At 42.5% G+C, this 72,089-nt stretch overlaps 1 protein-coding gene and 1 long non-coding RNA gene across 6 annotated transcripts; both read right to left on the bottom strand.

Moving 5' to 3' along the window:
- Positions 1–26,959: 26,959 nt before the first annotated feature.
- On the bottom strand, positions 26,960–31,895 carry LOC129326950 (uncharacterized). The gene is made up of 4 exons (XR_008596768.1): positions 31,776–31,895; positions 28,110–29,085; positions 27,523–27,631; positions 26,960–27,061 (listed from the first exon to the last, which is right to left on the bottom strand). It is a non-coding gene; the product is annotated as an uncharacterized LOC129326950 (long non-coding RNA).
- A 1,817-nt stretch (positions 31,896–33,712) lies between these two features.
- Positions 33,713–71,883, bottom strand: LOC129328399 (F-box/LRR-repeat protein 21-like). 5 transcript variants are annotated; one of them, XM_054977442.1, is made up of 7 exons: positions 71,789–71,883; positions 63,570–63,798; positions 61,889–61,983; positions 40,228–40,686; positions 38,882–39,004; positions 35,659–35,830; positions 33,713–34,770 (listed from the first exon to the last, which is right to left on the bottom strand). In XM_054977442.1, exons 4-7 carry the CDS (start codon positions 40,597–40,599, stop codon positions 34,127–34,129), a joined length of 1,311 nt encoding a protein of 436 aa, XP_054833417.1. In that variant the 5' UTR covers positions 40,600–40,686; positions 61,889–61,983; positions 63,570–63,798; positions 71,789–71,883; the 3' UTR covers positions 33,713–34,126. The 5 variants fall into 5 exon arrangements, with proteins under 5 accessions (XP_054833417.1, XP_054833416.1, XP_054833419.1 ...); XM_054977441.1 differs by lacking the exon at positions 71,789–71,883 and adding an exon at positions 66,424–66,476; XM_054977444.1 differs by lacking the exon at positions 63,570–63,798.
- Between the last annotated feature and the right edge of the window lie 206 nt (positions 71,884–72,089).

The raw sequence follows: 72,089 nt of genomic DNA, 5'->3' as shown, positions 1-72,089 counted from the left end.
AACTTAGCATGAGAATAGCATGCCCGAACAGTTTGGGTAACCCAACAAGAAATTGATTGAGCTGTAGCAGCCCTTCCCTTTCTGGGTCCATAGTAGCACACAAACAGTTGTTTGGCACACCTAAACTGTGATGTACGATGTAAGTAAAACAAAATAGCCCTCCTGACATCTAAGGAATGTAGGGTCTTTTCAGGAGCACCAGAAGGGCCAGGAAAGAAGACAGGCAATACAATGTCCTGTGATGTATGGAACTGAGTGGAAACTTTAGGCCTAAAACGAAGGTCAGGTCTCAAGACCACTTTATTTTGATGGACCTTCAAGAAGGGCGGGTCACATCTCAGGGCCGCTAGTTCGCTCACCCTACGAGCAGAAGTAATGGCTACTAAAAAGGCCACCTTCCAACATAACCATTTCAAGTCACAAGTAGCGAGTGGCTCGAAGGGCGATTTCATAAGCCCAGTCAGCACCACCTGTAGAGACCACTGGGGAACAATATCCTTCACCTGTGGGTACATGTTATACAACCCCTTTAAAAAAGACTTTGACAAACTATGGGAGAACGCCGTCTTCTCATCTATCTTAGGGTGGAATGCTGAAATTGCAGCCAAATAAACTTTAATAGAGGAATTAGAGAGTCCCCCGTCCTTTAGAGACAGGAGGAACTCAAAAACAGAAAACAACTGGCAATTCCAAGCATTCAGGCCAGCGTCAGTAGCCCAGGTCTCAAAACGTTTCCATTTAGCTGAATACGACCTTCGAGTGGTGTCTCTACGTGCATTGAGCAAGATTTCAGCTACCCTGTCAGACATCCCCCCTGCCCCTGAATGTGCCAAGCAGTGAGGCTGAGTTTGGGTAGGTCATGATACCACACTCCTTTGTCGGACAGAAGGTCCGGGTTCAGAGGGAACCGACGGTATGACCCGTGGGACAGCTGCATGACATGCTGGAACCAAGCCTGTCTGGGCCAAAAAGGAGCTATTAAAATCATGTGAGACCCATCCCTTTGAACCTTGCTGACCACTCGAGCTAACAGGGGGAAGGGGGGAAAGGCATAAAACAGGTGCCCTGTCCAGCGTATCTGGAATGCGTCCCCTAGGGAAAGATGACCGAGACCTCCCCTGGAACAAAACTGCAGAGCCTTTTTGTTGGCCCCTGAGGCAAACAGGTCTACATCCGGAAACCCCCAGTCCAAAAAGATGGTATTCAGGTAGGAGTCTGCTATAGTCCACTCGTGATTTTCGGATCGCATTCGACTCAGTTTGTCCGCGATCACATTCGTGGTGCCTGGAATATGGACTGCATGCAGGAATATGTCCCTCTCCACGGCCCAGGTCCAAATTCGACTGGCCTCGTCGCAGAGTACCCTGGAAGTAGTGCCCCCTTGCTTGTTCAGGTAGAACATCATGGTGCAATTGTCCGTGAGTACCTGAACTGACTTCCGGTGTAGCGTGTCTGCGAAAGCAATAAGGGCATAACGTACCGCTTTCAGTTCTAGCAGGTTAATATGATCACTCTTATCCTGCTCTGACCAAATCCCATGTGCCCTAAGGGACCCACACTGGGCCCCCCAACCTATTGTGGAGGCGTCGGTCGAAATAGTAATATCAGTTTGAACCGAACCAAAACCCACTCCACGTAAAAGATTAGGTTCATTCAGCCACCACTGCAAGGAGCGAAGGACCCCCCTGGGTATAGAGTACCGTTTGTCCTGGGACCCATGTTCAAAATCGTGAACAGAAAGGAACCACAACTGAAGAGGTCGCATGTGCAACCGGGCCATAGGGGTAACAGCCGTGGAAGAAGCCATAAGGCCGAGCAGTTTCTGTATAGTTGTGACTGACTGAAACCTACATCTCAAGAAGAGGGTCACCAGTCTCCCAATTTTTAATGCACGGTCCCTGGGCAGAAAGCCCCTATTTACCACACCACCCAGTTCCATACAAATAAACAGTATCCTCCTGGATGGGGTAAGGTTAGACTTTTTTAGGTTGACCAGCAGCCCCAACCGGCAACAGGTAGTGAGGGTAATTTCAATTTGAGCCCATAGTTCATCGGCAGAGGGAGCCGCTAACAACCAATCATCAAGGTAGGGATAGATGGTACACCCTTGTTCCCTCAAATACGCCACCACCACGGCCATACATTTTGTAAAGACCCGGGGGGCCGATGAGAGGCCGAACGGGAGCACCTGGTAGTGGTAGATCTTATCATTACACAGGAACCTAAGGAACTTTCTATGGTCAGGATGGATGGCGATGTGAAAGTACGCGTCCCTGAGGTCCAGAACAGCGAACCACATGCCCTCCGGCATTAATTGGAGGACTGTATTTAAGTAAGCATTCTGAACCGCTTAACGAGAACGAATTTATTCAATTCTCTCAAATCTAAGATGGGCCGGACACCACCATCCTTCTTGTCAACCAGGAACATCCTAGAATAGAACCCCCAGGAGGAGTCCTGTGAAAACACCTCCTGTACCGGTCCCTTATGCAGAAGCTCCACAACCTCCGTCTGTAATTTATCAGAAAAGGAGTGCACTGCATAATCAGGAAGAGACAACACGGGGTAAACATCAAATTGAATTTTATATCCAACAGATATAATGTTGAGAACCCAACTATCCCGGGTAATTTCCGCCCAAGCAGAGGCAAAACGAGCCAATCTGCTGCCAAAAACAATGGACTGTTCCAGTCCTAGTCAGAACTGCTTGGGCTGAGTTGCTGACTCCTTGGCATCAGCGCCCTGGTGCGTGCGCCTCGGGCGGTAAGTAGGCCTTCTGCGCTGAAAGGCATTCGCAGGTGGTTGGTGAGGTCTGTAGGACCCATAACGCGGATACGGTTGGTATCTGTGTTGCCGACCACGGTAGCCTTGGAACGGGCGGTACTGGTAACGGTTATCAGAGAACTGCCTGGGGGGAAGGATCCCATAGGAACGGGCTGTCAGTCGGTCTTTATGCTTCTGCGAAAGATACTCATCCGTTCTGGCAGAAAAAAGGGATTGGCCCTCAAAAGGCAGGTTCTCCACTTTGTTACGCGTCTCCACCGGGAGTGCCGTAGTGTGGAGCCAGGAGTGCCTTCTTAGCACAACGGAGGATGCCAACGCTCTTGCGGAAGTGTCCACCGTGTCACGTCCCGCATTGATTTGTTGCCGGGACAATTGAAGTGCTTCATCAAGCACAACCTTGGCCAAGACCTTCTGATCAGCAGGGAGCTTTTCCATGAAGACTGCCATACGGTTCCATAAGAAGATTTGATAAGCCCCCATAATAGCTGAATAATTGGAAATTTTCAGTGTGAGGGCCGCAGACGAGTACAACTTCTTGCCCAGCGAGTCTAGCTTCCTGCTTTCTTTGTCAGTGGGCACAACGTGGGAACCCTGGCGAGGACGGAGCTGCATTTCTTCCGTAACGAGGGAAGAGGGAGGTGGATGAGCAAACAGATATGTACAGACATCGTCCCTGGTTTTATATAACGCTTCCAGCTTCCGAGACGTGGGGTAAACCGTCGCAGGCTTCTCACATATGGTGTTAATGATGTCCACCAAACCCTCAGTAAACGGGAACGAGATGGTCTGCGGATTCCCAGATTGGACGTATTGAAGGATCTTATCCTTCGGTTTTGGATCCACTGCTGAGATGTCGATGTCCAGGGAGCGGGCCATACGGACCATTTGTTCCGTGTAGAGCCAATAATCATCCGTCGGCGAAACACGACCAGTCCCGATAACAATGTCCTCTGGTAAAGGGTCAGATGGAGGACTAGGACTCGGCTCTTGGTAAGGATCGCCATGTTGATAAGGTGACCCCCGGCCGGGGGACCCATAACGAGAGGCATCACTCCTTACATCACCCCAATAATCTCTGTTGAAGGATGGGGAATACGAGCGGTGTGATCTCTCATAGAGGGAGCCGTCCCCTTCGAAACCTCTCCAAGGCGAACGATAAGGTGGCTCTTCCCCACTGGTGGGTTCACGGTGCACCCAGGAACGGGAAGGGAGAAGCGGGGCATCAGGCAGATTACCATCTCCACCGGCTTCCGAATGGGGAGAGGGAGGAGACAGGTGCGGAGATGGAGTCGCAGGCCTCTCCCACAACACCTCTTCAGTTTGGGCCGAAGCCGATTGCATATGTCTCGACTTTTTCTTAGCCTTTTTACTCGATGGAGCCGGCAGGGCACGGCTACCATCACGACTCGGAGGCCTCGGATCCGAAGACGCTAGTTGGTCTGAAGGCTTCGGAACCGGCATAGTCGAAGGAACCGACAACGGTTGGGGCGTCGGATCCGATGACTCCGGAACCGACCCAGCCAGGATCTTCGGAACCGAAGACGTCCTCTTCTTCGGTCTCGGAGTCGAAGAAGACGGTTCCGACCTGGAGGGCGACCTGGATCGATGTCGACGCTTCCGAGCGGGATCCGGCTCCGATAGCCTCCCGCAATCCGAGGCGGATCCGAGTTTGGTTTTGTTATTCGGATCCGAAGCCGGAAACGGTGCTTGATGGGGCCGGCCCGGAGAGCGGCGTGGAGTGGAGACGGAGCTGCGAGCGGATTTTTCGGGCACCGATGTGTCACCCGTCCTGCTAACCGACGATGGCCCTTTTTGAGGGGTACCCGGGGCCCCGGAAGCCTTCATAGCCTGTCTCCAAAGTAGGGCGTTCAATCTATTAGCCCTCTCAGCCCTGGCCTTAGGTGTAAAACGCCGGCAATGCTCACATTTCTCCACAATATGACCTTCTCCTAAACACTCCAAACAAACGGAGTGTCCATCCGTCTTTGTCATCTTTGTGGAACACGTCGAACAGTGTTTAAACAAGGCTTTGTCAGCCATCTCCTCAGAACAACGATTCTCCTCACAGAAAGTAACTTCTTCACAGCGGACAGCTAGCTGCTAACCGTTCGGTGGCAAAGAAGAAACTGAGGGGAAAGGGGGCGACGTCGCCCAATGTCGCTCGGGCGGGAAACTGCCGCGCATGCGCATTGGATCGGACGTGCGCCCCCTAGTGGACGTTGACTAGTAAAGAAAAATCCGGTCGGCAGGCCTGCGCAGGCGCAGTCCCCATGTGGGGCTGCACAGAAGACGGACAGTGAATCTGAAATCTAAACAATAAATACATTTGGGAGTTGAAAAAACCCCAAATGATGAGTGCCTGTAAGTTTAACAAGGCCCTCAACGGCTGCTAGGCAATCATAACAATGTAGTCAGTGTTCCAGACTTAGCTGCTATCAGTAAAAGGCAGGGGGAGTGTCAGAGCCCTTTCCAGGATTTACTGGGGACAGATTGAGAAGCAACCACCAGGTAGCTTGTTACCACATGACTTGGATGACTCACCCAGGTCCAAGACCTGACTACTGACCAAACAGCAGCCCCCCCCTTCAAAAGCCAGCATAGTGTAGTACTTCATAGTAGGATGAGGGAGACCCAGGTTTGAATCACCACTCTGCTGTGGAAGCTCAGTGGGTGGCTTTCATCCAGTCATAAACAGACACACTCAGCCTTACCTATAACTCAAAGTTGTTGTGAGGGTTGTTGTAATATAGAGGCAAGGAGAACTATCTAAGCTGCTTGGGTCCCCACTGCGGAGAAAGGCAGTATATAAATGAAGTAAATTAAAAAAATATAGGTGATGGGGGCCAGATAAAAAGTTAGTTATTTAGTTTCTTTGAAGGAGAGAGAAAGACATAGGGAAAGGTGAGCATATGGAGGCTGCCATGAGGAGGGAAAGAGGAAATATATTGGAGTCCCCAGTATATATTGGGGTCCCCAGGTTTGCAGAAAAAATTGAAAATATTTTTAAACACGCAACACAGTGTGAGTTCAACTCCCTCCAGAAATATCCCCAGAGGCCAGGAGTCATCTGGTATCAGCTGAACTGGGCCTGGAGGCAGTGCTGGGGTGTGTGTGTGTGCAGGAAGCAGTGGTGGGCCTCAAAAACTGGAAGAGGACCTAATCTTTGCCTGAGTTACAGGAAAAACAGCACTGGGAAGAAAGCTGGGATTAAGCCAGTATGTCCATGTTTGTTACATCATGCAAAGCCACAATTAAGACTTACTGTGGTTAATAAACCAGTGTCTTGGTTTGATGTATCCGAACTCTAGCTGGTGGTTTGCTCACGATAGCCCTAACTATAGTTTAATTAAACCATGCTTTCATGTTTATGTCTGAACCAAACCATAGATAAAAAAAGACTCCCCCCACCCCCTGGCTCAGTTCAGTATATGCTGATAGGAGTGACATATTCTGTAGTGGGACAGAAAGTGGTGACTAAGAAAAACCACAGCCACCAAAGACTCATATACTTATGTCTATAAATCTTGAGTTTTAAGTCTTTCAGCCAGTCTTCACGTGACTTTAGTTGGCAATTGCTGCCTACCTAATGGCAGTACATTGTTTGGGTTCCTTGTAGCAGAAGCCATAAGAAATGGAATCCTAGTTCTGCTCAGAACATATTTTAAATCAGGAGGGGAAGCAAGAAGTCGGAGATGTTCCCTGCTTTTGATGTCTAATGAGTCAACTGCATGGAAACCTCCAAAAAGAGCATAACCGAGGTATAAATATGTAGTCCCCTTGGTCCAAGGCTTCCAAGTTTAAATCAAATGCAAGCATACGTCAGCCAGATGTTTTTCACATTACTGTATTTCAAGAGTTTACTGGAAATGATCTCATCATACATGGTTAATGTAGGTGACCAACTGTGTATGTTATTCATATCATGATTTAGCTTTCAAATCCTGGCAATACAAACTATTGTTTAAAAGGATACCATTTTCACTTAGCCTGCCACAGGGATATGAGGCAGACTAACTTGGAACTGACACACTGACTCTTTAATTCATGTTGAAAGCGAGGAAATGAAATCATATATTACAAGGGAATACTGAGATACTTTCTGGGAAAGCAATTGAGTTATCTAGTAAATCCACAGCACCGCTGTCCTTCTGCAGGATGGGAAATTAATTAATTGCAGTCAGTCTTGTAGGCTTAGATGATGATAAAAGAAAAGAAATATGAAGTCCAGTCTTATACATGTTTATATTGAAGAAAGGCCCCCTGAGTTCACTTGGGCTTACTTTCCATAAATGTGGATAGTGTTGCAGCCCACAGTGGTGGTGTTTTTTTTTTTTAAGGGAGTCAAAATTAGTAAACTTTTAAAAATATGAACTTCTGGATTAAGGAACCTTGCTATTTATTGTTTTATTATATCAGAGATAGACAAAAATGAACAAGAACAGGAAATACTATGATTTGGACCCACTGAAAATTTCCACTGACAAAAGGAGTTTCCATCTTCCTCACCTTTTCTTCCCACTGGAGGAACTGCGTAAGAGAGGAGTTGGAGGCCTGCCACACAAGGGAGCAATCAGCAAAAAACATCCCCCCTATCCATGGAAATCTCCCACTGGATCCAACCCTTGTCTATTAAGTTAAGGAAAAGCATCGCATGGAGTATGAAAATCAATTTGTGTCAATGTTTTAGAAATATTTTATCTAGCAATGGCATATTGTAGTATATGCCTTATTCATGGGGTTGCCAGGTTCCTTTAACCTTCCCAGCAGGGAGTGGGAGACCTGGTACTAGGGTTGCCTGACCCCCTCGATCTCCCAGCGGGAGATTGGGGCCTGGCTCTTACCTGGAGGGGTGTGTGTGTGCGTGTGGAGCGCGCATGCGCGCTCCAGCAAGGGTGATAACATCAGTAACGTCATCACACAGCCTGTTTGGGCATAGATCAGGCCCGTTGTGGGCCCCTGTGGAGCACAGGAGCGTTCCTGTGCTCCGCAGGGGCCCACAATGGGCCCGATTCATGCCCAAATGGGCCCAATCCGCACCCATTTTGGCGTGGATTGGGTCCGTTTCGGTGCGGATCGGGCACGTTTTAGGCCCCTGTGGAGCGCAGGAGCGTTCCTGCACTCCACAGGGGCCCACAACGGGCCCAATCCATGTCCAAATGGGCCCGATCCGCACCGAAACGGACCCTATCCGCACCAAAATGGGAGCGGATTGGGCCCATTTGGGCGTGGATCGGGCCTGTTGTGGGCCCCTGCGGAATGCAGGAATGCTTCCGCGCTCTACAGGGGCCCCGATCCAGGCCAAAACAGGCCTGATCCTGGCGGTTGCTGTGCGTGGGGGCATGCAGCACTGTGGGGGCCAGGTAGGGGTGGCAGGGGTGGCAGGGTGGGGGCGAGGGATCTCCCGCCCCCACCGGGGGTCTGGCAGCCCTACCTGGTACTCACCTTTCCGGTAAGGCTCGCAAGCGCTACCAGGCTGTGCAATGATGTCACTCCCAGGAAGTGACATCAACACGCAGGACATTGTGTCGCCCCTGTGAGCGTTTCTGCATTCCGCAGAAGAATGATTTTGGCTTGTTTGGGTCTGAATCTGGTACATTTAGAGCCAAAATTGGCCCGCTGTGAAGTGCAGGAGCTTTCCAGGGCCCTCCCAGCAGCACTCCTGTGCTTTGTAGTCGACAGAATCAGGCCCATTTGGGGCTAAAATTAGCCTATGGCTGCACACACTGTGCCACTTGGGAGCACTACTAGGGCGGTGCAACATTGTTGTACAGGGCCCTGTAGGGCTCCTGCACTTTGCAGCAGGCCAATTTTGGCACCTAATGGGTCTGATTTGGTCCACTGCAGAGTGCAGGAGCACTGCTAGAAGGGCCCTGGAGAACCCCCGTGCTTCACAGCGGATCAATATAGGCCCCCAAAAGGCCTGCTTCTTGCTTGTTTGGGGCCCAAATCGGCCCACCAAGGAGCACGTTGCGCCACCTAGAAGCATGCCCCAGGAGGCACATTCCTCTGCCTTTCCCCTCCACCAGCCAGGAAAGCAATGGTGGCAGTGGAGGGTGGGAGTGAGGGATCCCCTACCCCAGTGAGGGACTGGTAACCCTACTTTTTCATGATGCATGAAGTTATATGAGAAAGCCCTAAACAGACTGAAACCAGGGTACCTCAAATTATGCCTTCTACTGTATGAAACTCTCCATCTAATTAAGATCTGCTGGAGATGCTGTGGTGTCTGGCTTCCATATGATATCAGTGACTACTTAGAATGAGGCCCTGTTAGTAGCAGCACTGCAATTATGCCATTTTTTCTTCAGGAGGCCACCTTTCCGACACGCAATAAAAATGTTTTTTATCTTGCAGAGCCCTTGAATGTTATCACCTACTAATCAACTTACTTAATTGTCATTAACTGGTTTAGAGTTGATTTTTTATAATTTGATTTTTTTTTAATACTCCGTTGTTCTCCTGGTTTTTTGCCACTTTGCATTTACAGAAAAGTATTCTATAAACAACTTAATGGCGTTTCCAGGAAAGCTAGAAGAGAGAATCAGTATAATTCAGCAAGAGTGATCCATGAATGGAAACCAGTTCCTGCATTGGTGGTTGGGAGGTAGCAGGAGTCATGGGGAGAAGCAATCATGAGGTTGCGGCTGAGTGATATGCTGCTCAGAGTGAGCAACGGAGTGTCAAATGGGTTGTGACTGATTAGTAGTCCTGTGTGGCTGCTTTGAAGATTGGGGAAGTGATGCTGGAGAGGAACTGTCTAATTCCATTTTTATAACAGCAGGGTGGGGTGAGGAATCTCATATTCATGTGTATTGGGCTAAAATCATAGGTCTTGCTCAGTAGGCTTCACATAGACTGTCAATGTATTTTCCCCATCCTCCTTTCTGGCTCAGTAGTTGCCCACCAGGCTGATACTACTCACACATCTAGCCAGTTCAAACCAAGCCCAGGTGCTTGATTCCCATCCATCCCCCAAGCCCAATACATAACACCTTCTGTATAGCACTCTTTAATGTATAAGGCGCTGGGCTAGGTGTGTGTGTCTCAAACTAAGGAACCTGATGGCAGGACCAAGCCTCCCACTCGCTGCAGCAGTTTACAGGCAGAAACAATTGCCAGCCTGATCTTGGCTATGCTGTAATCTCACCTCTGCAGATGGCCAGAGGGTGATAGTAAAACTCCAGCCCAGAAGGGGTCAAGTGATTCAAGGAATCAGTAGGATCTTAGTCATCTGATCTGATTTTGAGATGTGTATGGCAACCATCCCCAAAGTCCCACCTGTCCTCCAAGGCTCTGAACCAATCCTTGTGAGCTAGCCCTTATGCACATCCAATTGATTGCCAGCCACACAAAATCCCTGAAACTCCATTGGATGGGAGGTGATGAGCCAGCTTCAGGTTAAGGAGGGAAAAAAGATACTTTTTCCTTTAGACAGGGAAATTGCAGTCCTGTATAAGGGTATCGGCTTAGGCAGACTTTTTATTTTGGCTTTTAGTTAGGATTTGGGATCAGGTTAGGGAAGGAAACTTGTTTTAAGGAAGTAAACAAGCACCCTGTGAAGGACCCATATCTAACTTTCTGTGTACAGGTTCTGTGACCAGGACCTCTGAGAGGTAAAGGAGCAGCCTAGAACCTGAGCAGTAAGCCTGTCAGCTGCAGTAAAAAGATTAGAGTTGAACCTTGAATGCTGAGGAACCCTGTCTGAGGAAAAACAAATCAAACCCCCTCTCATTGTTTGTGTTTGGTTAACTAAGGTTCACAGTTCAATGTGCTAACTCACAGTAGGGAGTTAAAGTGAAATGCGAGTTCATGCTGCATTGTTGGTAAATGCCAGAACTCGGGGGGGGGGGGGAGGATAAAAAAATAATAACCATCCACAGATGACATGTGCTTTGAAATAAATGTGTAGAGGGCAAGTGGGCCTGAGTGCACTGGCTCGGCTCCTGCCTATCCACAATAGCCTGCTCATGAACAGAGTCTACACACATTAAAAGTGTGTGTCCATGGGTTCTGTCTCCATGATTTGGAATGCTGCTTATTTAAAGTGTCCCCAGTCATGGGAAGGGAACCTACATGTGTACTCGGTGCTCATGAGCTGGCAACCACACATGGGAAGTGGGTAGAACCTGAGTGTTCATGCTCTCTTCCCTCTACACACACTGATTGCATCATATGTAGTGTCAGCGGTAGATGGCCACTATAACAGATGTATAACCTATTGAGCAGAACTCACCTAAATTGCCTTGTATTGTGATTTCCTTGTGCTTGAAAACCTCTTCCTCCTTTTGCTATTCCAGGCAGGCAGAAAAAGCAAGAGGTAAGCTTATTAAGTACATGGTGGACAACAGGTTGGTTGAGGGTTGCCAGTTCCCTGTTGGGGGCGGGGGATCCCCTGTTCCCACCCTCTACCCCCACTTACCTGGCCAGCAGGGGAGGCATGGGTCTCACGGGTATGCTCCTGGGCAACACGGTGTGCTCCTGGGCAGCACAACGCATTCCCAGGTGGCATGATGCACTCCCGTGGACCCAAAACAGCCAGGATCAGGCCCGAATGAGCCCGGATTGGGCTGCTGCGGGGTAAGGGAGTGCTCCCCCACATGCAGCAGCCCATTCCATGCCGATTCTGGCTTGATACGGGCTGAATTCAGCCAGTTTCTGGCAGAATCGAGCCTGAATTGGGCCCTCCGTGGAACACAGGAGCACTCCTGGGGCAGCCACGGCCTGTGTGATAATGTCACTTCCCGGAAGTGACATCATTGTGCAGGCCCGGGGGCTGAGCAACTAGAAGGTTGCCCCCACCTCTCACCAGGAGTACAGGGGGATCTGGCAACCCTAGTTTGATTGGATGGCTCGCAAATATAGGCCTTTGCTATAATAAACAATGTATCTAATCAACACCTCGGACAATATCACTTGTTTAACAGAAGTTGTATGTGAAATTTTAATAATAGTAAAATTATTTGTTATTTAGATTATTTCTTAGTTGCCTTTCTAGAAAACAACATAAACAATTAACTGCTTAAAGTAACCAAACAAGAGCATCAAATCACACACCATGAACATGATGATAGAAAAAAAAAAAAGAACAAGGACTACTAAGACAACAAAATCAGCTTAAATATCAGGTCACAGAAACAACAGAAAAGCCTGGGAAAATAAAACGATCTTTATCTGGAATTTAAAACATAAAAGTAGGCAGCAAATGAACTTCCAGGAGAAATGTATCCCAAAATGAGGTGCAACCACCAAAAAAGATGCCAATAACTTCAGTACCTAAGGTGAGGCAGAAAAAACTTGTGATGAAGACCTCTGCTGGCAGGCAGGATGACACAGAAGAAGGTAGTCCATCAGGCATCCTGGTGCTATATTATTTCAGATGTTTTTTAAAAAAGATATCACATAGCTATCTGGGTTGGAATTTTCAAAATAAATTTTGCTTTGTACCAGCACAGTTACCTGCAATGGCTTGGACAAAAGACTTAACAAATAACATAAGTTATTTTTTTATTTTCTTAAAATGAGTATTAGATATAGCATTTCAATTAGATATTGATGTCATACCTTTGTGGTGTAAAAACAGATGGTAGATAATTTTAAGGACTGTAATAGTCTTCACACAGACTAACAAATTTACTATAGCATCAGTTTTCATAAGCCACAGTCCACTTTGTCATTGTTTTTGTACCTATAAAATACATAGGAAAAGCAAAATCTTACGAAGTATTAGAACAATCATTTTACAGCAAAAAAGGTCAAAATTTAGAAGGAAACCTTTAAAAAAGGACCTGTTGCTCCCTCTGCTGACCATGATTGAATATAGCAACAGTTTATTGGATAACAAAATTCAGATTTATAGCAGCAACAGTGAAAGTTCTGGAAGGCCGAAATGTTGGTGTACAAGAAAGTTGCAAGATGTCACTTATGTTTAACAGTGTAGAAATGGTAAGTACTATAACCCTCATTGTTAATATTTACATTTCCTTGTCACTTTTGAATCAGCAGTACAGATGCAAGGCAGGCAGAGATGGAAGAGATCTGCTAAAGGCTTCCCACAGCCAGAAGTTTGAAAAGTAGTTTATTTCCAAGTTCAATTCAAAATGCTCATTATAACCTTTGATCAAGCCTTTAATGGCTTGAGACCCATGAAAGGTTTCCCACAGCCTGGAATCTAGTGTGTCAATTATAAAATCCTTAGGTTGCTGTCACAAACCCACATCAAACTCAGGCTTGGGCTGACCTTCTTCTACCCTGAGGTAAAACTTCACCTCTCTAAGCCTATGAAGCTGAATATTGAGCTGGGAAGCCTTTAATAGCGTGGTTGATGTTAAGCTTCAACTTTTTTTCTTGTCCCACCCTTTAGTAACATATAAATAGTACGGTTACCCAGCAAAGTCCAAGTAGGGGAAAGATCAGGGGTTTGCGCTTCCCTTAAACAGAAACTGGCACACATGGCTTGGGGAGATTCAAAATATAAGGGCCACAGAACATCGCACCAAGCTCCCAGAACAACAGCATCTTCCTGGCATGAGAACTACAGTTCTCGTGCAAAATCGCGCCAGGAAGACACTGTTGTTCCAGGAGCTTGGAGCAATGTTTTTTGGCCGGTAAGCAGTGTGAAAACAGCCAAGGTTTATTTACAAGTTGGTAAAATAAGAAGGCAGGTAGGCAGGTGTTTGAAACTGAAATAATGGAGAGGTTTTTGTACTGAATACTTCACTGGTGTGAGGCACAAAACACTTGATATGATTCTTAAATTGCTGGCTTGTATTAGAGATGTTGGTGTTATCAGACTTAAAGATGTTAAAATGAGTTCTTTCAGAGGTTGGAACTGCTTCACAAATGCTCCACTTTTAACACACAGATACAGCACAACTTCCCCTCCTCTCCAGACCTTAGGGTACTCCACTGAGTCAAACCCTTTCCAGATACTGGGCAGGCGTTATAGTTATGAGCTATAACCCTGTTCCTGGTGCCGAAGGGGATACTCCTTTCTATCCACTTCCATGGCCCACTATAATGCCCTGATCTCTTGAGTCTATGTAGGAGCTAATGCAGTCTTTCCCACTTTAGTTCAAGTACTACAAATGCTTCAGGAACGTACTGATTTCACATTTAAGGGAACACCTTCCCTTCCCTTTCCCACTCAGAGGATTCTTTGATTGACCCTCTCTGGTCAGAAGCCAGACTCCAACTCCCTTCACTCTTCAGCTTACTCCAACTGTCAACCCCTCAACATTCCATCCCCAACTGCCATTTCAGGCTAGCCACAAAGGTGGTGTGTGTGTGTGTGTGTGTGTGTGTGTGTGTGTGTGTGGGCGGGGGGGACTTGTCAATCATCCTCCCTTCTTTACTGCCTGGCAATGCCAGCTTTTGAAGCTGAGTCTGTCACAGTTGCTACCTTCTGTCAAGCTGCCAGTTAAGATTGTCCACTTGACATCTACTAGAGTCTATTCCATACCAGTAATGGCTTTCACTTTATGTAATGGGCTGCTTGAGGAGTGGTCTTTATAGGTTTTAATATTCACTATTGGATCATACTATTTGCTAATGGGGTTTGAACCACAAATGTTTTCTGGGTTTAACTTTATAATAGGAAGGATTTAGATGTTAATCATTAACTGTATTGTGACTAGTCTTCACCGTTTGATGCAATCTATCCAATTTTTTTTTTTAATTTAAACATTTCAATAATAGATTATGGCTTTAGTAGTCTTACAACTTCTTGAGACTAGCATCTTAAAAGGTTTCAAATTGACTGCCCAAAGTTTTGAAATCTTTGAAGCTCAAAATTAGTTCCCTATTCTGCACTTTTAGCTAGTCCTCATATAACTACTGTGGTCTGTATTTTTCTAATGGTTCAAAAGGGCTACCTGTGGGCGCGTGGCTTCAGAACCGGTGGATATGGAAGCCAACTGAACGGGCTCTCCCAACCCTGAACCCTAAAGCCTCATAAACATTGAAGCAGATTAAGTCAATACATTATAAAATGGGAAAATCCAATTCAGAAAAGAGCAAACAATTGGGTAAAGCAGTAAAGAAAACTTACAACTTATTTCAAACACAGGACTTGCCAGAAACAGAGACCAGCTCTAGCTCACCTCAATTTAAAATGGTGACTGCTTCTTTAACTGACGATTTACAACAGACTCTAACCACAGAGTCACTGGACACTAAACTAGCAAGGCTAGAACATAATATTTTAAATCAGATGTCTTTAATAATCAAGCCTCTAGCAGAACAGATCACTGAGCTCTGTCATGACCTGCAGATAGTAAATTCAAAAGCCGACACAGCACTCAAGAAAAGCACTGTGGCAGAAAACAATCTGAAGGAGCAACAAGCATCTATTGACATGCCAAAAGAAAAAAATGTTAAAATTAGACTTACTCTCGCGGCAGAGGAACATCAAGATTAGGGGCTTGGATGAGGAAATTACACATAATGTTGACCTCACAGCCTTTATAGCCACATGGCTCTCTCATCAGCTCCAACTGGAGGTTTCTCTGATAATAACAAAGGCTTACTGTATTGGCTCTTTTAAACAAACAAAAAAGGAAACTCCAAGGGATACGCTAATTGAAATCCCAGATCAGAGAGTAAGAGGAAAAATCCTTAATGAAGCAAGAATGAACGGCTCTATTCCTTATAAAAGTACTCCACTCTACAGTCTTACTGATCTCCTGGCAGAGATTTTAGAAAAAAGAAGAGCTTTGAAATAGATAACCTCATTGCTGAGAGGGGCACATAAAAATTACAAATGTGTGAACTACACAAATCTTCTTGTTCAAGAGCAGGGAAAATGCATCCTAATTGAAGCTGTAATATTGGGACAGCAATTTCTACAAACTCTGAACTTAGTCTCACCTATGGAATATGACAGAGCCTTGCAGAAGCGCAAAAGGCCTCACTCACCATCACCCTAATCTATTAAAGGGAGTAAAATCCCCATTAAGCATAATTAACTTTTGCATAAAGCTGCAGTAATCTTTGTATACTTTATGGATGTTATATGTATTTGTATATTCAACTACTATTCAGATGTTATTAGGATAGGGGTTGGGAAAACTGATTCAAAACAGCTCCAAGTTTCTGGTATTCATTGACAGTTAAAGTAGTTAGCTTTAATAACTGTTGTGCTTATTCTAGGTACAACTGTTACGGTTTGTTACTACTACATTATTTTTCTTTAAAGTTATAAAATAAGATAAAAGGGTTTTATTTTTTATTTTGTTTTGTTTTTTTTGTGGGAGAGGGAGATAATTTGGGGGGTTATTAATTCAAGTTCTTAAATTTATTCCTTCTTTTACTGATAACTAATATGAACAAACAAACAAAAACAAACAGACAAGAATAGAACACTACAGAGGAGAAAATAGGAGAAGGTTTACCTGAGTTGGGGAGGGGACTTGCTATATAACTACCTCTCAACTTAACTAAGACTCAGTTATAATCTTACTCTCTGTTAAGCCTAATATTGCGTACTATTTAGTTCATACTCATATATTACTATTAATAATAAAATATTAATATTTTAGTAGTAGGGAAAGTTCTTGTCAATATTATTATAGATAGGGTTGTCTGTTAATTGTTAAACTTGATTCTTCTTGTTTAAATTTTTTAAGAGGGACTGTACAGAAGGGGAGGGTTGTTGTGCTTAACTAGGGTGGGTTAAGGGATTCATAAGTTACGTGTAAAGCAACAATAAATCAACAATAAACAAGCAACAATAAATCAGATATCATAACTGTAACTCTTAATATGCAATTGAATTGATTATATAATTATATACTCATAAAATTAACTATTAACTGAATATTTTAATTTATCTAGTAGTCATTATAATTACTCTTATATTGTATTAGATATTTATTATTTATATATATATTTATATATTTAATTGACATCTATAAAATCCATTTAATAAATGCAAGTAAATCATATAAATATCAAATTAAAGGGAACTTGCAGTACTTAGAAATAATATATATCTTCTTATATATATATATTTATACAATATGTTTACATATTTATTTATTCAATTTATATACCGCCCATCCCAGGGGTTCTGGGCGGTGAATATATTTATTGTTATATTTATATGTTCTCATATATTGATATTTCCACTATCATTTGTAAATATAAGCTTCATAGGTTACCAATTACATTTGGGTAATATTTAAGTGTTATATCTCCTATTACACTATATTTAATTATTATAACCATTGTGCCGAGATACTCTATAGCCTTCTCTTAATAAGTCTTTGATACAACCAGTCATATATAGAATTAAAATACTTATTTTCCAAAACAAACAAGAAACTTTAAGGGTGCAACAAATATCTATACTTATTTATTTATAATGTATTTACTTATTTTATTGCATATATTCACTAAATATTTAAACCCTTATGAGTTCAAAATTAAAAATAACTTCATACAATGTGCGAGGCTTGGTAATTCCAGCAAAAGAAAACGTATCTTAGCAAACATAGCTAAGACAAAATCTCAAATAATTTTGTTACAAGAAACTCATTTTGATTCTAAAAGAATCTCAGAGTTGAAAGCAAATTGGATACCGTTGCAATATCATGCTATGGGATCTTCTAATTCTAGAGGAGTGGCAATATTAATCGTTAAAAATATTCAATTTCATCACAAAAATACATTGAAAGGCCCCATAGGCAGATTTATTTTCGTCAAAGGGTAGATAGAGAATCAAATGTACACTTTAGCATCAATATATGCTCTGAATAAAAATCAACTTGAATTTATTGAAGGAACTCTAACAATGCTTGCCGCTTTTCAAGAAGGAGAACTAATAATAAGTGGTGATCTCAATTATATAGTCAATTATAAATTAGACAAATCACATTTTAATAAAACCAATATTACGAAAAAAACCAGTGTTTCACTTACCTGTAACTGTTGATCATCTAGGTCTTCCGTGCAGGCACACATGGGACTTAACAGGACCTTATAAATTTTAGATATCTTTTTTTCCCCATCTTGCAGTATGCATTCTTCCAATTCAGAGTTTTTCAGTTTAAATCCAAATTTCAAACGATCCGAATCGTATAAGTCTTTAATCTGTCTATATTGAAACCAACCATATTCAACTGGCAGCTCATCACGTTTTCAACTTTGCCATATTTTGCTCCTTTTTCAAAATTTCTTCATAGGTCAAACATTGTTCTCTGTTGTAAATTATATTTGATTCAACAACTTCTAGTGGCACCACCCACATCGGGATACTGTCATCTAAATATTTTTCATATTTTGACCAAACCGTAAAAAGGCTTCTTTTTATATAATGATGCAAGAACATAGAGTCTGTTTTAAGTTTTTCATACCATAAGTAGGCGTGCCAACCAAAAAGCTTTTTGTATCCTTCAAGTGTAAGTAATTTTTGATTTTTTAATAGCATCCAATCTCTAAGCCACACTAAACGTACTGTGTCGTGATATAATTTTATATTAGGCAATTGTAGTCCTCCTCTTTCTTTTGCATCACATAACACTTTCATATTTACTCTGGGCTTCTTCCCAGCCCATACAAAATCTGATAACTTCCTTTGCCATTTGTCAAATTGTTTGTTATCTCTTATTATTGGTATCGTTTGCAGTAAAAACATTATTCTCGGTAACACATTCATTTTAGTTGCTGCTATTCTTCCTAGCCATGACAAATTCAGTTTATTCCATTTAATTATATCTCTGTCTATTTGTTGCCACAGCTTCTCATAGTTGTTCTTAAATATATCTATATTCTTTGCAGTGAGTTCAATTCCTAAATATTTCACTTTTTGTGTTACCTCACAACTTGTAATTTCCATTAATTCTTGTTGTTTTTGCTTGGTCATATTTTTACATAATATCTTAGACTTCCTTTTATTCACATAAAATACCGCCAAATCACCAAATTTTTTAATCTTAGTCAACAGTTTTGGCATATTTTGAATCGGATCTTCTGTTATAACCATTACGTCATCTGCAAATGCTCTTACTTTATATGCAAATCCTTTTATCTTCATACCTCTTATATCATCATCCTCTCGTATCTGCGGCAATAGAATTTCCAGTACCATAACGAACAGTAATGGAGACAGTGGGCAACCTTGTCTTGTTCCTTTTCTTATCTGGGGATCTCCCAGCTCTAATAGGGGACCAAAGATCCCTGTATGAAACTATGAAGGGTTCAGAATCTTCCTTTTATCCTCAGGTGTGTTCCACAGTTTATCCTCAATTTTTTCCCCTCATGGTAACAGGGATCTTAGCCTGGGCTGGGCCCCTTGGGACATCCAGGCCTCAGTAAAGTGTACCCTTCCTGTGCCCCCTCCATGAGGAGGCCCTGATCCTAGGTATTTTGATTACATCTAAAGGATTACAAAAATGACTATTAAACTTAAAACTTCCAAAACAATGGAAGTGCAGTAAGAATGCATTCCAGTTGATTTTGAAGATAAACCTGGAATGATTCTATACACTTATGAGAAGATATTTCCTTTAAAAATGTTACTGAATGTATTTCACAGATTACTTAGGAGCTTAGTCCTTTCACGGGCTTAGAAGATAACACTGAGCCTCAGCCACTCTTCTTCAGAAGTGTCATTGGATACATTGCTTCACTCACTAATTCTCAACATAATGCTGGATCTGTGACTTAATTGGAACTATGCTCTGTTGTAGTTTGCACTTTGACACTACCCAAGCATTCAATACTGATATCAAAGCAGAATACAGGCTGCTACCAAGCTTCATATTCAAGGACAAAGCACTATGTTAAAACTATAGCAGTTGTACGTTCTATTATCAGCAGCATTTGAGAATAAGAACAAAAAGGACTTGCCTAGATTAGCAAGTGATGCAGAGATCTGCATGGTTTCTCTGTATCTGCTTAAGGACAGAATTACATGTTACATGTCAGTTCCGTTTTTGTGTGTGGACTTTTTAAAAACCTGTGCCACTACTGACACTGCAATTTGAAGCAAAAGACCAGCATGTAGGAAGAGGGACTTCTCAATTCTTTCCTGTCAAGCATTTGTGCCTGCCTCCCAAACACTGCTCTTACACCCAAAAGAGAAAAGATGTATAATTTTCTCAGGGCGTACAGGCTGTTTCAGGACCAATTTTTTAACAGAAAAAAAGGAGGGGCGAAGAAATCACTCATGACAGCTTTCTACATTGAATTGTAGCCTCAGCAGCAGCATTTTTTTCAAAATTGGAAAAGTTTTCTTTACTGTATTTATATATGTATTTTAAATGTAATTTTAATATTTTTAATTATCTTCTGTTGCCTGCCTTGGGCACCCTAGTTTGGGTGGAAGGTTGAACATAAATGTTTAAAATAAATAAAATGAAATACCCAGATCACAGTCTAGCTTTTCACACTGCATATTCTCTGACAAGGCAATGGATAAACTGACCTAGCTCAAGTTTTCAACAGAGACTAAACATTGGCCAGAATCCAATGGACAGAAGAAATCCAGTTTAGTAATGTAATCATTCTGGGCCCTTCTTCTGAAATACTTCAAAATACTTAAAAGAAATTTTCCCCTTTTCCTGCGCCAGCCAGGCTTATTAACTGAAATATATCAGCTCCAAGCTCTTCATTTTTATACTGTACACCAGGGGTACCAACCTTCTTGAGCCTGTGGGCACATTAAGACTTCTGACAGCAGTGTTACCCAAATTAATTAGGGTCTCACCACACAGTGACGCCTGGCATGTGCTGTTTAAGTGTCAGGTTTCACAATTTTACTTGGGAACTGCAGTTTTAAAAGAGCCGCTGGATCAGATCACTGTGGAGAGAGAAGGATCCACTCTTTTTGTAAAACAAAGAGTCGAGAGAGAGGGGTGGGGGAAAAAAGCTTTTGGCTAGCTCCTTTAACTCCTTTGCTGCTGAACTACAGTCTCTCCTTCACCCCCGCAGATTTCACCCAAAGGAGGTGGGGAGGGAGAGACTGTGTAGTACAGCAAATACTCTGGTGGAATTTGCCAGATCTTAAAATATAGAGGGTAGGGGAGACTCTGTAATTCAGCAACTAAGGCGTTAAGGGCACTAGCCAAAAGCTTCCTTTCTTTTTCATCCCCCCCAACTCTTTGTTTTACAAAAAAGGTGAATCTTCTCTATCCAACAAGAGAGAGAGTGCAAGGGAACAAGTGGAGCGTGCTTCCTCTCGCTGCTGCCAGTGGGCTCCCCTTGCTTCCCTAAATGCACTCAGGAGCTAAGCACTCTGGCAGTGGAGTGAGGGAGCCAAGAGGACCAGATGAGACCCTTAGAGAAAGAACCTTGCAGAAACTGCCGAGTGTCCTCCACGCAACAGATGTCTCATCTGTTTTGACTCTTAGTTGGGGGAATTAGCATTAAGGAGGTAGCAAGGGGGTGAGGTGGGGTGGGTAACTGGTACTCTCCACCTATGCCTATGGGGATTATTCCCTTAGGCATTCCCTTAGAACTTTGCCCTTTATTTTTATTTAAAATAAAGAGCAAATGTACAGGAAATCACACACAGCACACATACGCTAACTAGGAAAATCAGTGAGGAAAGTGGGAGAAAGTTCAAGGAGGGGATATTTACCAGTCTTGAAGATATGAGGGGTCTGCAGAGGCAGCAACAAAAACTACTAGTGTTTCATGGAGAAAAAGTCTCAAGCGAGCTTGAGAGTGGATGTATGGATCCAAAATGCACACACATAGTACATAGCTGGGAAACCCCAGTTATAGGGCAAAATGGGCATCTTTGCCCCAAAACAGTAACTTAAGGGTTTGTCTGGAGGTAGAACAGTAAGTGGGGAGAGATTTGCTGGTTCCTATCTGGAATAGACTACAGAGGAAATATTGCTTGATGACATGGTAGGTACCAGTTGGGAAAGCTCTCAGGTTTGCTGAATAGCTTTGATTAGGGTAAATAGATGAGAGGAAGTAAAGGAAGGCATTGATGAGATTAGGCAGGGAGTTTTCTCAGGAATTCTCATTATTGCTGCGTCTCTTTAAAGCATGGAGGGATAGTCAGTCAGTCACCCACCTCTGATTCATGTCCTGGTAACTTTCCAGTCTTCCTGCCCAGCTGACATCTGTCGTGGACCAGGCAGTGCCTTGGACTTATGGCATATGAGGAAGGGGTTTATGATATTTCATCCATGAATTGCCCTTTCAGTGTGGGGAGGGGGTCTTACTGCTAACAGAGGTTGGTGAGTGCAACCACAATATGGCTGCTGCAGGAGGCAGAGCCAGCCATAAAATGTCAGGAAGCCGGGTCATGCATAATGCTAAGTATATCTTCAAACACTTCAAGCAGAAGCTCTGTTTAACAGGATGTCCTTTTAAATGAACATATTGTTTTAAAATATTGTCTTGTACACAAACAGCTTACCTTCAGTGAGGCAGTGAAAATCCATGTGCAGTGATGGCAGCTGTTACCAAAGCAATTTTTTAAAAAAAATCTGCACATCTAATTAGAAGCCTTGCTGATCAAAAGCCCTATCTAGCCCCGCCCACTTTCTAAAAATGCTTGATGGCAACCAGGACACTTATGGGACCTATAGTGTACATATTCACATTATTTTAGTCAATACACAACTTTGCAACAGAAATGTTAGGTTTCTTATAGGAAAGGTTTATTTTTAAAAGTTTTTAAAACTTTTAACTCTATAATGTAAGCTGCTATATATAACTGGCTTGAGTTGGAAACGTATGAGAATTGCTGAAGGATTGTAGGGTTTTTGTTCCTGTTTAAAGAACAAGATCTTTCCCTTCATTGCTGTGATACAGAACAATACAGGTAATTTCTATTAGGTGATTAATAATTCTAACTCACCAGGAGCCATGGCTTTAAACAATAGCAGCAATACCTCTTTGTCTTGAATTTCTAATTGCAGATCCTCTGAACATTGTAGCTTTTCCAATCACACCTAAGGCCCATTTTTGAAAGTTTCTAAATATTGCAATTTGCAGTATAAAAGAAATTAGTGCTGTTCTACAGCATGTTTGATTCATATGGATTATTGTAAACAAAGGAAATGAGCATCTCTATTTTATGTTCTTCAGCTCTAAACTGAGTCAGTTACTGTGCAAAAATGGATAAAAACAAATCCCTAAAACAGTATCTGTACTCAGCTTGCTTTATTAAAGAAAATGGGATGTTGTCTCATCTTTATTTAATGAAGTGTTTACTAGGGCTTCATTTGGTGTTTACTTTCATTTAAGACTTGCAAATGTACAGATGGATTAACAATTTGGTTCAAACAGTATTTGGCTTGTTATAAAAAAATTGGTGTGATGCCAAAGGCTAAAGTTTTAATGCTAAAAGATGACGCTCAGCACTGCTGTTTTGTACAAGAAAGGATTAGTAAAATACAGGCTAGAATTCCAGCCACCAATCTGGCCTGGTTACATGAATGTAAAGAATGTATTTTGTGTTCAAAGTAACTTACATTAATTTTAATGGGGCTTACTCCAAAATAAGCATGCCTACAGTTGAAGCCTGTCAGTAGTCTAGAATCTGATCCCCACTCTAATAAGATTTGTCTATATACGATACATGCACTTGTATCAGAAAGGCCACCTACTGTCAAAAAATTGTGTGGTGAGCAGTAATGTGTCTGGCAGCAACTCTAACATCAAGTATTTTAAGAAATAAGCTGTTTCCTTATTTCTTAGACAGCAGTGACAGGTCTGATATATTGCAACCTGGAGCTGTTTGTGCTCACTTTCCAGCTTATCTTCTAAGCTAGTATTTATAGAGCTATTAAAATCATGGCAAGTATAAATCTTTAATGTACAACCAAACATACGAAGCTGCCTTATACTGAGGCAGATCATTGGTCCACCAAAGTCAGTATTGTATACTCAAATTGGCAGTTTCTCTCTGTGACAAGGGTCCCCACCCTTTCTGGGGGCATGTTTGGAATTCTAACATTTGTGCTGTGGGCAAATCAACAAAATGGCTGCCACAAAATGGCTGCTGCAAGGGATGAAGCTAGCACCAAATGGCTGCGACGGCTTACCTTCAGTCACACAGTGAAGATTCTTGAGCTGTGGAAGCAGCTTCCATCAAAGCAATGTTTTTAAAAAATCTGTACAGCTGATCAAGGAAAGGGCACAATTGTGCCCACAGGCATCATGTTGGGAAGCCCTGCTCCAGAGACTCAGGCTAAGGTCTTTCATATCACCTATGACCTTATCCTTACTGGAGCTGCCAGAGATTGAAACTGGGATGTTCTGCTAGCCAAGCAGATGTTTACTACTGAACAACAGAATGAGGATGTACTGCAGACCAGGTTAAAATTACTTTGCAATCCTGTACTTTGTATTGCAAATATTGCTCGAGCATAATGACCGTTGTGCCTTTCTATTTCAGCCCTCCACAATTTTATATTTTAAAACCAATTGGGATAAAAGCAGAACACCACTGGGTATATTTGACCCTTTCTTGACATGAATGGGAAAATGAAATCACTATGCCACCTAGGTGTATGGGATGGGGTTGCCAGGCAACCTGTAGGAGTCCGAAGGTGGTGGGGATATGGGGGGGCACTGGTGTGACATCAGTCCGTTCTAGGAATCACCATAAACTCTGTGGCAAAACCATCGTTTCTGGCAATTCCTAGAGCAAGCTGACATCATTTCTGAGATTTTCCTCAGAAGTATCATCATGCTGTCACCTGATGGCTATTTTTCTTTACATTATTTTTCTTCCACTTGCCACAGCAGTGACAGTGGGAAACAGGAACTGCAGGTGAAAAAATGGCAAGCCTAAGATGGATATGAGGCCATACTGACCCTAAACATTGTAAAATTGCATTTTATATGCTATTGTCTGTATCTAGAAAATATTTTTTTTTACTAGAAGTACAACAGGGTTCATTTTACCACGTGGCCAACTTCAGTTACCCAAGTTTGTATATTCTTTCCACAGCAGCAGTTAACTCTTTCATAAAAATTCTATGGTGGATTTTTTTTTCACTTCCAAAGTTGTGTTAAAATCTCCTATTGAAGTGGCTGACTCGGTTCTCTTAGTTCTAACAATCTAGCTGGCTGCCATAAAAATTAAAGCTCTCTGCAGCTTGCAAGCTGAACTGAGATACAACCATCTTTGGGTTATCCTGACAGCTATCTGCTGTTAAGCCAAGATTTGTTTTGCAATAATATTAGATACTGTTTGCACATGCAAGGAAAAGAAACTGGGGGGGGGGGAACGGTAGTCTCACTGGCAAGGTTATAATACACTTTTGATATACTGTTAGGTATGTTTTATATTTTAATGGGGGTGTCACTTCAACATCAGCATTGTAGTTTCCAATATACTGTTTACATGGTAGGATACTAGTGACTGCAATATCTTTTGTGTTAAAACTGCATCTCTTTTCAAACAATTCTTGATTTTTATTCTAAACTGCACTAATTAGCAGTATTTTTTCACCCATGACTTAGGTAAAGCACCAAGTCATTACTGACCCATGGGAGGATGTCACATTACGACATTTTCCTGGCAGACTTTTTACAGGGTGGTTTGCCATTGCCTTCCCCAGTCATGTACAGTTTACTCCCAGGAAACTGGGTACTCATTTTACCGACCTTGGAAGGATGGAAGGCTGAGTCAACCTTGAGCCGGCCATCTGAACCCAGCTTCCGCCAGGATCAAACTCAGGTCGTAAGCAGAGCTCGGGCTGTAGTGCTGCAGCTTACCACTCTGTGCCACGGGGCTACTGTATATCCTAACCCCTTTAGCTAATCAACATAGTAGATTTTTAAGGTAGGTGGTTAATCAGGATAGGCATTTGCAAATTTACATGCTTCTCTACTCAAAGCAAGCTCCTATTTATAGAACAACAACATCCACATGAAAGATAGACTGAATCCTTTCTTTCTCCCTCTGAGGTGGAGGACATCTTGGGTGATTCCCTTTGCCCAATCAGGGAGGCAGGAAGTAGAATTTTCTTCCTCTTCGTGTTGGTGCCTGGAATACCCCCTTCTTCAGTTCTTTCCTGCCTCCAGCGAGAGCAGACGTTTCGGCAGACTGCCTCCTTTTTGCTAACCTTCGATTCTTTCCTTCCTCTTTGCACATTCTACCCTTCCTACTCTTTTTTCTACTTGATTCCTTCCCTCTTAAACTGTTTTTTCTCTGCTCCTCTTTGTCTCCTATGTCTGTGAACTCAACAGAAGACGGCATATAGTCTAGAGACTCAGAGAAGAGTTTCATGGATGCTGAGGAAGAAGCCTCAACGTCCGTGCTCATAATGGAGAGTTCTGATCCATCCGGTACTGTCCTGGCCCCAGGGCTGGAACGGGATCCCAGCATCTTTCCGGCTGTTGAGCCAAGTACACACTCCAAGAAGCCACGGAGAAAAGCCTAGGAGCCAGGATCATTGGTGCACCTCTGCCAGGAGGCTGAGAAAGGCGCCAACTTGAAAGCCGCAGAAAAGGCAGGAAATGGCAGCGGCACTCGCACCAAGACCTGTGCGGCTGCAAATGATGTGCTCGCCAACCTCCCACTGGCAGAAAGTGCAGTAGGCCTTTCCGACACAGTCTGGACCCTGCCTTCTACTGATATTGGCTATCCAAGGTCTGGTAATGTACCTAGTGACCCCAGGCAAGTTCTCCAAGGTGACCTTCTCTCCCTCTTAAGACAAACAATGAGGGACGAGATTGTTCAATTTTGCCAGCTCCATTCCAGAGCTGACAGCGAGGTGTCCTCCATTTCCTGCACCCCCTCCCCTAGCAAGCAGCACCGCACAGAGAGACAGTGGCTTACTAAGGCTGCCCAGAAGTCTGCTCCAGTTAGATCGAAGGGCAGGGGACTCTCGGAAGGGGAGTCCTCTTCTGATAACAAGGACAGAGAAGAGGGAGAATTCCCAACTGAGGAGGAAGAGATCTCCATCCCTGAATAGTTCAAAAGGTTATTCAAAATGGAGGATTACCAATACTTGCTAAATAAATCTCTGGCAGCCCTAGAGCTCTAAGAGACCAAAAAGGGGGAAGAAGAAGATCCTAAGAAGGGAAAAGCTTCTTCCAGACTCCAAGGGTGCAGAGAATTTTTTCCAAGGGCTGATACTCCAGAAAGGGTTTTCCTTTTCCCAGAGTACGTTGAAAGACAACTGAAAATGGAATGGGCCGCCCCTGCAGCTAACAAAAAATACTTGAGTTCAGTTAAAAACTTTATGCCTTACCTGCTTATGCTAGTGAGTTATTACAGGTCCCAAGAATCGACACACCAGTTGCAGCTTTACAGTCCAGAAGCCTACTGTCATAGGACGGACAAGGATCTGTGAAGGACAACCTAGACAGGAAGGCAGAAACCGCCCTCAGACGGGCCCATGAGGCCGCAGCCATGGCAATACGAGCCACTACTACCGCCCCCATTGTTTCAAGAGCCTCAGTGGTCTGGTTCGTAAACTTATACAACTTCTCCCAGGAAACTACAAATGCCTCTTAGAGGGGTCTAACAGGATTCTAAAGGCCAACACATTTGCAGCAGACACCACTCTGGACACCTTAACATTCTCCTCCAGAGCTATAGCTTCTGCAGCTGTCGCTAGGAGGCTTCTTTGGTTGAGGGCCTGACCTGCGTATCTCCACTCCAAATTCATTCTTATGGCCTATCCCTTTCAGGGCGACAAGCTCTTCAGAGAAGCACTAGAAAAGATTCTGGTAGGGACGCGAGACAAGAAGAAGGCCCTGCCAAAATAACTCAAAAGAACCGATAGACAGCCCTTCAATTCACAGTCCTTTCGTCCTTACCACATTCTCTCCAGATACCGCCAAGAGACCAAACGTTCTTCTTGGAGCTCTTCCAGGCAGAATTTCAAGAAGGCCTCCTTTGGATCCAGGTCTAACCGACACCCACAATCTAGAGGAGACAAACAGGAATTTGATACCAAAGCCCCAAAATCCTGACTCACTTCAGGCTCCGGTGGGGGGAGACTAAAATTGTTCCATTAAGCATGGGAAAAGGCCAAGGCGAATGCTTGGACCCTCGAAGTGGTCTCCAAAGATACTCCATTGAATTCAAGTCCTACTCACTGGATCGTTTCCTGAACTCCCCACTTCAAAAGAATCTTCAACAAAAAGTTATTACTCTAAAGGCAATTCAACATCTTCTTGACATCAAGGCAATAGAGCCTGTTCCTTCTCAGGTCTAGGTGTCTACTCCATGTTCTTTACCATTCCAAAGAAGAACGGAGACTGGAGGGCAATTCTGGACTTGAAATTTGTAAATCAGTTCATAAAGCTGAAATGCTTCCATATAGAAACTCTGCGCTCAGTCTCCGAAGCCCTACATGCCAGGGAGTTTCTCACGTCAATAGACCTCACGGAGGCATACTTACACATCCCCATTCTGCCGGCACACCGTCATTTCCTGAGATTCTGCGTAAATGGGTGAAATTTTCAGTTCAGCGCACTACCCTTTGGCCTGTCAAGGGTTCCCAAGGTGTCCTTGAAGGTCCTCATCAATCCCATCGTCCACCTCAGGGAAAAAGGAAGCCATATCCATTTTTACTTGGACGACTTACTTATCCAAAGAGAAAGCTCTCCAGGACATGTGGTCAGCGATCCATTACCTCCAGTCGCAAGGCTTCATGATATAAATGAGCAAATGCTCCATCACACCATCCTAGAGACTTCTGCATTTGGGAATGATAATGAACACCAAGATAAGATGTCTGTTCCTACTTTAGGAGAAACTCCGAAAGACCAAGGAGCTGATCAAGTCAGTTCTCCAGAACAACTCTACTTCCTTGCTGACCTTGGTCAAAGTCATGGGGACACTCATAGTGAACTGTGAAGTGGTGTACTGGGGACGCTTCCAACCATGCAAAGTCAGAGAGAGCCCTAGATGGTGGTCTCGCAACAGCAATCCTCAACAAAGCAAGTCCTTTTTGACCCCTCAAAGGTTGCAGATATTCATGGATGTCAGCCTATCGGGCTGAGGGCAACTCTGGAGGATTGTCCAGTACAGGGTATTTGGACCATGGAGGAATCATGGTTCCCCATCAATCTCCTCGAGATGAGGGCGATATGCCTATCCCTCCTACATTTTTCCAAGCTGATATCAGACAAGGACATATTAATCCGAACAGACGTTTCTGCCAAGACGTATAACAACAAGCAAGGGGGCTCCAGGTCATTGAGGCTTTAAGAAAGAGTGCGTCCTGCTGCCACTTGAGAATAGCAGTGTCAGCGCAGTCTTTGATGGCAAAGTCTGTTCGACCCGATGAAGCAAGCTACTTGGAAACAAGCGTCTTGATGACCAGTTCCTTGTCAGGTCCACAGCTTTTGGAAGCTTGCCATCCTTGATTTCTTCTATGAAAAGAAAGGACACATAAAAAATTATAATTACAAAGAATGCTGTACCTTTTTGGACTTGATTGTTCCTTCTGGTTACCTCATTGGACTGTCTGGATTTGTTTGCACCTTCTCCTTTGTAAATGTTATGTGTATTTGGTAACTACTGTTTGGTAATTACTGTTTGCATTATCTATGCTTAGCCATTCACCTTGACTGTTTTGCGTATGCGATTGTTAATGTACTCTTAGAGAATCTGACATTATTGTTGCTTTGCACGGGCAGCGCAATCCTAAGGGTGGGGGGGGGGGAGTGAATAGGGACCGAACTAAGGCTTGCGCCGGTGGAACTGACTCCTATGTGGGCATAAATGCCTTTCCACCGCCAGCAGCATGAGGCGTACTACCACTATTGGGCTACCGCTGGCAGGAGCGAGAGGCAGCTGGATGAAGGCGGAGAAACAGCACAGGGCCCTGCACCGGCGCAGGAGGGGGAGGGGCAGAGGGCAGGGCCAGAGTTAGTTTGCTCCCTAAGCCCTTCCAGAAGCAGGAACACCCACAGCAGCGCAAAAGAGCTACGCCACAAAAAAAGGCGTAGCCCATAGGCGCCCATTGAACGGGGAAAACTCGGCCCCCTCTCTGAGCACCCAGCCCCGCTCCCACGGCCTGAAGGAGCAGAGGATGGGAACTATCACGGGGGCCAATTCGCGTGCGCTTCTGGCATGGATGAGCCCCCCTCCTCGCACCCAATCACCTGCAGGTGCACCCTACAAAGCATCTGCCCGCGCTGCCCATGACCTCAGGTAAGTTGCTGAGGCTCTGGCTGAAAGCTCTGCCCATTTGCTTTCAGCCATGGGTATTTTGAACACGAGGCGGGAGAGAGGGTACCCACAGTGGCAGGCACTGAGTGCATTTTGGGGACTTTGCGAGAAACGTGGGAAAACTTTGCACTTGCTCAAAGGAAGAAGGGCAAAGTCCAGACTGTCTGGCTAACAAGAACCACTCAAGTTTCCTTGCAGGTTATCTGACTCTGAAGTTCCATCTCAGTAAGAAGCGAGGAAGCACTTACATGTAAGTGGAAGATGGGATGGTTGCTAATCCAGCTCACTGTTTTGTGCTGGCTGCCCATCACCTGAACTTGCCTTGGCGGGGGAGAGGACAGTGGCGGTAGCCCCTGCTTGCCCCAGAGGCAGATGCCCAGAAAACTACCCTTGACCAGGTGTTTGTAACTACCTGCTCACTTTCTCCCTTAAAGGTAAAATCACCCTAAGGCAGAGCGCTTCCTCGCCAGAGGGTCTTGCATCAGCTGGTTGCCAGCTGCACCTGTGGAGCTCCCGCTGCTGCTCTCTACTACGTGCATTTTCTCAGATGTTGGAGTGTGGGCTTTGGCTTGGCTGAGTTACTTGTTGCACATGTGTGTCTTTTCCTTGCAGGCACGTTGCAACTGTCTGGGAGACAACCAAGCATGTCTGCTTCAGCCCCCACCCCCACCCCAATCCTCTGCGAGTGTCATTCAGATCCAGCTCAGGAAGCGATATCTCAAGGCAGTCAGCATCTCTGCCCCACCCCTGGGAGCACAGAATGAGGGCTGTTCAAAATGCATTGGCTACCGAGGGACGGTGGCACTTTTTCCAGTTTAATAAAATGTGTTGGAAAACAACAAACTTGTGTTTGCATGCTTGACTGACATTGTCATTAGCCCTTCACTCAACACCCTGTCACACATGCCCACTCACACATCCCCACGAATGTATCAAGCGGGACCCCGTCCAGCCTCCCTGCCCCCTTCTTCCCCTCAATGTGGGGTGGGAATTGAACTGTGGCCCATGAATGTCTGCGGGGGGGGGGGGGAAGAGGCACTGAGGACTTTCATTCTCTGATAGGCTGAGCTGCTGGCATCTGATAAGCCAGGAAGATGGCCGCTGCAGGTGGAAAGCCGCTGCCATGGGGTGGGGGATGTGTTTGCAGAAGCAGGGATGGACTTGGCGTGGGGAGGGTCTGTCAGTTCATTCTGGGGGGGGCATCTCCCCAGTACTGGGACATGGCTGTCAAGGTCCAGCCCCCATTCTCGCTTTGTAGAGATGCAGTGATGTGTTCAAGTTGCGCAGCAACAAGTCTGAGCACGCTTTTAATTCCCCTCGTTTCCAAACGGCCTCCCGGCCTCCCACGTGGGTCCCAGTGGGAGTTCCTGTCATTCACTGACGGCCTCTCCCACACCTGCTTCTCCAGAACCTGGGGACTACTTAGGGTTGCCAGTCTCCAGGTGGTAGCTGGAGATCTCCCAGAATTACAACTGATCTCCAGGCAACACAGATCAGCTCCCTAATATCTGGCCCTACTTTTCAGGGGAGCAACCTTTTTCTTTTGGTGGTGGGAGTGGCAGTAGGTATTTGCAGGTGCACCAAGCTTCAGCCACCAGTCTGGCCCTCCCCATTGGCTGTGCTGCTGGTTGCCCCTCGCCTGAATGTCAGGGGAGGGTGTGGCCATTGGCTGGTGTGAGCAAGGTTGTCAGGGGAATGGTGGGTGGGACCTCCCAGGGGCCGCTGCATCTCACCTTGCCACGCTCGGGCGCTGGCAGGACTATCCTGCAAAAGTCCATAGGGTGCCGTGCAGTGCCATCCCATTTATACCGGCGAACGAGCGACGGCACTGCCAGGGGGTGTTAGAATTGGGCTGTTAGTCACTTTAAAGATTAATAATAGGTTGTACCTATTGGAATGAGTTCATCAGTAATGTAAATTTGTCAATATTTTCTTTAACCCTTGGTTGTATTTTTCACTTGTTGGTTTGCATTATATCGCCAAGGGGGCTTTCCGTTTCTTCGTCCTGAATAAGAATATAAACAAAGAAAATTAAAGAAAAAAAAAGGTCGGCCTCAGTCAAGCTAGGCTTCAGAGCCAGGCAATGCCCTGAGACTGGGGTTGGGTGGGGTGGAGGAAAGAAGGCACCCTCACCCAATGACCTTCCCAGCAAGGCCAAGAGCTGAAAATAAGAAAGAGGCTTTTCAGTCTCTTTTAAAGCAGCAGCAAATCCAGCCAAATGCTCCCAATTCCACTCTCTCACTCCAAATTCCAGCAACAAGTCCTCCCTCTCCCTCTGTCTACTGGAACTGAAAACCACGAGGCAGAGAGCTGTGCCTTATATAAGAAATGTTTACATAGAGCAGAACAGGTCAACTTTATAACCTTGATAAACAATCTTTAGAACTCACACATCAGAAGTAATAACACACTAAACAGAATAATAACTACTTAATCTGTTCCCAAACACGGGCTCTGGCCCTTATTCTTCAGAACTGCTTTTGGCCATTGTTATGCTCTTTAGGCAGTGATTGCAGCCCCTGCTTCTGCCCATGACCCTGTTTCCTCCTCTGGAAGGAAAATGGCTGCACTTGCGCAATGGAGAGTGAGAGCGTTCCCTAGTGGATTTTCAGCTAAAGTAACCTCCGAATTGGCAGTCCCATGTGGGACTGCACTGGAAGACCAACAACGAACAAATCTACTTTACTAGGTTCTGAGATAAAACAGGCTCTTTGGCAATGTGCGCAAACATGCCAAATTCTTTCTAGGGAGAATTTTTCAGGAAGAGGGACATTGTTTTCACATTTCTAGAAATTATTTGTGGCAATGAGAACTGCTATAAACTCACACTAGTCCAACCACTGCAGAGAAAACTGTATAAACTGTACTAGAGCCAAGGAGTGGGGTGGTGATGGGTGTGTGTGTGAGAGGAAGGGGCATGTTTGTCCTCCTGTTTTTGAATCACAGATGTGTACTACACTACCAGGAAGAAGAAAAGAATGAATCAGCTCAGAAACACTCATCTTTTACAGAGCAAAGGCCTGAGGAGTCTAAACAAATTAGGCTCCCACACTTTTAAAGGCCAGTTTCAATATTTGAATCATAAAGCAAGATTATAGACATTATCCAATAAGTGCCAGCAACATAACTAAGTTACCCACCAGTATCACATAAGTACTGGTTATATTAGCAGCAAGGAGAATAGTTTTCACAGCAACTGAGTGCTGGGAAGCTTCGCTTGAGGAAACAAATGTTGCCTCCAGCCAAAATATTACAAAAGTGAAAATGAGTGTGTTTTTCTCCCTACAAACTTACGAATTTAGTGAGATCACTGAATTTCTGATTTTAAAAAAATATACAATAAGTGCCTTTTCCTGCATGATTCTAATTCTATTTCCATAGCATGAGATAAAGATTTTCTGTTAGAGTGGTTTGATAGGAGAGGTATCAACTGGTTAGTGAAGGGGCAGATAGACAAAACAGGAAAAGCTTCATGAGCAAGCAAGCTCGCTATTCTCTCCAGTGCAAACGGTGCCTATTTCGCATTGGCTTATAGGCAAATGGCTGGTGAGGATAATACATCCCTCCAAGGCAGCTGGATAGAAATGCTGTAGCTGATATGTGCAGTACCTCTATTCATTGTTAAAAATTAGAATCACCATTAATTGTAGGGTGTTACTGACCAACACTTCCTATAGAGTTAACCATAGAAGAACTAAGAGCAACTCTTCAACCTGCTAATGAATAACTGTATTAGTGCATTTACATAGTTGCCCTGTTATAGCATAAACCCCCCTCCCCCAATACTAATACGTTCAGGTCTAAAGATTAATATCATGAGGGTTTTTTTTACAAGTTTGTACATTATCACTGTTTTAATTTTTAAAAAAACAGGAAAAACCGCACTTTACCAACAACCATTATGCAAAATTTACTAAGAAGGCCAAACAGTTTAGCCACACCAGAAATACTAATACTGCAGTATTCCTGTACTAAATCAAGCACTTAGTAATTAAACACAAATCAATTTTAAAAAATGCTCCTATTTTTAGGAGGATAAACTAAGCATATATTACTTAACAAATATACTTTCAATTTGTAGACTACTCAGTATACTTCATTTTAATGTGGCATGCCACTGACACGGCAATAAACTGGGATACATCATTCAGTATCATATTTGCAATTCCTTATTTGCATAGAGAGCAATGCCCTGTACAGCCACTGCTGGCTACTTTGGCCTTTTGTCTTACAGACTCTTTACCACGTTGGCATCATATCAGGGAACCACATTCTACCAAGGTGCTTTGAAACTTCAGAATGAATTTGATCCAGATTGTAGTCACTGTCTGGAATAAGCACTTCCTCCATGACTGATAGCTGGGTGAGCCGGCCTCCACACATCTTTACAAATTCAATGAAGCCTCGACATGTCACTTCACATTCACCAAGTCCCATGGCAGTTAGATTTTTACAGCGTTCAGCTATGCGAATTAATTCATCATCCAGTGGTTGAAGGCCATTAGCACACACAACCAATTCAATTAGCCTTGGGCAGTTCATTCCAATACGGCCCAGCATTGATTTACTAACTGCACGACCAAAATAAAGATGAGTTACAGGAGTTTCCTCCCTGAAGAATGCATCAAATTCTTCCTCATACAGGAAGAAATACATCACAATATTGACTTTGGGAGAGTGTTTGACAAGTGCATCCCAGCTTTGTTTTTTGATGGTGTGAAATTCAACCTGTCCAGGATTCTCACTGACAACATCTATACGAAGATGTTCAAGATTAACATGCTTCTCACTTGAAAGAGCCAGCAGCAGTTCATCACTTAGTAAGTAGTAGTTAAGAGCAAGCTCCCTAAGGCCATGACACTGGTCTGCAACACACAGAATTCCTAGGAATAAGAAAGTAAAGTCAATAAAACCAGTATAAAAACCCACTGCACATCAATCTCATGTTTGTACATTATTTCAAACTGGCATCAGAATTATCAGAACAAGCCTGGAAGGAGCAACTGAATGTATCTGAAAGCTTTAAAAAACGATTTTTCCAAGCTAAATAGTTCTATGTATAGTTTATGAGACATTTTAGCAAATAACCTCCAGTGTGGTACCTAGAGTTTAAGTGATTTTACTTTTTAAACATCTTTATACTCCAAAAGGGTCCCCAAGGTGGCATGATACAATAAAAAACAAACCCAAAGGTCCTAGGCATATAGAACTACTAAAATGAAGACTTTAAAGAGTCCAGGTTGATTTAGTAAAGCCATTGCTCTGTCTCAGCTATCCACTAAGCCAGGATTGGCCTTGGTCAAACAGCCCCCTTGCCAAGACATATGGTGCGTGGGGCTGTGTCCACACTTGCAAGCACAACCCTATAATACTTAAAGATGACACTGTCAACCTTTGTGCCAATGAGATAGCTACAACAACCTCGGCGTCTTTAAAGGAGTATCTTTACACAGGTAAAACTTTAAATTGCAAATTAAGACAAAAAAGATTAATAAAGCAGAGGAAAAGATATATTTCGCTTTAAGCCAACCCTGTATTTCACCTTGAAGAAAAGTGACTTAAGGAATCAAATGATAAACAAAATACAGATATGTATACTGCTTGATGAAATCTCCATAAACTTGTCACCATAAATAGCAAAGAAATATCATGAAAAATTTCATTTGGCATAATTCTAAAACCAGATCTAAAATAATAAAATGTTAGCAGAAATTATTCAACAAAATCTATTTAAGATTTTATATTTTTGTTTTGCCAGATTTATTACTTACCAGCAGGTGACACATGAGGACAGCTGTTCATTTTAAGCAATTTTAAAGTATCACTATTGTTAGCAACAAGAACTTTCAAAGATGGATCATCTACCGGTGTATCTTCAATCTTGATGGAAGATAATGACTTTGAATTGACAAACACTACTGTCAGTGCTGATACAAAGTGAGCCTATGCAAATAAACAAGATAGACAGTATTTGTCAAGCAGTTACATATGCACTGCATGATAACTGACAGTGCATTATGAGACATTCAGCTGTCACACCAAGCCATAGTTTTGTAATCCATGAATGAGCCCGCATAGAGTCTTAGCCTCCTTCACACATTTTCCTTTGCCCCTCTCCTCTTCAGCTCATGGCATATGAGAAGAGATGAGAAGGTAGAAGGGAGTCCCAAGCATTCTCCCATGTTAATTCAGGTAGCCCCAAACCATGATTTGAAGTTACAGCTGAACACCTGAAGAACATATTCTACTGAAAAGTTGCTTGACTAAGAATGTCGGTCCAGATTAATGACTACATTAATATTGGCTTAATACGTTATTATCAAAAGAAATTTCTGCTAAAGAATGAATAAGGAGAGACTCATTACAATCATATGCACACTTAAGATAAGCAATCATTTAGTTACACAGCTCATGGCAACCTTCAGACAAACCAACTTTCATCAGTGATAGAAAAAACCTGTTGTCATGCTCACCTTGCTCCGCCCCTTCTCCCCAATACAGAGAGAGAGAAAATGAAGACTTCTAGTTTTGGAAAGCCTTGAATCCTTTCCTTTCCCTGTAACTTAACAACCTACAAGTCATACGTCAAAGTATTTTATAAGTAGTTTTTTAACTGCATAGGTAAATATGGCTAGATCACATGTACACTTTTTTATCTTGCCTGATAGTAAAATCTTTAGTTTCTGTTGTTCAGAAATGTTCTGTAGACATTCAGTCCAGGGAGTAATATGTAGGTTGCAAAGTGAATTATAATGGTGGCAGCTAAAAAGGATATAGGCAATTGAGTCAACTTGATCCTTGCAATAAGTACAATAACATTTCTCAGGGGGAATTCTCCTGAAATGGCCCTTCATCTGGGCAGAAGGTAACATGAAAGAGCACTGATATTTTAGTGATAAGATAAATTAACATTTTCTGATAAGATAAATGAAAGTAAATAGGGGAGCATTTCTGGTTAATTGGGCTAAGCCAAGTTTCTAATCAGGAGTCAGCTGTTACTAGTTGCAGTAAAGATGGTAGAGCGTTAGATTCATGGAGTGATAGTCTGAACTTGATAGCATGGTACCATGCTATTGTTGAAATCTGAGGGAGTCTCAGTTCTAGCTGCACCATGGCCAAGGGTATACTGGGAGGCAGAGAAAGGATCTTACAAAAGAAAGTTTGCTGGAGCTTATCAAGAGGATCCAGTGGTCCGTTGACCCAGGTTGGAGTGGCATAGAGCAATCTGGGAAGATTAATGGGACCTTGACTCCAGTACCAATTTATTATGACATCAACACTGAAGCACCTGTGTAAATTTTAAACTTGAATTAAACCAATATTAAGAACAAACTGCTTGTATCTGGGATGCTATAATAAGCTGGAGCATGGATTAAAGGCTTCTTTAATCCAAAAGCCTGCAACTGCACTCCTCATGAAAAGAAGGACAAGAGAGGCAAGCAAATGTTTCCATTAAAACCACTTGCAGACCTCTGTTTGCAGCTTCTGAACACAGCTATGTTATGCAACACAGACAATCATGTCAGTGTGGTTGTGAAAATGGAATATTATATCTCTCTTCTGGATACACTAAAGGGACAAAGGTGCTGGTATAATTGCTTCCTATCAGATTCAGGATAATCTGCATAAAGTTTGTAAATGTTCCTGTACCAAATGGATTCAATTTTCTGCAGTAACCACACTAACAGAACATATGAACGGGGTTGTATTTCAATTACATACATTATTTACTGATCTGTTAAACCTAGTATTAATTTAATTTATTAGATTTCTTGCCTGCCCTTCCCTGTAAGTGGGGCAAGATAAATTTCAGCAAGCAAAGTCTACAATCTTTAATAAAGTGATTAACAAAATTAAGCTATTTAAATAACGTTATTTAAAATGAATGGACGTTATTTAAAATGAATGGAAAAATTTGTAAACAAATTGCTGATCTGCAGAACAAGAAATATATTAGATTGAACGGTGCAATGTATTAGAATGATTTAATTTGAAATATTTTTCCCTTTCCCCATCTCTTCTTATTCTGTATCCCCATTTTCTTAATACTTTTTTTAACAAAATCAAGCTATTTCCCTTCCTGTTTACTCTTGTCTTTTCTGTGGGTTACAACAAGTGGTCTTCCAAACATGTATCAAATTGTTCACTTGCACTCGAGATGTAATCAAGTCACCTTCAGGCAATGCTTCAGACTCTCCATAACATAACATCTTCATGTAAATAATACCAATACTCTGCATTACAGACAACATATTCAGAAAAAAGTCTGTAGTATTTTATCTTCTTGTTTACCATGTCATAATATTTATTGAATCTCCGGAACTTAACTGAAAAGTGAATGCCAAAATATAGCACCAATATTAACTCCTTTACTATTTTCTGGAAAGTAGATAGCACATCTGCTAATGTGCCTGCATTAGTACATTCTGACAAATTGTGAATACCTCAAACATCATCTGTTTTACTATCATAAGAAAAGAGCTTTCAGAACAAGTCACAGTGGAAGTGCTTTTTCAACAGAAAAATATCAGAAAGTAGAAACTAGCAGATACCCACGCTGTTGTGAAGTTTATACTGTTGCTGAGCTAAGTAATATGCAAGATAAAAATGTAAGTCACAGCTTACTCTTCTTTCAATCAAATATTCTTCTAATCAAAGACTTCTCACACTTCCATTTTATTTAGTTCACATGTTGAATTCAACATGTGAATGTTGAATATGGGATGCTACTGAAGTCTTGCACTGTTTCCCCAGTTCCTACACACAGACCTACTGCAATCAGAAATTCTTTCCAGCCCGCCTCTCTAGGCTAGACCATATCACCTTTTCCATCACTTTACGTGGCCCAGCCATCCATATATTTTGTTTCAGACACACATTTTCAGACTCCCAGAATATATAATAGAGTACTGTTCAGGACAAGGATGTACCCACCCCTATCATTTCTGTACATTACTTCTATTCATGCAGGTTCAAAACTCTGCAGCATGTTACCTTTGAAACATCCATGAAACTTGGTTTCGCTGTTGAAATCAAGCCAAGGGTCTTGATAGAGCAATTCACCAGCTGAGAAAGGATGTCACAGGCAGCTTCTGCAGACTCAGTACTACTGTCAACCTAAAGGATGATTTTAAGAAATGTGCACACGGCATTGAAAGTTGTCAGCATGTTATCTATAAAGCTGAAGGTTTCTGATACCAGTGCAATGTGATGGAATTCCCTTTGGCCCAAATCCTACACTGCAAGGATGTAAGTGTAGGATAATGCTTCTTAGTCTGCCAACTAAACTCTAGCTAAATGTACTTTTCTAGCAGCAAAACACATAATCAGGTGGGATTTAGACTTTAAAAAAATAAGAGACCCAAAATTCTACAGAGATAAGTTAAAAGGACTTCAAGTGACCAGCATTAAATCTATACCTGCTCTTTAAAAAAGCTATCAAGGATGTGTGTTCATTTTAAAAACAAACACAAAAGCATCAATTTAACAGAAAATGCAGATAGGTTCCACCTACACTTTTACATGCAACTGTGTATGTGATCGTACATTCCACGGCAATTTCAACACTGAATACTCAACACCAATATTTATGTTTGGAATAAACATATTGGAAGACATATTTATTTAAAGGGATCCTTTACTCAGCTCCTTTGACGATGATAAAAGCAATTCTGAATCCAGGAATATTCTATATCGCCCCTTAACATTGGCTCATTTAAGAAGCATGAAACTGGCAATATACAATTTCTATAGGTGAATACACCTTTTTTATTGGAACTCTAAAAACAAACACTAGTGAAAAATATAGGCTTGGTTGCAAGTCACTCAGAGGGAAAGCAGGTTTGCAGAAAGAATTTTTGCTGGTCCCTTCCTCCCAGCATATACAGAAAAGGCACTTCTGAAAGTAGGGGAAACCTTGGGAATGGTAGAGATTGAACACTGTGGAGGGAGGAGGTTGCATTAAGGGGCAATTTGGATGGGATTTCAAAAACACATCACATACTTCCACAATCAGAGTAAGAGCTTACTCAGGGAATAGCTCTACCTGCCTACTCTCCTTCTCCGCGCTGCATTCACTGCTATTCTCAAGAGTCTTACGACTTTCAGGAATCTGTAAAGATCATTTCCATGAATACCATTACATACATTGCAGATTGGATCCAAAACCATAGCTAAAATTATTTGGGGCTTGTCTACAAAGAACAAAGGCACATTAAAATATTAATATTAAAATTAAAAGTGAATACTAATTACAATTAAAATTAAATATTCATAATATTTAAAATAATGAGTTTATAACAACTTTTTTTGCATGAAGTTAACAGAACTATCTTTTTTACCTTGAAGCTGACATATTGCAAGTGGTCAGCATGCTTCTTAATAATCTGCTGGATAAGATCTGGGTGAGTAGACTTCAGGTATGATGTAGCAGGTTGATTCAGCTCAAATTCAAACTTCCTCCAAAGGTCAGGGATATGAAACACTTCATTCCATCTTCGACAAACGGAAGATGCACGAGCTCGATCCACAAGAGGTAGGAACTGAAATATGTGAAAGACTACATGGTGGGGCAGACTTCCCCAGTCTATCATGGCATGAGGATGAGATGTGTCAAACACTGTGTTGTAGTAACCAGTTTTTTGCTTTTTAGTTCTGTGTAGCATTTGAAGAACTGGACTTACAGCTTTATCTGTTTGTCTAACCCTCTTCATTCCAAAAGCAAGGTATTTCAGGTACAAGAATGCTGGGGTGAATACAAGTAACAACGTCTTCTGTGAGTTTTCAAGTACAATAGATCTCTAGAAAGGTAGAGGGCCAAGAAAAAAATATTAAACTATATACAACTACAAGAAATGTCTGGGCCCTGTTAAAAAACGACTCTCATTTTCTATGGCTGGAACACTTTACAAAAGGAACATGCAAGAAATTTTTATATGTAAGGTGAACAATATCAAGAAATATCTGGAAACTAGATGTGTATGCGTTTGTCCATATTTACATTTTCTCAAAAGGAATGGCTATGTTACCTAATACGTAACACCCTCTTCACTTCCCTTTCTTCCATTTATACTGTTACCCCACAAGTATTCCTGAGTTGGAAGTCCCCCCTCCCAATAATTTCTCACGCTTTGCAATGTCTGAGATTGTGAGAAAACCATGGTTTGACATTGAAGCAGATAAATTATGATCAGGCTATACACTAGGGGTGCCAAACTTGCTTAATGTAAGAGCCACATAGAATAAATGTCAGATGTTTGAGAGCCGCAAGACATGATGCATTGAAGTGACTTCAGATGAAGAGGTGGATTTGGGGGAGTGTCCTGAAAGTGACATCACAGGAAGTGGTGGGGTTTTGGTGCAATATGCTGGAAGTGACGTCATCAGAAGGGGTGGAGCTTGGGAAGAGCCATCACCTGGCTTTTGACTTGGAAGTGAAATCACAAAAGTGATGTCACATCCTTGCTAGGCTTCACCCCCCAAAGTCCCCAGGTAATTTCTGAGTCAGACCTGTGTTGCCATGGACCCCCCCCCTCCCGTTATGGAGCCTGCCATGGACTATGTCAGTTTCCTGTGTTGCTGTTTTAAAGATCCACCAAAGACTCTGTTTTGGGGCAGCATTGCCCATGCCTGTATCCTGGTCTCCCTGCTGCAACGGACTATGCCATCCATGTCTGTTTCCTGCCTCCTTGGGCACCTTTCTCACCTGGGCCCAGAGCCATGCTGCCAGCAGCACAGTGCCAACCAGAGGGACCCTCCATGAGCCTGGCCAGTCCCCGCGGAGAGCCCCTTGCAGGCCGGTCTCTGAGTCTGCCCTCGCCACTGGGCAGCCTACTAGCAAGCCCCAAGCCATGCCAAGGAAGGAGCCATGTTCCAAAGCAGTAAAGAGTCAGCCTGGACAATACACCTTAAGGCTGCCATTTCGTGAAAGTGAGCCGGTCATGTCCATAGCGGCCGACCTTGCCCCGCTCTGCATATCTCGGAAGCCGCCCTGGAATGGAAGCTAAGTGCCGACTGTCCAGAACATCTAATGGACGCATCTCAATGCAGCCACCGCATTCCAGAGCTGACACCATCAAGACAACCCCAGCTTCTTGGCAGATCCACAATCAACCTGCCCAGCACTCCCCTACCCTCCTTTGTCCCCTCTTCCTGAGGTGTCACTATCATACAATCAGATACTAAAGTGTCCCATCAAGGATAGTTGTAGAATCATTGAGCCTTTGTTCCCCTTTTGAGAACCACACGAAAGGCACTAGCCCCAGGGTACGTTTTGGGGTATTTAACACAGAATTCCATACCAGCACTAAAATCAAATGTGACATGACAGATTACAAGCAGTAGCTAATGGCATGCTCTTATCAAGGATGTTAATAGTAGAATTACTGATATCCCTCCCTGAAACAAGCATTTCTTATAGTGCCATGTGTCAGGCCTTTTTTTCTGGGAAAGGAGGTGGTGGAACTCAGTGGGCTGCCCTTGGAGAAAATGGTCACATGGCTGGTGGCCCCGCCCCCTGATCTCCAGACAGAGAGGAGTTTAGATTGCCCTCCGCGCTGCTGAGCAGCACGTAGGGCAATCTCAACTCCCCTCTGTCTGGAGATCAGTGGGTGGGGCCACCAGCCATGTGACCATTTTCAAGCAGTTCTGGAACTCCGTTCCCCTGCGTTCCTGCTGAAAAAAAGCCCTGCATGCGTCTCATTTAGACATCTTAAACCTGGAGTTCACAAAGTAAATTATCAGATGTCATAGGATATTTTGAAGCATCTTCTCTTGAATTTTGGGCTTTGAAATGAACACATAAGATTTCTGTAAACAACACACAGAAAATTTACTTCTTGATGAAACAGTTAAAGTCCAGATGGTGAAATGGGCAATAAATTTTCATAAAGAAATAACAATGGAAGCTTGGAAGCATTTGTGGAAAAATACACTGAAGATTTCAACTTGTACAAATATTAAAGAGAATGTATATAAAATGACGTACAGGTGGTATCTAACACCAAAGAAAATTGCACAAGGAAATACTAATATGTCAGACAGATGCTGGAAATGTAAAAAGCATGAAGGATCATTATACCATATGTGGTGGACTTGTGAGGTAGCTAAGCAATACTGGGGAGATATAATTGAAGTAATTAATGAGGTTTTGCAAACCCAAATAAATAAGAACACAGAATTGCTGCTACTGAACTTGGGAATAGAAGATGTTCCAATGCAGTACAGAACATTGTTATTTTACATGACTACAGCAGCAAGACTTTTATATGCACAGAAATGGAAAGTACAAGAAATACCAACTACAGAAGATTGGATTTACAAATTGCTGTACATGGCGGAGATGGATAAAATGACAAGAAAACTCAAAGACCTTGATCCAGGAGAATATATTGCAGATTGGGGGAAATTGAAACAATATCTAGAAAAAAAATGGGATGTGAAAGGAGGACTGTGGCAGTTTGAGAACTATTAATTTGTGATTTCTTAAATAGAAGAGAGAAGTAACTTTACCATCAATGGGAAAATTTAGCTATTAATTAACCTAAGCCAGTATTACTATTAAGAGACTTTATCAAAAATATACAGTTTAAATAGTGATGTAGAGAATGGCTATATTAGTGGATTTGATAGAGTATATATAAGAGAATTTGAATATGCTTAGAGTAAGAGATATAATACATATATGATTTAGAAGAATTTAATGGAAAATAAGTTAAGTAATAAAACAGGTTAAGGGTTGGAAAGCTGTTGGAAGTCTACAAGGAGGGGGAGGGAAAGGGTGGGGGGTGGAATAAATTAAGTATGATGGGGAGTATATGTAATAACTATGTACTCACCAATAAAAAAATTTTTTTTAAAAAAAAGAAAAGAAAATTTACTTCTTTATTCCTTATATTGCAGCATTTAAATTGAGAATGGAAAAAACTACCAATTCTAACATTTTCTCTAGCTTGAAGCTGTGCATGGTCCCTAGAAGCCAGTGGCCTGGATGGGCCCCACTCCTCTGGTGGCACACTCCTTTCATTTGGAGCACCTCAGCCACTACATAGTTCCTGTCCTCTGAAGGTCTGCGCATGTACAAGACTTTAGCTGCAATGGAAAATATTTTGTAATTCAGAAGAATAGCTTAACATTTTCCATCCTGGAATATACTGGATTTTCTAATGATACAATGGACAAGATCCTGAAGCTCCATGTTGTTTTGATTAACAGTCAGTGAAGAGGAATTCTAAAGAAAGGGGTGGGAAGGAGAAACATTTCTGAACCAGTAACTACAATAAAGCTTCGAGTTTATTTTAACCTATATATTGTATATCAGATAATATTTGTTTTATAAGCTTGAATCTGGTCATCAACCGCAATAAAGCATACTATTATTACAATAAAGTTTCACTGCATATATTGTGTAGTCTAAGAACTTTAGTAGCTGATACATTTGCTTTAAAATATTTTGAACCAAATATGGTTATATTTGATAAGTAGGGGTTTTGGTAAAAATAGACAGGTTTGAATACAATAATTAATCTGAACAAAATTTAGCCACTTTTCTTAACCACAAAGCCACTGAGAGCAAATAGGTCAAATAATATACTTAGAAATATGTAAGAGGATTTTATTTGTATTACTTTGCATTTTATTCATATTTCCCTTTTATTCATATTTCCCAATGACTTTACACAAATCAAGACACCAAAGGGAGTGATCTTCAACGGAATATGGGTTTATTGCTTTCATATTGATAAGCCCATGACACATGGTTAGAAATGTGTAAAAACTACTAATACAGCAGGGTTTTAAATACCCTCAGCACTGACTGTTTACAGAATAATTATTTGTTTACAGAAAAAAAGATCTGAAGGTTAGTATAAACAGTTCTTCAGAATTGCATCAGGACACATGGCAAGTCTGACAGATCTAAACATGTTAAATGCCAGAGCCATACTTCCTTCAATATAGGGCCAAGTTGGCCTGCAGCTTCATCTCCTAAAAGCTTTGAACCAGAAGGGCATGTGCACACATACCCTTTCAGAGAATGTGGAACTTCCTTTCTCCCTCTGAGGCGGAGGACATCTTGGGTGATTCCCACCATCCAATCAGGGAGGCAGGAACTAACTTTCTTCCTCTTCCTGTCTAGCCTGTGGGACCACCCTCTCTTCAGTTCTGTTCCTGCCTCCAGGGAGAGCAGTTCTGTAGCAGACGAGCTCTGCTGCCTTTTTTCTCTCTATCTCTTATTTATCTTTCTTCTTCCTCAAATCATTCTTTACTTTACTCCTTACTTACTTCATTACCTTACTCTCCTCCCATTTCCTCTTCTTTTACTCCTCTTGCCAAAGAAAGAAAAGAAGAGGACTCTAGAGAGTCATCGGACTCTGAGGAAAGCTTCATGGAGAAGAATTTGGGCTGTTCCCACGGAGAGCCATCCTTCCGGTGGCGGGAACAGGCCCAGCCAGCACCAGCAGGCCTCTGAGGCTGTATGGGTTCCCTGGCAAGGAGAATTTGGGCTGTTCCCATGGAGTGCCGTCCTACCGATGGCGGGAACAGGCCCAGCCGGCACCAGCATGCCTCTGAGGCTGTATGGGTTCCCCAGCAAGGAAATGGCCTTGGAAGAGACGCAGGCCTCTCAACAGCTCCATCTTCCACAGAGGGAGCTTGTTAAAACAGCGTGCCTCAGCCAGCCAGCTGAGAACAGCGCCACCTGGTGGAGCTCAATTTTGGCGGGAAACAACGCAACGCGCTTGCCAATCTCCTGGCAGGAGAAACATGGCTGAAACATAATCCAGACACCCAGAGCTCCAGCCAACAAGCCCAGGAGGGCCACGTAAGTGTTCCCCCGAGCGTGTTATACCTCCAGAATTCCTGTCAGCAATTAGACTGACTGAGAGGGGGGAAATCCTGTTACTTTACCAGTCAGAAGCACCTTGGCCCTATAAAGATTCCAGGAATCTCCTCAGCCCTGGCTCCATGTGAATGTGCCCATGCCAATCTCCTGGCTGGAGATTTTACAGCAGGCCTTTCCCCTTTGGATTTAGCCCTGCTTTTACAACAGGATCTAGCCCTGCCTTTCCCTGTCAGATGGGTAATGTATAAAGGGCGCAATTTTGCCGGTGTCTTTGAACCTTTTAACTCTTAAGACTAACCAGGAGAGAGGAAATAGTGGTGTGGTGTCTACCTCCTCCTCCCTCCATGAGTAAGGCTGTAGCTCTGTGGAAGAGCTTCTGCTTTGTATGCAAAAGATCCAGGTTTGTTCCCCATCAACTCCAGTTTAATAGATTAGGTAGATGAGGAGAAAAACCTCTTTCTGAGACCCTGGTGACCTGCTGCCAGTCTGAGGAGATAACACTGACCGATGGTCTGAGTCAGAATAAGGCAGTTTGTAACGTTTATCAGTCAGGGATCCCCACGGAGCAGGGGGATCGCCCTCAGATAGAGTTTGTAATGACAGGGAGAAGGATGAATTCCTTCAGATGTGGAAAAGGAAGAAATATCCCTACCAGAACAGTCAGTCCAGCTGTCAGAATCTGAGGTCTACCAGAATTTACACCTAAGACATTCTCAGCCTTAGAGCTGTAAAAATTAGCCTTGGGGGAGTAGGACCCTTAGACTGGGAATACCAAATCCAGCCCAGGGAAACGAGTCACTTCCTCGTGAAGGTTCCTCAGAAAAGGTCCTCCCATTTCCAGAATATTTGTGGAGAAGGTTCAAGGCTGAGTGTTCTACACCATAAGCCAATTAATAATCCCCAAACTTGGTCCCCAAAAACTGTACTTACTACCTTTCTTTGCTATGAGTTGTTGCAGGTACTTGCGATGGAACCTCCAGTGGCTACTCTTCAGTCATCTGGGCTCTGGTCAGAAGATGGGTAAGGATCAGTCAGAGACCACTTAGACAAGAAGAGAGAGGCCATGCTAACAAGAACTCACGAGGCCGTGACCATGGCTATTAAGGCTACAGCTATTGTCTCTATTGCCTCAAGAGTGTCAGGAGTATGGATCTGGAAACTGATCCAACTCCTCCTGTACAACAATAGCTGCCCCCATTGTAGGGGCAAACAGAAATGTAAGGGCCAATACCTTCAAGACAGACATCATCCTGGATACATTTACCTTTTTCTTCTAGGATTATGGTCTTGACAGCAGTGACAAGCTGGCACGCTTGAGTAAGAGCATGGCCAGCAGATTCACACTCTAAAAATATCATCCTGGCTTACCTCTTTCAGAGAGACAAGCTATTTGGGGGTACCCTGGGAAAGATCTAGATTGAGACCTAGGACAGAAGAATGTGTTGCCAAAAACACTCAAACAATCTGAGAGGAGATCCATTGGACCTCAGCCTTTTATTCATAACACACACTACTAAGGTCCAGACAAGATTCCAAATTGCCATCCTGAGGTTAATCTAGGCAACCCTTTAATAAGGGGGGTCTTTTTAAGACCGCACTTGTAGTATAGCGGTTAAATAACTGAACAGTGATGCCATACTCTGCAGGTTTAATTCTCATTGCTGCCATGAACTTGCCACATGGTCTTGGATAAACCAGTCCTCTCAGTCCCAGCTCTCCAGCTGTTTGGTGGGGATAATGCTTACCTTTTCCCAAGATCAAACAGCCAGTTCTCCACACGGGGAAAGAGATCAACCTTAATACCCAGATCTCTAAGACAGAACTTGTTAGCTGTCCCGTGATAGGCCAACTACTCTTTACCATCAAGCTTAGGTTGACAAGCAGGCAGGCCTTACACATAGTCTCACAAGGCTATTCCATACAATTTGAAAGCTGCCCTCCAGAAAGGGGTCTACTCAATCTTCTTCTCAGTCCCTAAAAAGAATAGGGACTGGAGGGTGTTATTAGACCTCAAGTTTTTTGAACAAGTTTATCAAATTATATCACTTCTGAATGGAGACTCTGTGCTCAGTTGCAGTGACTAATCAATCAGAAGAACACATGACATCTACAGATCTCACAGAGACATACCTCCATGTACCAATTCTGACAGCCCATCAAAATTATCTAAGATTTTATGTTTTAAAAAAAAAATTAAAAATTGGCAGTTCTGAGCCATCCTGTTTTGGCCTGTCCATCACACCAAGAGTATTTACAAAATTCATGATCAACCCTATCATACGTTTCAGAGACAGGGGGTATTCATGTTCACTTGTACCCAGATGATCTCCTGATTGGTTCAAGAGAAAATCTCACCACAACACTCAATTCACCATTCAGTTCCTACAAGCTTGAACACCTGGGTTAGATCACAGTCACCAAAAGGGTTTTTTCTATCCCTCACCAAAGAAAAGGTCAGGAAGACCAAACTGCTGACTGAGACTGTCATCAGAGTGCAAAATCACTTCTCACAACACTACTGAAACTGATGGGTTTGCTAGTTGCTACCTACAATGCAATACCTTTGGGGTCGTCTATAGGCAAGACCACTTCAGACCTTTCTTAGATTTCATTACCAACAGATCATGGAGAAGACAGATCTTCCCATTCAGATACCACTTCAGATCAAAACCCATCTGAGCTAAGGTCACCAACCCAATGCAAAGCAAAAGATTCATGATCCCTCGAGAACAACAAATATTTACAGGTGTAAGAATCAGGTTAGGCATGTCTTCCTATCAATGACGTAAAAAGGGGAGCAGTTTGTCTGGCCCTGTTCCAGTTCAGAGCTTTGTATGGACAAGGTTGCAGACAAAATATATATAAACAAGCAGGGGGGATTCAAGACCTTGAAGTGACACAGGTGGCAGCAAGGATACTTACCTGGGAGGATGGTCACCTAGCTTCAATCAGAACTGTACACATCAAAGGCATATCCAATGCCCAGGCAGACTGGCTGAGGGGACAATGGGAATAGTCCCTTAAGAACATCTCATAACATTGCACTTCACAACACCTCATGAACCTGTGTGCGCCCCAACACAGCCATCAACTACCGGGGTACGTGACAAGATTTGTTCTACTCACAAGCAGCTGCCCTGACATTGCAGTGGCCATTAGGCCTCCTCTATGTATTACTACCCTTACCAGTAACAGACCATGCCTTTCCACCTTCCAACAGATGGTGATATTTCCACCTTTCACCCTACTGACCTCTTCGGTCAAGTTACAGCAGGGACCAATTTGGCTCCCTCATTTAGACTTACTCTGCTTAACCGTGTGGAAATAGAAAGGAACACCTTCCTAAGATGGGGATATTTCTGAGAGGTGGCCAACACTCTCCTAGCATTCAGAAAACAGTTTATGCTCAGAATTTACAACTCTTATTGGGAAGCCCTCACTCAGTAGACATTTTACACAGCCCTGACCAAGCATCCATTTGAACCAGTCAAGGATGTTCCCCTGAGAAGGCTGAGAATGAAGACTATCTTCCTTATTATGTTCGCGTCCGCCAGAAGATTTAGTCAGACCTGAACTCTGTATCTTTCCCAATAGTAAGGTGATGCCTCGTGCTGTCTTCCAAAACCGTATTCCAAACTGCATAGTTTGCAAGAGATAAGGCTACCATATTTATACCTGTACCCTAAATAGACGGGGGAGAGGCTCTGACACAACCTAGATGTCAGAAGGAGGATTAAGGCCTCTGCTCCGAACAGTGCAAATTAGAAAGTCAGTCTTACTGTTTTTAAATATATCTCATCTCAGTTTAGGGAAGAAAATGTCTTCAGCAGCAGCAGGTGCCAATAGCAAAACATACACTATCGAAACTCCTAAAAACTCTTTTCACAGAGGTTCCTTGTGAAATACCAGCTCACTCTTTGAGGAATGCTACTACCAGTGCAGCGTTACACAGGAACACTTTTGTAGAAGAAGGCTGCAAGTTTGTCAGTGTTGACCTTATTAAGATGCTACAAATTGAATCTATATGATTCAGCGGACACTGACTGTAGTAGAAAAGTACTGCAGTGCATGATCGTGGACGAAGACCACATCCCACCCAGAAACTGGAAACTGCTTTGGGAGCACCCAAGATGTCCTCCGCCTCAGAGGGAGAACGGACCTTTGGACACTTACCGTGAAGGGTCCTTCTCCTCTGAGGAAAGGAGGACATCTTGCCCTCCCCGGGTCTCCGTCCTTCTCTACCCTGCTGCCTCATTCTTATACCTCCTCCGGGTTATGCTTTATTTACAGTACATGTTAATGCAACAGGTGTTTTTTCTCTCAGTATTAACAGTTGCTGAATGATAAATTCAATGTTACTGCTTTGTGGAGTCACCTGAACTGAAGAGAGGGTGGTCCCACAGGCTAGACAGGAAGAGGAAGAAAGTTAGTTCCTGCCTCCCTGATTGGATGGTGGGAATCACCCAAGATGTCCTCCTTTCCTCAGAGGAGAAGGACCCTTCACGGTAAGTGTCCAAAGGTCCGGTCTAATACAAACACCTTTCTTTTGTCTGAATAGCCATCCCACTGATGAGTCATCCTGTTTGAGAGGAAAGGATTCCTTAAGGAGGGTGGAGTTCCAGAAGAATGACTGACCTGTGAAGTCATCTAGAGAAAAACCAACCTGCCTGACTCTAGGAGTCTATATAAAGGACTTTGAGCAAAGCTACAAGTGACTTTCTTCACGTGGAGAACACTAGATTTTTCTTGCAAGGTTACCTGGGAAGTGAAGGCCGAGTGGTCCTTCCCCTCTCTGTTAGAATTGCTGCCCAAATTGCCACAAGAGGGCTTTGTTTGGGGGCGGGCAGCTGCTACTTTCTCCAAGGGTGTCCTGCGGGCTGCCTGCTCCCGGGGAGCTGCTCTGGAAGCGGCAGCGTTGGTGAAGCTTCAGCCGCAGCGACAGTGGAAGAATCTGCAGCAGATCCTTCCACTGTCGCTGCGGCTGAAACTTCACCAACGCGACCACTTTCTCCAGAGCAGCTCCCCGGGAGCAGGCAGCCTACAGGATGCCCTAGGAGAAAGTAGAAGCTGCCTGCCCCCAAATGAAGCCCTCTTGTGGCTCTTCAGGCAGCGATTCTAACAGAGAGGGGAAGGACCACTTGGATGTCACTTCCCAGGTAACCTTGCAAGAAAAATCTAGTGTTCTCCACGTGAAGAAAGTCACTTGTAGTCACACTCTGAGTTGCATTTTGAAACTAAGACTTTTTGTTTCAAGCCACTACAATGCTTGTGGCTTAAAACAAAAAGTTAGAATTGATCTAGAACTGATCTGTTTTACAAAGTGTCATCTGCTAACAGAAAACTAACCAAAAAACACCCCTGAAAAGATACTATCAAGTTAGACTTCTGCCTTAGAATTTTTAAAATAGTAGTTAATGAAACCTGACTATACACAAGCATGTAAGCAAACACCTAAAGTACGACACCTTCATCAAGCAAACTGAAACTTTATAAGCACTAATGGGGGGGGGTACATGTTAGCCATGATCATCATCACACAAAATATGATCTAAGCAAAAAGTGTCCTCTAAGAGGCCTAAGGTGATTTGCATCTTGTGTGCACGGGAAGTCACTTTGATGCTTTGAGTGAAAAGTACTGCATACTATAAACTCTAAGGGCTTGGGCCTATCTTTCCTTTTCATTATTCTCCAATCCATCATGCAAAAATAAAACCCAATAAACAGTATGCAAAGTACATCACTACAATAGAACAAATTCTCCAAAACCTGTCCTTTGATCAGTAAACAAGAAAAACGCTACTGTCCAGTTCAAGTTGCCATGCAATATTTATGTATGTGTACCTAGCTTTTAAAAATACTTTTCTTTATTTAGAACTATAATGGAAAGAGCTGTTTAATTTTCCAAATTCCTAATGCACTTGTTCAGAAAAGTCAAGCCAAGAAACAGAAGATTAACTTCTTCTATAAAGCATGACAACAACAACAACAACATTTGATTTATATACTGCCCTTCAGGATGACTTAATACCTACTCAGAGCAGTTTACAAAGTATGCCATTATTATCCCCACAACAAAACACCCTGTGAGGTGGGTGGGGCTGAGACAGCTAGAAGCTGTGACTGACCCAAGGTCACCCAGCTGGCTTCAAATGGAAGAGTGAGGAATCAAACCCGGTTCTCCAGATTAGAGTCCTGCGCTCTTAACCACTACACCAAACTGGCTCTCAAGAAGCTGGCTCTCGTGAAACTGTCTTTCAAGAAGCAGTTTTCTACATACGAAACAGAGAGCAGATAAGTTTAGGAACACACTCAATAAACAGCTTAACACACTCATGCAATTTGTCATGCATCTTCTTGACTATGTGAGTACTGAGGCCGTTTCCACAGTACTCACCTTCATCCGGAATGGGGCATAACGTCTCGAAAAAACACGAGAAGATGCTATCTTCCACATTTTTTTCGAGACGCGCCCCATTCCGGATGAAGGTGAGTAGTGTGAAAATGGCCTGAGTGGCAAATGCCTCTCCATCCTTATCCCACTCTCAGCCAAAGCCTGACAGCTGCCGTAGCCCTGTTTCCCCTAAGCTGTGGAAAAGCAATGCGGTGCCAGAAAAGTATGTCATCTCTTACTCCCCAATGAGTTGGGAAGTATAAAAAAAGACAGACAGATAAGCAATGCATATGCTCACATGCCACAGCTAAATGTGGAGACAAAGAACAGGGTAACAAATGATAGCAGCTGGGTGACTGTCCCCCTCAATACTTATTTGCGCTGATAGCCCATTTTGCAATGGTGGGCCAACCTGTCTCTTAAAAAAACAACACAATTTTAACATGCTTGCTGTAAGCAGAAAAAAGGAGGCCAGGAAAGAGCTTTGGATCAGTATAACAGAAGGTCAGCTTGGCGATGCGTTGAACTAATTTGCAGCTGGGATTCAGCAGTGTTTACTGATATTCTTCACATGATTACTTCTTCAAGGGCATTTGCTTGGTTTGATATGTCTGTATTTCCATTTTATGGGGCAAATGTGATCCACAACATAGTAACCACTGATGTACTTCCTGGCACAAACTTGCTGCTCTGTTACCTGACCCCTCCCCCATACACACCTCCTTCCAGTTTCAAGTGTGAAATTACAGACGCCGAAGGCAGTGCTCCATCTGTAGGAGCTTTGCCTTATTTTGCTTTAATTCTTTTTTATCTAGTCTTAGCTTATTTTATCTTGTTTTAATTAGTTTTATTAGGCATACTGAGGTCTACATCAGATTGGACTTGTTAGCCAGCCAGCAGCAACAACTTTTTCTTCTTCATTCCCTTCTCCTGTTAATCAGGAGGGGGAGGGCTGTATATAGACCCTGGTTAGCTTTTCTCTACCTCTATTAATCTCTTAGATTTTTACCCTTTTCCCCCAAGCTCTACACATTATATATCATATACTAATTTCTATCTTTGATATTAGCCTTATGTGAATTTATTCTGAGTACACTCTCATATAAAAACCTCTCCCCTTGATTCTCTTTTTTTTCCTTCCTTTCCCTCAGCTCAGGAGACTTATTGCTGAAGTCTCCCTTCACCCCCCCCTCCCAATTAGATGAAGTGCAATTTAGAGAGCTTTGAGGGAGTTTTGAGCTCTAGTTCATTACTGCTGGCAGTTTATCACTTTTCAAGTCCTCCATGTCTTCTCTTCATTTATTTTGATTTGGTTCCCTTTTCATTGTCAACAAAAGGAAGATAAAAATAAATTGGCTATTTTGTGATAAGTAAGAATGTCTGCTATGCTGAGGCTGTTGCCACCCTCCATTACTCTGCTTTGTTGCACCCTACTCTATTTTACTCACGCCCTGCTCTGTTCTTAATCTGTTCACAATTTGTTTTTAATTAATTTTAACTTGTTTTTAACTTGTTTTGAAACGTGTTTTAAATTTGCTTCAATTTGTTTCAAGGTTGGGACAGGGGTGGATATTTATCTATTCATTTATTTTTCCCTTGGTAGGGGGGGTACTGATATTAAAAGCACTAACATTAATATAGATTTGAATATAGAAGAACTTATAGAAGAGTTTATTATGAACTCTAAGTGTAACTGCCCCTTTGAGCACCTTTTGCCTCCATCTCCTAAACAAAGTAGGGCAGAAGATCCGCTAAGATCCCAATATAATTTTGAAAATAGTTTTGAGGCCTTACAACTGACCACAGATCACCTTCACTCATTAGATAACATAGACACAGATAGGGCCCACAATCTTCTGAATGATTTCACAGTTAAACAGAAAGCCACAAATTCAGATGATCTGCAGAACAGGTTTCATCAATATGAGACACTCAAGAATGGAGACTCAATCTTGAATTTGCTAGTATCGCAAACCTTCCTCATTGCACATACTTTAAATAAAATGTATGGAAAAACAGATCATCTCTCCACTTAAATTCTAAACAGTAATCCAGAGAAAAACTGGAAGAAAACACAATCTTTCAAAAGACCCCCACCCCCGTTCCTGATCCCTGTAGAATTGTGTTGGATATCCATTGTTTTAGAGGGAAAATTATTAATTGGAATAATAAATGGCTCATAAAGGAGCATTTAGCATTTCTTCTGAATTTACATCCTACTTCAATCGATTTAAAATATTATGACAATTTGTCTAGTAACTTTTGTTCCTATAGATTAATGCTTTTATTTTATTCTTCAAAACTTCCATCTTTAATCATATCAAATAAGGAATGGCTTTGCAGCCATGGCGTATTTCCTCAACATCCTCTTAAAACTACCATAGCAACCTCTCTTATCCCTTCAAAGTCCTCTTTGAAATTTTCCCTAAAAGAATCTATATTATATAAAAATGATAACAGCAGATCCTTAATCAGGAGGCAGACCCCTAAAGCCCCAGAAATCCCACTGATTGACTTAACTGAACAACCCATTTTACAAGAGGCCAGAAAAGTGCCTGAATCACAAAGGATGAAGGGAACTTAAAACTGTACTTGAACACCCTCAAAGGAGAATGATCTGGATGCTGTTGATGAAAGTTTTAAAAATTCTTTTGAGACCCCTGCTTTCCGGTTGAAGAATAGACCAATATTATTAAGCGATTTGAACAACTATGGGATCATTTGATTAAAGTTCGACAGAAGAACACAACTAAACTAGCTAATAATGACAAGAATAATGATAAGAATAATAAGAGTGTAGAACTTGCTACATCACAATCATACAATAAACCCCATTCTAGAGAGACTAGCAAGCAACTTATGAAGAAACCAGAAGGAACCCTTCCTTTCATAAAGCCATGGGAGGGATTATTCCCTTCCTTGTAAAGAAACTTTCTTGTGATACTCCAACATCTGACTCTTCTGTTCCAACCCCTCATGAACCAAAAATTCAAATCCACTCTGTGAATCCGAATGTTGCTTTTTCAGCCAATCAAACGGAAAATGTTACTCCTGATAGTCAATGACAATAAGCTTGCAGTAATACTAACATACTAAGTTGGAATGTGGCTGGCTGGAGCATCAAATGTCTCTTTTCCGAAGTTAACTCTTTCCTATCTACTTTTGATATTATTTCAATACAAGAGACTTGGCTAAGTAACCTCATAACCTTCCCAGGATATATTACCTTCTCTAAGGAGGCCAAAAGGGGGAGAATGGAGGGAGGCTGATAGGTGGGTTGGCCTGCCTCATTTCATCTGCCCTTAATATTTCCAGATTGGAAGTGGTGGCCTCTTTTGACTTGACTTTGGCTGTTGATACAATTGGTTGATTTTTCTTTTATAATAGTGTTGACCTATACCACCTCCCCCCCCCCACACACACTCAAAATCGACATGTTCTAACTGTTTACTGGTCCTCCTTTTTGGAAATTTACGACAATCTGTCTCAACATTTTAATAATTACCCAATTCTTATTGCTGGGGACCTCAACGCTAGAATTGGTCAAGATAATGAATGTCTGGTCCAAAAATGGCTAGGTTGTGGGCTAGAAGAAACCATCTCCCCTTATCTGTATAATATGTTCTCCAAAGATAAGACAGTTAATGCTACAGGCCTCAAATTGTTCGACAAAGAGAAATTGATAGAATAGGAGAATTCACTTTCTTTGCTCATAAGGGGTCAGTTCAATTGACTATTTCACAGAAGATCATTTCAATCTAGCTGAGAGAGTTAATGTGGGAAGAATATATTGGAGGGATCACCTTCCAACTTTACTCAGCATTTGCACTCCTGTGGATAGTCATCTATGCTATAAGAATTTGTTCCATCTAACTGATAAGCAGGCATTTACTCACCGTATCCAATGGTAGTAATTAAGATATTTGATTCCGAAGAATTCCAGGAAATGGAGAGAAAACTCTTGTCGAGTACCCTAAAGAACAATTTTATTACTCCTCTATATTCCTTATTCAATACTGTCGAACCTTTATATACCAAATCATGTCCAAATACTCAACATGTCAAAAGACACAACAACTGGTTTGACAGTGAATGCAAATTCCTAAAGAAGGCAATTCATTGAAAACATTGTGAATTTAAAATGAATAATACACTGGGAGTTGTAAGAGAATTGCTAGACCTTAAAGGACAATATAGGAACACACTAAAAAGGGGAAAAAAAAGATATGAGGCCTCTTGATTTCTGCAATAAACAACAAACATTCTAGGCTCTTTTCAAACATTCACCTTATTAGTCTTCTCTCGCCAGTGGCAAAGCTGTATACACCATATCATTACCTTAAATTAGAGGAATGGATAATCTTAAACAACATCCTTGCGTAGGAACAAATTGGCTTTAGAAAGGGCTTCGCACTCTAAGATTATTGTTTGATCTTAGCCCATCTAGTCAAAAAATACACCTCCCCACTCAGAGGTAAATTGTATGTTGCATTCATAGATCTTAAAAGAGCTTTTGACACCATATCTAGGAGCAGACTGTGGGGAAAACTGGAATGCACTCCAATCGATAAAAGATTGCTCTGGCTAATAAAAAATCTCTACTTCTTATGTGTGGCCCAAGTCCACTGTGGAGAAAACAAAGAATTTACAGAGTGTATTTGTCTTGACAGAGGAGTGAAGCAAGGTTGTCTTTTAGCACCTTTACTTTTTAATTTGTATTTGAATGACCTTGCAACAGTCCTTTCCTCAGAAGAATTCTATCCCCAGTATCTATCTTTTAAGGCATTAAATTTACTTCTCTACTCAGATGAGGCCATCCTTATGTCCCACACACAGGTTGGACTGAAAAGACTTTTTAAGTTGTTTTTCAAAAATATTGTAAAGATCAACTATTCAAAGGTTATGGTCTTCTCCAAAGCCAAGAAAATTGCCTCCCCAGCCTGGAGAATTGATGGAGTTCAATTGATGGTCTCCAAACTGCCTTATCTGGGAATGATCTTTGACTCCCACCTTAACTGACAATTTCATTTTAAAATTGTAACAAACAAAATTAAAACTTCGGTATCAGCGTTGACTGCTTTTTTTTTCCAAGGGAGGCAAATACATCTCAGGAGGTCTCCATGCATTTAATATGAAAATCATTTTCATTATGAATTCTCCAAATAAATGAGAATTTAGATTATCCACTTTGCCATTTTCTGTGACGCATCACTCCAAAATGTATAGCTGGAATAGCTTTAGGATTAGACCTGGGTCAGGGCTCTATTGAAGCCAAAGCAAGGCTGCATGCATTCAAACACAGGCTAAAGGTCTTTTTCTTCAAAAAGCAGGATGGTCTGCTTTATGAGCTAAATCAAGACCAATACTACTCCTGTTGGATGCAAGAAATAGATAATAAACTATGTAGCTTTGAGTTAGTAAAGGATGATATACTGAGACTTGAGAAGAGTGAATCTTTATCATCCATCAAGAAATGAATAAAAGAACTAGATTACTCTAGCTCAGTTATACGTGCTCAGAGAGTATGCTCAACCCAATTCTTTGGCATTCTTCCATTTCCAACAATCCTAGACTACATTAAATTCTTAACGGTTCCTTGCTATTGTAGAGCATTGATGCTTGCATATCTGAATGCTGTTCCTTCAGCAGTTTCACATGGTCAATACTGTAATATACCCTATTTGGACAGACTGCAAATGCAACATGGAAATTGTCGATTCTTTGCCCTGTATAATACTAGAATGCCTTCACTATAATTCTTATCACAAACTGTGGATTACTCTTATTTTGAATAAACTATCCCTATTGTACCAAAAGACAACATAGTCCCTTATTTGCTGGTGGATAGAGATCCAAGGATCATGCTGGCTTTGGCTAAGTATGTCTCCTCCATATTTTCCTTAAAGAAATAAAGACTCCGTATCCACTGCTCAAGGTCATTGGATCAAAGAAGCTTGAAAGGAAAGAAAAGGAAAAGGGGGAAAAAACCCACCTCCTTATTGCATGTCATGTTTTCTTCTTTGTCTTTTTGCCCCATTTACAGTCTCCCTTCAACTATCCCTGTCCACATTCCTTCCTTCTCTGTCCTCCTTTCTTGCCTGAATCTGTATCCTCCATGCCCCCTATGCCACTTATCCAACCATCTGGAAGGAATGCTAAAGACAATGGGAGGACGGAGAGGTTGTAGTAGTGGTAAGAGGAATGGGCGGGGCGGGGGGGAGAGCTTCAGCTGCTTCCCTTGCATGTTAAGAGTCCTATAACTCCATTGGAGCTAATAGCCTGTTTCCCACTCAAAGCTTCCTGGTCTGCATAGAAGGGAATGGGTAGGAAAGAAAGCCTGGATGAAGTAGATAGAAACACCGCAGCTCTGTATCCTGCCTATTACATCCTTTAACCAAAGCTATACTGTCTGTTTTTATTCCAGTCCAGGCTCCCTTTCCTACTTCTCTCCTGCTGTGAGCGAGCATATCTGGCACTTCAGCCACCCACCATCCCCTCTTTCCTTTGGATAGGTTCAGCCTTTGAAAGGCCCGCAATCTGTATTGCATGCACTAGGTCCTCCCCATCCCAGAAAGTATCTTCACTCCGTGCCTGCTGCTTTCTGAATGCTTTCCCTTCCATTTTCTCTTTTACTTCCTTTTATCTTTGACCTATTTTGCAAAAAAAATGTGAGTGGTCCAATTTTAAACAGCTGCCGTTTCTCCAGTTAATTGGAAAGTGTATATGATAAAACAAGTTTTGGTTATTAGACTAAAAATAATTTGAATTTTACTTTTTATGATTTCTAACCTGCATTAGGACTATATTTTTAAAGAATGTCCAAAAAAAATACATTTATTAATGATAATAATGATCAAAATGTGAAAATAATCTCTTGTTACCTGCAACACTATCACACAAGAATCAAGACAGCTTCAAAATGTTTCTCACTAATAAATCTGTTTCTTTCTTCTTTTAACTGGTTGGAGTAATTTTACTACAAGCTAGTAAGTTTTGAGCTGGTTTTCTTGTTTTTAGGTTTGCACTGCTGTTTCAATTTTTATTTTAGTTTTAACTTTTGCTTGATATTCATTTAGAAAGGTAATGCTGAACTATAAATAAAAAATGTACACAAAACTATCAATTTTATAAGCTTTTCATAAAAGAATGCAATCTATCAAAAAAGGATAGTTCTGTTTTTTGTTTATAATTGGATTTAGAAAGATGTTCCACTTTATTACAGTTAATCTAAATTTACAAAACTAAATATTTGTCAGCATTTAACTTTATTGCTTTACATTAAGCAGCCAAAAAGCTGGTGTGAATTTTTTAAGTAAATAATGAAGCAAATTCCAAAAACTATAAACGCTGCCTCTCCAGAAACCTGCTCAAAGTGATTGTCATGAATAGACATGGGCACGAACAGAAAAAAAAAAACGAACATGGTGTTCGTTGCCATCCACGAACAATTAACACTGTCGAACATGATCCTGTCACAAACATGTTTGTTGTTCGTGGGGGCCAGCAGGCTCTCCTCCAGCCATCAAGATCCCTACTGCACCACTCCCAGAAACCCTACCTAAGCAGGCTGCAGGAAATGTACCAATAGTAAATTATAGCTTGGCCCCAGAGCCTGGGAGCAGCCCAAGTGCCTGAAGGGGTAGATCCCTATCCCACCACACACAAAGAAAAGTCAAGCTCCAATGCACTCACCCTGTCTCTCTAACAGCAGCTGTCTCTCCCTGAAAGCCAGAGCTGGGAGCCCACTCCCCTCTGGTCTTTTCCTCTTGTAACAAATTTGGAGCTCGAGTCCACACTTGGAAGGAAAACCTGCCTATCAAGCTAAATTGGGCTTAGATTGGGTTTTCCGGGGCAACAGCAGGAGTTCAGACAGAGTTCAGACAATCCCTGACTGAGCTGCCATGGGAATTGATTGCAGGAGCCAGACTGTCTGGCTTGATGAACAGCAACTAACAGCAAGGAACAATACTTGCAACAACCACCTGTTCATTTAGAATGGGGCCTCATGAACAGCTTGTTCGTGAACAGCAGATTGGGCTGTTTGTGGGGTTTTTTGTTTGTATTGCTGTTCGTGCCCATCTCTAATCATGACACCGAAAATACTGTATTTGTTATGGATGATTCTGCCCCTTTAAAATCTTGGGCTGGTTGCTAGATCCAACAAAAATTTGTCAAGGCCTGACTTAAAGGGTAATGGGCACCGGAGCTCACAGTTTAGCTCCATATGATTCCATTCAACAGTGTGTGTTTACTTGAAACTACACCAAAGGGGAGGGAAGGCAGCATGGAATAGCCCGATCTTGACAGATCTCAGAAGCTACGCAGGGTTGGTACTTGGATAGGTGACCACCAAGGAAGACTCTGCAGAGGAAGGTACTGGCGAACCACCTCTGCTTCTCACTTGCCTTGAAAGCCCCTTGCTGGAGTCACCATAAGTTGATTGTGACTTGATAGCACACACATACATCCTACCAAAATAGCAACTCCATAATGCATAGAAAGGAACTACTAAAACACCTGAAAGAAACAAGGGAAGATTTACACTATCTTCCTCAGTCTGAGTCAGGGAAATCCACCCATACCATACCCAAAGCATAACCCACAACCAAAATACCTTTAACATATGCCAAGTAAAATCCACTGTATCCAAGCTTCTGAACTCCACAGTATAGTCTTCAACTGGATTCCCCTATCCCCCAAAGACCTGCAGATGGTAACTAAGGTCACCTATCACATCATATTTCAGTTACATTAGGAGTTAGTAAGCTTGTATGACTGTATTATTTCATGAAAGTTTTTGTGGCTCATTTCCAACAATGAAAGCGTCTATTCCCCCTCCCACCACAAAATTTCATCTAACTGAAACCTTATTTTAAAAACACATTAAGGGGGAGGGGACTAAGAGGAATTCAACCCCCATCCTCCCCCAAATACAAGTTCAAGTATTTTTCAGCAGCAGTCTACATTAACAAAAATACCAAGGAAGACCCCTGCCCATGGCAGCTATATTGTAGTGGCATCCACTATCCCTTCTCAAAATTCCAGAAATTACTGTAGGCACAACAAGGTTGGGGATTCTGAGTTGAAACAGTTCCCTATGACATAACACATACTAGTTTCTGTGAGGGTTGGGGAAATAAGCAGAAATAGGATGAGAATCCAAGCAACGTTGTGAGAAATAGGGTACTAAGATCCAGGACTCCTTCTGCAAGGGAGAAGGGGATTTCAATAAATAATACAAGAGGGAATAAGCTCCAAAGCACCATGGCTCACTGACAGGCTACCTTGAGTATGAATACAGCAGAGATATCAGGACAGGTAAGACAGTGGCCATAATTGGATCTCAGAGAGGAACTGCTAAGGTACCTTTTCAAAGCCGAAATCTTTATTCAAATGATAAACAATGAAGCTTTGGTATTTTTAAACAGTTGTTTACATTATTAACTATCATTGAACAAGTAACTTTGAAAAAAATTACTAAGATAGATATAGAAATGTCACATCAATGTAATTTTATATCAAGAATAAACATATACCTCTGGTTTTAGTTCTCTATAAAGGCAAGGGTTAACTTGACTTTTGAGGGTGTTACTTCTGATCATATAACACATTTCTGTTTTACGAAGCAACAGAACATAATTGAAACTACAGCAAGTAATAACATACAAAAATATACGTACAACTGAATTTGGTCAAATTTTAATATCTATTAGAACTAGTGTGGTAAAGTTAAACCCAACTCATACATGTTTTTGTACCATCATTCTCTTACCTAAAGAATGTGTCCAAGTTACACTTAACACAGGATGAATGAACTGGTTTATCTGCGGCCATGAGGCAATCACCTGCATCTGTCTGCTTGCAATTCTAGGACAGGTAAAATATAAAATAAATCATCTTTGCCAAAAATGAATTTCACTGAAGAATTGTGAAGTTTCTATAATATGCAAGAATTTAATAATACATAAAGTTACATTTTACACCATACAATCATCTTGACACAAGCAATGCCTGGGGAAGAATAAACAAAGTTCCAATTTTCAGCAAAGAAAGGGCTTGAAGTTCACACCTATAATATTTAGGTCAACTTTTCCAGTAACAGTTGGTTCTCATATCAGATGGGCTATCTTTTACTTATTCGACTTTTTCTCCAAGGAGCTCACATTGCAACCTTCCTTTTTATCCTCACAACTCTGCTTACTGTATAGCAAAAAGCAGGTTATAACTATTTTAATACTCAAACATAAATAGGTTAGGCTGAGTGTAATGAATCTGCTCAGACAAGCCCTGTACGCCTGTCAAAAGTAACTGAACTTTGGTTCAGGCTATAAGTTGTTGCAGGCCTGGTTTTGGCCTAGCTAGAAAAAATGTGCTGGCTTGTTAATTCTGAACACCTGCAGGCCACTGCCGGTTCCCTGGAGATTCAAGCTTGGGAGACTAGTTCTTGCATCTCCTATATTTTACACCCCAATTTCACGTGGCTAAGCAATGCCAATTAAGCAAGTGAGCCCTGCTTGGTTCTTAGTTGACAGAGTGATGTCAGCAGGCCTGAAAAGATGGCTGCTCAGCACACGCTTCCCTCTTTCTAACATAATTTCTTTATGTGTGAGAGAAGACTGGTTTCATGCGTCTTGTTATCAATATGCTTTGTGCTGCGTGGCATGGAAATAGACTCGTTTGCTGAATGAATGGTGAGAACCTAGCAGCTAAGAAGCTACATCAGAGAAGCATGGGTAGGAAGCTTTAAGTGTTTTTAGACAGATAGATATTGGCTAGCAATAAAAAGGGTCATTTGCTTTCATGTCTATTGCCTGAATTAGAGGGCTTTATACTCAACAACACTCTGTAACTTTGTGTTCAATAAACTAAAAGGTATTATATTCAAGCTTGTATCTGGAGTCACTAGCTGTATTTGGGTACATCAGGGAACTTGGACACTGAAAAGTCTCACAATTTAACTGAACAGGCACTCTCCTGCTGCCTAAAGGATCTGTTGTGGCGGTTTTCAGCATCTGGAATAGGAGTCTGGAGGTGCCTGGTTCGTACACTGAGAAATAGTGATTTGCCCAAGATCCACCCAGGAGCTTCATGGATATTCAGGGATTTGAAGCTAGGTCAAAAAGGGATAAGCATTCCTGGTTTTTGCCACCTCCTCCCAATACTGATTCTCAGACAGTACTGTTATCCGAATGGGACTCCTTGCAAGTAAGGGGGGGGGTAATTCACGCAAGGAGAAGGCTATACGAGAGGGGTCATGAAGCTGGATCACCAATTTTTACAGGGTCTCCTCCCCAAGGAAACTGACGAGACTTGGTGTTCTTGAATTAAACAGCAATTTTATTTAAAGGGGAAAACTCACATACACACAAGATATTGTTCACATGCACACAAGATTCCTAGGAAAAGCAGTGGTGAAAGTGGAATAGATTTGAGGGATTTCAGTTGATAATTACCTATCCAAAGAATGGGGTAGAGCAGTCCACGGAGGAAGAGGGCTTCAAATGGCCAGCATTCTTGACCAGGAGAGTCTTAGAGAAAGTGACCCTAAGGGTGCAGTGCTCGGATCCAGGAAAGTGTGCACAGTTTGAACGGGGCAAGAGTCCTCATTTTTATAGGGCAAAACGTATCCTGAGCCTGGGGAGCCCCCTCAGCCATTGGGACAAATACCATAAAGGCCATCTCCTGGGAATGACAAAGGTTTGATTACTTTTTATTAATGCCACTGGGACGTGATAAAAGAAATGCATAGTGTCTCCTGGTGCTTCACAAAGAAACAGTTTGCTAATGAATGTTCCCGCTGTTACTGGAGTGAGACTCCTTGCGAGTAAGAGAGGAGAATTAGCCGCAAGGAGTAAGGCTACGTGAGAAGAGTAACAAGTGTAACCTCTCCCCAAGGAAACTGTTGAGACATGTGGTCTTCAAAGCAAAGAGTAACTTTATTTAAAGGGGAAAATACATACACACAAGAAGTAATAAACTGTTGGCACAGGCACACAGAGTCCTAAGGAAATTAGCCAGAGATTGGAATAGAGTGAGGGGGGGGGGAGTATATTTACCTATCCAGGAGAGTAGAGCAGTCCATGGAGGAAGAGAGCTTTGAACTTCCTGCGTTTTTGGCCAGAGAGGAAGACTCTGAGGACACTACGCTTGGGTCCTAGTGAGCATGTACAATTTGAGTGGGACAAAGCTCTGGTTCTTATAGGGCAAACCATGTCCTGAGACTGGAGAACCCTCTTTGCCATTGAGACAAAAGGCCGTAACAGTTAGTTCCTGAGAATTAGTAAGGTTTTAGCACCTTTTATTGTTGTTACGGGGTGTGACAAGAGTAAGATTGGGTTTTCCTGTTGCTGGAAAAAAGAAGCGATTGATTCTTAATGTTGATTGATGGCCCATCGACCGAAGGAATGGGCTGTAAATCAAGGAAATGTGGGGTGATTGGAATATGTGTGTGGGGAGGTGACTCAGCAGAAACCTGGGCAAGAGTTGGTAACTGCTTTGTCCATATGGCTGGAATCTCCCAGATACAGATCAAGCTGTATTAATTCAGTGGCTCTGTAACTTTTATATCACAGGCTGTATTAAACTTGGCAGAGGCAGGGGTCAACTGCTCACACCGGAGCTAAATTGATGAATTTAGATTTTGATCACATGTCCCCAAAGAGAAATTAGGAATTTATCAGAGCAGATTGATGGCTCTCAATCTTAGGATAGGATTCAATCATGGAAAAAGGGGAGATCGGAATGTGCTAAGTGGGGTGACTCAGTGAGAACCTTTCTTGTCACAGCTGCACGTCCGCAGTGCAGGAAGGCAGTAATTCAATCATGCCCAGTCCTTGGCATTTGCATAAACATTCCATTCATGACTCAATCTCCCGGGTGGGAGTCAGCAACGCTCTGCCCAGCTGGTTGAAATTTCTCTAATGCAGATCAAGCTGCATTAATCCAGGGGCTCTGTGATTTTTATATCACAGGTTGTATTAAACATGGTGGAGGCTGGGGTTGACTGCTCACAATACAGAACCCTAAACTGTTGCTTTTAACCTGTATACCCCTGCCAAGCCTGAGAAGCAGTTTGGGATTAACATGAAAAAGCTTTTCCAAGGGCAATGCTGCTGTTATAGATACAGTATTCTGCTCTACCTCCCAAACCAACTTCCCCATTAAAAAGAAGCCTAAGAATTCATATCAATATTAAGCCGATATGAAAAAATTAACTGAAGAGCTACTGAACATTTATATGTAAAAATGTTTTTAAGTGATATAAGTTAACAAACCCAGACTTTCAAAAACCAACATCATACCAGATCCTCAAACTTTATGAGTATTGGACATTTAATGGGCTGCCTGAAGGTGCTGTAGAAACATCTTCTTGATCCTAACCTATTCATCTTGTTAACTTGTAGACTCAAGTTGGTGCAGAATGCTGCAGCTCAGCCATTAGCAGAAGCTAGGACCATGAATATTAATCTCATTCTACAGTCACTCCATTGGCTACCTATCAGTTATTGAGCCCAATTCAAAGTATTGACAGTCACAAAGCTCTTCATGGCCTTGGTCCATCATATCTATGGTACTGCCTCTCTCCCTATACTTTACCACAGCAGCTTTGCTCATCTGAGCAGGGCCTTCTGCATGTGCCATCTTGCACATTGGCAAAATAAATAGCAGCCAATACACGTGCACTCTCTGTGGTGGCCCCCGCTTTATGGAATAGTCTACCTGGTTATGAAAGTTTCCACTCTCCTGGCCTTTGGCAAGTGATAGAAAACTGAATTATTCAAGAAGGCTTTATACTCAGATAGGAGGGCTATACTGTAAGGGTGGTCTCAAGAGATCCATCAGTAAAAAGATAAGGCTGTAAATATTTGAGGGACCACAGACTTCACTATTACTGTTATAAATATGATCCTACTGGGTAGTTCCTATGTTGCTTAATACGACAGTCATAGAATTGCTCATATTGTTTCAACATTTCTTCAGCTCTATATTGGATTTCTGCTGGTTTTTAAATCTTTGCAAATGTGCATGTATTTACCCATTATATGTACATGAAAGGTCTTTAACACTGCCTGTGCTGAATCACACTGTGTAATCCACCTTGAGTCTCAGTGAGAAACGCGGATTATAAATACCTTAAATAAATAATGAACATAACTTGCCTTCAAGAGACAAGACAGGGAATTGTTTGTGAATGAGAAAAGATTTGGTTATTTTTTTATTGCTTTACACCTTGAGAATAGCCCCTTTAATATAAGATCATTTTCAGGAAAACCCACATCACAGCTGCTAAAATTCTATGCCACTTACCTGAACAAAATTTCACAATCATCCTGTGGACAAATCTGGGGGCTCAAGAAGCAGATCCTTCTGATGACAATGAGAGCAACTGTCAGCCTGAAAATATATTAACTTGCAAGGCCACTGCTCTAACATAATTTACTGCTCAATACGTTCTCTTACGATTGTAGCTCATCCATTGTAATTAGTGTACAGCCAATTTACAATTCAGCATAAAGCAGCTGTAACACTTAATAACTTTTTTGCAATAAAAAAATTTCAGTTCCTCTTAACACTAATGAAAAATAGTTGATCTTCAGTTTATACAAGTCAGCATTTTCTAGCAGACTATAGTTTCTCCTTGGAAAAAGTTTGCATTTGTTCTTCCCTATAATCCAAAAGCATTAGCTAATCATATTACCCAGCGAACATTCTGTAAAGCAGGGATCGCCAGCGTGGTGCCTGCAGATGCCACGGCACACAGCAACACCCTTCCTGGCACCCACAAAGTATTTTTAGGAATACTTGGGTGGGATTTTGCCCAGCAGGGTTTCTGACTGACCATTGGAGATCTGGTTGTGCAGATTTTTAAAAACATTGCTTCAGCAAGCAGCTACCACCATATCACAAGGATCTTCACTGTGTTACTGAAGGTAAGCTGTGTGTATGCTTATATGTTTAAACAGTATGTTCTTTTTAATTACATGCTGTTGAACACAGCTTCTGCCTGAAATGTTGAAAAGTTACTATTATTTATTTATTTTATTTATTTGTTGGATTTTTAGCCCGCCCTCCCCACAAGCAGGCTCAGGGCGGGTCACAATCATAAATAAGATACAATAAGTAAAACCAATAAAATAACATCTCATGGATATCCACATTCCAAATGGGATACCCTTCCCCCTTTCCCTGCCCACCATACACAAGGGAAGAAAAGGGTGGAGGTATGGGTTGGTGAACCTCTAACTCTTCAAGCATGGGGAGGCAGATGGACCATATGCTTCCCCCCGACTGGCAGGGAGGCTAATTAGATGGATCCAGTGCTGGCCTCAACCATATGCCTGGCGGAACATCTCTGTCTTACAGGCCCGCTGAAAAGATACAAGATCTTGGCAGGCCCAAGTGTCTTCCGACAGAGAGTTCCACAAGGTTGGGGCCAGGATAGAAAATGCCCTGGCCCTGGTCGAGGCCAGCTGAGCCTCCCTGGGGCCAGGGACCACCAGTAGGTGTTTACTTGCAGATCTAAGAGCTCTCTGAGGTACATATAGGTATGCTATATGTACCTCTGAGGTACATATAGGTATGCTATATGTACCTTATCACCCTTTACACAAAGGGTGATAAACACATGGAATTCGTTGCCACAGGAGGTGGTGGCAGCTACAAGCATTGCCAGCTTCAAGAGGGGACTGGACAAATATATGGAGCAGAGGTCCATCAGTGGCTATTAGCCACAGGAGATAGATGGTATTCTCTTTGTGGGGAGGTGGTGCTCTGTTGTCTTGGTGCTGGAAGGAAGGCAGTGGGAGGGCTTCTGGTGTCCTGGCCTCACTGACAGTCCTTTAGATGGCACTGGATTTCTAGCCACTGTGTGTGACAGAATGTTGGACTGGATGGGCCACTGGCCTGATCCAACATGGCTTTGCTTATGTTCTTATGTTCTTATGCTTATGCTTATGCTAGGCCCAGTCCGTTTAGGGCTTCATAGGTCAGAACCAGAACCTGATTCGGAATTCCATGGGGAGCCAATGCAGCTGCTGCAGAGTTGGAGTCACATGTGCTCTGAATGAAATTCCTGTCAGGACACGAGCAGCAGCATTTTGGACCCGCTGCAGTTTCCGGGTCAGGCCCAAGGGAAGCCCTGTGTAGAGCGAGTTACAGTAATCTAATCTGGAGGTGACCGTTGCATTGATCACTGTCGTTAGGTCATGGGTTGAGAGATAGGGGGCAAGCTGCCTGGCCTTCCAAAGATGGAAAAAGGCAGTTCTGGCAGCTGCCTTGACCTGGGCCTCCATTGACAAAGAGGAGTCCAGCGTCACACCAAGGCTCCTGACCGATGAAACAGGCACAAATGGTACCCCTTCAAAGGCCGGGAGCTGAATCCCCATATCTATCCCCCCACGGCCCAGGTACAGGACCTCCATTTTCATAGGGTTCAACTTCAGTCTGCTCTGCTTCACCCATCCAGACACGGCCCCCAATGCTCTACTTAGGATCTCGGGAGCAGAGCCAGGCCGTCCGTCCATCAACAGATACAACTGGGTATCATCCGCATATTGATGGCAACCCAGTCTGAAACTCTGTGCCAGCTGGGCGAGAGGGTGCATGTAGAGGTTAAACAACAATGGGGAGAGTAATGCCCCCTGGGGGACGCCGCACACCAAAGACTGACATGCTGATAACCTCTCCTTCAGCGCCACTCTCTGTCCCCGACCGTGGAGAAAAGAGACAAGCCACTGCAAGGCAGTCCCTTGAATCCCCACATCGGCAAGGCGGTGGGTTAACAGTTCATGGTCAACCGTGTTGAACGCTGCTGAGAGGTCTAGCAACACCAGTAGTGCTGACCCGCCCTGATCCAGATGCCTGCAGAGATCGTCTGTGAGGGCGACCAACACTGTCTCAGTCCCATGACCTGGGCGGAAACCAGACTGGAATGGGTCCAGGACCGATGCCTCATCCAGGAAGCCCTGCAGCTGCTCCACCACCACCAGAGTTATGCATAACCTCACTCCTGAACATTTGGTAGTTGTCTCTGCCTCCTCTGACAGCCATTTCATGGATGCCCCCACCTCTCTGTGTCAGAATTTGAAATTTAAAAAAGTTCGAGTCTCCACCTCAAAAAGATACCAATTTGAAGGGAATAAATCAAATTTAAAGCCACGCTGGAGCTGTATTACTCAGTGTTATGTCCTAAACAAATTACTAAATAAAATTAAGTATTATTTATTTGAAATAAATGTTTCACTAGAACCCAAGATCCACTTACCCAGAAGTGTATTATTGATTTGAATAGCTTAAAAAAGAATAAAGAGACACACACTTTTCTGGTAGTTCTCCTTATTTTATTAGGTTTTGCTAAGCTAAACAAATAGAATTTGTAAATTCAGTTTCCCTATAAACCAGTGATCTCTTAAACTGGCTTCAATAAAATTATTTAATGGAACTCAGTAAATGCAACTACCATGATTAAAATATTTTGGCATATGCAATCACAGCCAGTAGACCAAACAAATGGTTCTTTTGAAATAATTTATAGAAACAACTAAAGATTGTCAGCTGTAGGCCAAACCAGTAAGTTGTACACTGGTATCAAATAAAAAATCCTCCTGTACTGGGTCCTCAACACTCACCTCATCACACGTGACAGAACTATGCAGCGTGAAATACAGATCATACCCAATAACTGATGTTGTATTTGGACATGTGCAATACACCATTCTATATTGTCACGAGTTGAAACATCTGCCCTTTAAGCATACAAAATCAAGTCTATACCTTGAAAAGAATCATATTCAAATCACTGTTTTAAAATATCAGTATCCTTGACACCACAATAGTAATTGGGAAATCAAATTTTGTCTTGCACTTGAGAGAAAAAGAACTGTAACAGTATTTGATAGCTGCCATTACAAGTCAGATTTATTCAAAATAACTGTATCCCAATAGCTGATTAGCTACCAAAATAGATTTATCTTGGCATCATTGCTCTCAAATAAGTATCCCTGTACTTTATCGAGAGGACTAACATAAAAATTAGCAGACAGTTTCACCATATGTGAACAACCTTTTGGATCTTTTTGATATCCAATGTGCAACATGGGAGAGATTTACCCACTTGCAAATGAAGATGTGAAAAGTTTCCTATGGTTTTCAATCACCAGTGGAATATTCAAATAAAACTGTATTAAATCCAGCTCAAATGTTTATTAATAAAATAGATCCACATCTCTCTCTCTCTCTCTCAAATAAGATTTTGGATGCAGTATGCAACTTATGCGCAATTGCTTGGGTAACCAAGCCTCAATAAACATCAGAGTTTTTCCTATCTTAAGAGGTAGATAATTCATGATTCAACAACAGTAAACACAAACACTGTTTCACAGTACAGAAACCAGTATTTTGCAGTGAAATTGATCAGCTTCCAAAGATCTGGGCGAATCACTAAGCTGTATTTATTATTTTAATTTTAAATCACTCTCACTTGAAAGGATGTGTTTTGGGTTTAACATTGCTCCTAACTAGTACATTTAAAATGATTTCAATTAAGGTCAACTACTTTTAAACATCTCCCCCTCCCCTACTCTTCAGTTATGATATTCTAGTAACTGTTATCTGCTCCAACTATTTGAGAAATGAAAATAATTACAGTAATTTGTTGTCTAGTTCTAATCAGATTTGCAACTCCCAGATTTTTTATTAGACAAATTCCTTTTTCACCAAGGCAAACAGCCAAGTTAACACTTGAGGTTTATCTACAAAAGGAAAGAGGACACTTATATCAACATCTCTTACTTTGTATTTGTATTTTTAATACTTTTCTCCAATTGATGCATCAAGGAAAATATCAAGACATATATTCTGCTCTCCTCTCTCAAAGATTCATAGGCTAAAGATGTGCTGATTTACAAACTTAAAAGCCTGTTTAACCCCCAACAACTGCTGTTTACTAATAGTAGCTTTAAGCATGGATGGATGGATGCCCTCTCTTTATGTCATATTTTCAGCTCCAAGTGAATTAGGGCGCTAAAGGCTACTTGCTGGCAGTGCGTTATGATTTAAAAGCTGTGACTTTACGTTTCCCCTTCGTCTCAAGTACGAACTTGAGTTTGCCTGTTGAGTTTCTGTCTGGCGCCCAGAAACCTTGCCAGAAAAGGGGAGATACCCTGTAGGGCAACTTGACATTCGGCAGCACAAGCGGCCACTTGGAACGCCAGATTGGCAGGAGCAGTACGGAAATGGAAAAGATACACGCCTCCCCGTTCCTAAATTGCTGCCGCCGCCTATCTAGGCTCCAAGATGAGCTAAAAACCTGGACCTCGCAGAACAGGAAAGGAAAGGCAGGGATTCCCTGGGCCACTTTATGAGACTCCAGGGCGTGCCACAGGTACTGCTTGGAATGCAGAGGCAAAGAAGCGAGGAGGCATCCTAGCACCTCGCCTGTCGTTTGCGGACAGCCGGCGTTCAGACCGCTAGAGAAGGCACGGCAAATCAGCCCCCCGCCCACCTCACCCCTTCCAATCCCTACCCGAGCAACTGTGAGCATGCGCGCCCACGATTTGCCGACCCCCGCGCGAGCCACACTCTGGCCTTGCCGGTGGCGTAGAAACTGTTGGCCTAATCTAAACTCGCATCTCACCAGCCCAAGGGCGCCACGTAGCCCCACGCTCTTTCTCACCGGGGAATCGCAAAAAAAGCCGCAGGCTGGAAGCGCTCGACCACACGCAAGTCTAGTCAACTCTGCGGCAGCGGGTCGAAGGAAGAGCCACTGACAGCTACCTGCGCTCAAAGACGCCTCATCCTTTCGCGCACGCGCGCCACGCCCGCAGTTTTGACCCAGATTTCGGCGCTTGGCTTCAGAGCGTCGAGCGTCTTTACTGACTTTTGTTGTGCCTTACAAGTTTAGCAAAGGCGCTGCGCTCCCCGCTCCTTCGTGCTGAGACTGAGGATGGGGGGGGGGGTTTCCCCCCGCAACGGAA

Source organism: Eublepharis macularius, chromosome 4 (genome assembly GCF_028583425.1).
Source record: "Eublepharis macularius isolate TG4126 chromosome 4, MPM_Emac_v1.0, whole genome shotgun sequence".
NCBI lineage: Eukaryota > Metazoa > Chordata > Lepidosauria > Squamata > Eublepharidae > Eublepharis > Eublepharis macularius.
Note: the sequence above shows the minus strand (reverse complement) of the source record. Positions and strands in the feature narration are given on the sequence as shown.

Coding starts and splice junctions, on each gene's coding strand:
- LOC129328399 (XM_054977442.1), bottom strand. CDS start 40,599: ATGAAGAGGGTTAGACAAACAGATAAAGCTGTAAGTCCAGTTCTTCAA. Junction 39,005..40,227: donor TGCAATATGTCAGCTTCAAG/GTAAAAAAGATA, acceptor ATCATCCTTTAG/GTTGACAGTAGTACTGAGTC. Junction 34,771..35,658: donor TCCTCATGTGTCACCTGCTG/GTAAGTAATAAA, acceptor TCTTATTCCTAG/GAATTCTGTGTGTTGCAGAC.